This window comes from Musa acuminata, chromosome BXJ1-1 (assembly GCF_036884655.1).
Source record: "Musa acuminata AAA Group cultivar baxijiao chromosome BXJ1-1, Cavendish_Baxijiao_AAA, whole genome shotgun sequence".
Lineage (NCBI taxonomy): Eukaryota > Viridiplantae > Streptophyta > Magnoliopsida > Zingiberales > Musaceae > Musa > Musa acuminata.
The window spans coordinates 19325231-19396137 of NC_088327.1; the positions used below are offsets into that span (position 1 = coordinate 19325231).

Here is a 70907-nt window from a genome sequence, read left to right on the forward strand (position 1 = left end):
CATCAGGAACATGCACAACCCTTTTCACTACACATCTAGAGTCGAACCAGATAGTAAGGTAAGAATGGTATTTGGCCTCAGAAAACAATCTGTGTCAACATAATCCCTTTTCACGACACATCATGCTCTACAAAGGTGAATGAGATACATATAGACTCCCGATATGGAAGAATTACCAGGGTTTTCTAAAAAATAACCTATAGTTGCTCAATCAATTTGTGAAGCAAGATATATAACAATATCTTCTTGTGTTTGTCATGTAGTTTAGGTAAGAAGACTAATACAAGAATCTCATGTGTCACAGAAGAAATCAACCAAAATTTATGTTAATAATATGTCAACTATTTTTTTGGCTAAAAATCTAATCTATCATGAGAGATCCAAGCATATTGACATAATCTTTTATTTTATAAGAAAGCAGCATAAAGATGTGAAGCTACTTCATGCAAAAACAAATGAACAAGTACCGAATATCTTTACAAAACCCCTAAAAGTTGAAATTTTCAAATATCTCACATAAAAGACAAGTTAAATTAAAATTCAGTACCCAGGAAGAGTCCAATTTAAATTTTACCTCATAAGAGATTAAATATGATATATTGTCTTCAGAGTCTATCCTTAGACTGTATATAGTTATGTTTTGTATTCTTTTTTCTCAGTAACATGATAAAAGATTCATATAGTCGACTTTAAATAATTAAAACTTATGATATTATTATTATTATTATTAAAATAAGTAAATTGTGTCAAGTTTTTAGTGAATATATTTGAGATATCTTTTCTTTTGTCTAAATTATTTTATTTTACTCTCGCTCTGATGGGTCAAGGCCATTGTTTCTTTCAATCTGTTCTGATCATCTTTTGAACAGGGTGAGATGAAGAACTGCAATGCATGTATGTACTGTGGGTCACAAGAGTGCAGACCACACTAAAAGCATGGCTTAGGTATTCACTTGCCTTGGACAGCAGACTTGGATTGTTTTCAGCCACGAAGCTTCAATCAGAAAAGGTGCTCTCAGCTTATCGCCCACAGAAATAGCAGAATGGAGCCCATGGCTTAGTTGTTCACTTACTTGCCCAGGGCAGCAGACTTTGATTGTTTTCTATCGTGAAGCTTCAATCAGAAAAGAAGGTGATCTCAGTGTATCGCCCACATAAATATCAGAATGGAACCATTTTGCTGCAGGTGATGAAGTACAACTGACAGTCCTTGGCACAGTCCTCACTTGAGCTGCAGATTAACCTAACAAGAGCATGTAAGATCAAGTCAGTACCATGGCACTCGTCTCAAGGATGGATTGTTGTGGCACACAGGATTGAATCTTTGCGTCGGAGTGGATCCATACCCAGGATGGATAAATCAGTATCCATCCATGTTTAGGCTCATCTCGTCTGAATACAAACATGATTTATGCTTTTATTACCGATGATAATGTCATCAGTGGGACCCATCAAGGATAAGAAAGAAACGTGGCTTCCCCCCCCCCCCCCCCCCACTTGCATTCACTGATCTCACTGCTATTGATGTGGTAGATCCAATCCACACAAGAATCCATGAAGCTGGGGCAGGGAAGATTTAGGTTGGTAGCATGAAATGAAGCCCCAAGTTCACGTGCATGCAGTACACCGAATAAAAACCCTAACATGCATTGTATGTGTGGCAGCAGGGTCACCACGAAGCAACATATTTTTCTTTGTTTTAGCTTTGTTATGACGGCAGCCTGTGATTGCAAGCAAATGAAGGCCATCAGTTCCATGACACCGCCGAGAAGAGAACAATGTAAATGATGCAGTGGGAGCCCCAGATCAAGGGTCACATGCTCCAGAGAAGACAAGGACTCACCATTTCTTATTCTTTTCCTGGTTAGAACTGTTGTGGTTGCTATTTCTTGAAGCTGTTCCAGAATGATCTGTGTGACTCCTGGCTCTTCTTCAATGTTTAGGGTTTCTTTTGGGGAAAGTGAACTATTGTTGGATGCCTTCTGATCCAAGTAGCATGTGCATTAGAACTCTGGGAGCCATGAATCTTTCTACAGGGCACACTGGGAAATGGTGTATGACATTAAGAAATTAAGGTTGACTCTCTAATGGAGATTTAAACTCAACTAAAGTAGTTCAAGGCAATAAATTAAGTTCACATAAGACAACAAGCCGCACCTGTTCTGATGTTTGAGTATGTATTCTGTCATCCTCCATGATTGCACAGATTGCTAGCGTAGGTACAGATTGCTACTAATGGATCAACCTGACTATAGTTTCACATCAGCACAACTTTCATTAGCATATAAATCTTTCCTTATCACCAACAGCAACTTCTGAGTATTATTTTCCAAGGTTTAATCTATCTGGTATTCGAGTTCGGATTATAACTAATATAATATACAAATAATTGCTTAAATAAAATGACAAGATAGTTACCTCCCAGAGTGGACAAAGCAGTATCCTCCCGCCCGTGATCAGCTGCATGTGATCAGGAGCAGCTGCTGTTGTCATTGCCCCACTCATGTGCCCTACTTCGGCCTTTGCATGCATCAGGAAGAAACACACTTACAGAAACCCTCTCCTCTGTGATGGAGTTTTCGTGGAATTGTAATCTTTCATGTCACTGTTACGAGTTGATGTGCATGTAGCAGAGGCTGCAGAACTCCTGGACTAGCTTGCAGCAAGCTGTTAGGGTAGTGTTGTCCCTGCTGATTGTCACAAGATATATGAGCGTGTGATTCCCCCAGAAACAAAATATTATGTTTGCAAAAGGTTTGAGTGACAAGAATGTGACTGTTTGCGTAGGACATTTTGAATTCCTTGCCTTTCAGACTTCTCTATTGTTACGTAGCAGTAGGTGGAGAGGAAAGAGTCACGAGAGAGGAAAAGGGCTTGTGGCTATTTAAACCCAGCCTTCCCTCCTCTCTCACACAAAACGTAAAGATGAGGGACTTTAGACTGAAATGCTTTGGGCTGATTCTCCTTGTCATTCTTGTGATGTGCTCAAATTTTGATGCTTGTGAGGGGAGGAAAGGAAGGCGTTGGAGGAAACAAAAGCCTCCCTCTTCCTCCTTGGCTAGAAAGAAGGTAAAAAATGGTGGTAGCGACAACCATGGCAGCGGAGGAAGAGGAGATTACCTGAGTGCAACTCTGAGCCCAAACCCGATAACAGAGTATCCGATGAAGACAGCCATGTTCAATGTGCTCGATTTCGGAGCAAAGGGAGATGGCATCGCAGATGACACCGAGGTAGCCATTGTTACCTTCTCCTCGTATCCTTGTTGGTATTAGCTGAAACCAATCCACATTGCTGACCATTACAAACCAGCATGGCTCTCCTTGATTGGCATTTTATCACATTTAACACCTACAAACACAATACAACACATCTACATGTTAAGTTAATAAGGATATGTTTCTCTTTGCAAGGTATTGACAATATGCCAACTAGTTTTCCCTCGGTGGGGAAAAGCAATAAAGCCATAACTAAACCAGCAAAAGTTCCAAAGCAAGAGTTAGAAACATCCTCTTTTTTTGTCTCATTCACCTAAAAGAAAATTTCAAGTGCATATATCGTACTTCTAAATTGCAGAAGCTGGTGAATATATACAGCATGTAAACAGAAGAAATGGTGGAAAAAGTTGATGCTCATATACCTGACTTCATGAACAAATGCAGGCCTTCCAGGCTGCATGGGCTGCTGCTTGCAAGGTGGAAGGGTCAACTGTGGTTGTTCCAGCAGAATTTGAATTCCTTGTAGGCCCTATCTCCTTCTCTGGACCTTATTGTCAGACCAACATTGCTCTCCAGGTATATCACGCAGCTCAATCCTGAAAACAAAATCCTCAAAACAAATAACTGACAAGAAAAAACAACTAAATAGGATACTTGTGTACTACAGTTTGCTAGAAACAATTGGTCACTATATTGGCAAGTAGGTTTCATCATGATCCATTGTGTAGGTCCAGGTTGTGCCTGACCACAACTTAAAAGATTTAATACATGGGTTCAAGGAACCAAGACAGGTATCCAGAATCAGATAGTTATCACATTAGATCCTAGTGTTAACCAGTTTAGATACATTTGTATAATTTGACAAGAATTTGTTATTGATAGATTGGATGGGTATGAGCCATGAAACCCCCACAGCAACAGCAGCTACCTCTTACATAAGCAAACCTGTGATAAGAACCATCGGAACTATTGGTAATGAATAAACAGGTTTAATTTAAGTTATTCCTTCCTCCACAGAAAAGGTTTAACTAAGTTTAGCAGCAGGGTCCAAACAAAAGGAGAAAACTGATATGCTCTGTAGAAAATGAAACACACATGAAGAACTGAACTCTCTTGCAGCTGGATGGAATGATCATTGCTCCAACTGATGCCAAAAGGTGGGGTTCTGGGCTACTGTGGTGGATTGAGTTCTCAAAGCTGCAAGGAATATCAATTCAAGGCAGTGGAACAATAGAAGGGCAAGGCAGTGTATGGTGGACAACTATGGAGTCTGATGTTGATCCAGTAAGCCACATAAACATCTATCTCCATCATAAATATATGAATAGATCTGCCCACTGTTCCCAATTTCTAGAATTCTTATCTGCTTACCAGAGAAGAAAAACCAATCCAGGTTCATTTTCTGTCAAAGTAATTCCTGTCACCTTGAGGAATAAGTACCATCTCACAATATATATTCAACAAAAACTCCTGACTTTCATCCTTCAGACTCATATCCCATTCTAATAATAATCATAATATTCATCAGATATTCCTAATGGTGAAACCTTTGACAGATAAATGCTGAGCTCAGTATGAAACTGCCGCAGATCAAGCCAACTGTAAGATTTCTTGCCTTGCAGCAACACTAACAATAAAGCAATATCAAGACATGATTAACAATACTTTGCATATTTTTTCTTCTCTAATTCTGTTCTGCAGGCTCTGAGATTCTATGGGAGTTACAATGTCACAGTAAGTGGCATCACAATCCAGAACAGTCCACAGTGCCACCTCAAGTTTGACAATTGTGAAGCCGTCCAGGTCTTCAACATGACAATCAATTCACCAGGAAGCAGCCTTAACACAGATGGCATACATCTTCAAAATTCTAGAGATGTTATGATTCATCATACCAACATGAGCTGCGGTATAGCCTATACGCCATTCAGGAATTTCCTGTTTGATGACATACAAAATGATTATTCTGGTGATTGTTGACCCTCATACGAAGAGTCAAAATGATCATGGGGACCAACTTGACTTCATTTTTTTAATACATTTTTAGGCCTTCCCTGTTCTTAAAACAGCTTAGAATGCAAGTTCCAGTGTTCTTAGTCTTAGGCATCATCTCACTAGATGTTTATCCAATATACAATAGTGACCAAAAAAATTAAGTTTTATCCGCTGGTGGGAGACCAGATTCTTCCCAATATTTTTTATCTTCACCTGAAAGAATAGAAATCAAATAATGAGAAAGAAAGTGCTTAGAATTCGAGTAAAGCAAAATTAACTTGCACTTATATCATACTTCACTTATAAGTTAATTCCAATCATTTCATCGATGTAACAGCTATTGACTTTCTTAATATACAGGTGATGACTGCGTCTCCATCCAAACCGGATGCTCAAACATCAATATACACAGTGTAGAATGTGGCCCAGGCCACGGGATCAGCATTGGAGGCCTCGGAAGAGACAACACCAAAGCATGTGTTTCTAACATAACAATAAGGGCTGTCAATATGCACAACACCATGACCGGTGTCAGAATCAAGACCTGGCAGGTACATGCTTGAGCAGCGCCATAAAAATTATGATAAATTTGACCCTTCTGATTTTTCTCAGTTAGGCATTCATAAAAATCAAGGTTGATGTCTTCTGCAAAGAATTAACAGTTGACTAGCAACATCAAATCACAATTTTCTTATCCTACCAATACAATTCCTTGTTAGCTACATTCTTCGAGTCCTTGTGCTACCTGGATGTGCTAATGGTTATCTGCATACCTATTAAATTATCACAGGGTGGATCGGGCTCCGTCCAGAGTATAAAATTCTCAAACATAAGAGTATCAGAGGTCCAAACTCCAGTTGTCATAGACCAATTTTACTGTGACAGAAGCTCCTGCAAGAACCAGACATCAGCAGTGGCACTGTCCAGCATCGCATATGAGAACATAAAAGGGACCTATACAGTAAAACCAGTGCACTTTGCTTGCAGCGACAGCTCTCCATGTTCAGACATTAGCCTAACCGAGGTTGAGCTTGAACCACTACAGGAACATTATCATATTTATGAACCCTTCTGCTGGCAGGCTTTCGGGGAACTGTACACCCCAACCGTTCCTCCAATTGTCTGCCTGCAGAATGGAAAACCAACAAGCAAACCTATCTTGTCCGATGATGACTTGTGCTGATACTACCATGGTCAATAATCATTGATGCAAATACATGTGTGGTCATTTAATTATCACGACCCCTTTGCACCATTAGGAGTAAAAATCTAGATTCTCCAGTTAACATCATTACAATTACTACAAGAGTTTATATAATTTTCATATATAAGCAAATATATGTACATTGTTGTTCCCCGTAGTGGCACTCCACATATATTGATATATGGAAATAGGTTATGCTAAGTTCAGTTCATTGTTAATGGTATATATACAGATCATTAGTTATATATGTTGATTCAAATTTTGAGAAACATGCAGCAGCTGTGCTAGCTATTCAATTTTATCGAAATAAGCTGAATGACAAACATTAGAAATATTTACTTAATGCACTAAGCCTTTGTTTCTAAGCATTTCTGGAGCTGCTTAAATTAAAGTTTCTGATGCTAAAGACTGATGAAAACCTCCCAAGGCAAGCAGAATCTTATCCAAGCAACTAACGGAACAAAAATCTATGCACAGGTGAATTAGTTCATCAGAAGAAACATAACAGTTTTTGATGCATCAGTTCTGCCAGAAGTAGTATAGATATTTCTCAAACAAGAATTCACTAGAAGCACTCATGACAAGCAATGCAATGAGAACACTTGAAAGTCCATACTTGTTTATAAGTTCCAAAATAAGATAGCCTTGTCTGGGAAATATGATAGTACCAAAGAGCAGAGGCTGCTTGATCAAATTATCTGACATTTTGTATAAACTCCACAGATCGTTCTATAAAACAGATGTACAGTTACATGCATATGTTCATACAGCTACCCTAGCAAGTAAATGGAAATTAAAAGTTAAAAAAGAAAGGAAATAATATTTTAGTCTTCCACTACATACAAGTGATAGGACAATCAACACTAATTGGACAAGTAACAATACACCTATGAAATGCCAGCTAGGTTCAATAATTCATTACAAAAACAAAAATGTGTATGTTTTTGGCTGTTTGTAGTTTCAACCTACTCAGAAGTAACTTCAATTTACCACCATAGAAATAAGTTTTCATTGTTCTTTACCCACTATCCATCTGCTCAACTTGACTTGAAAATAAATATGCATCTTTAAGGGAATTTCATTTATCAAGTATACATGGTTAAGACCCGAAGTTTGATGACCAGAATGTATATATCTTTTAAGTGCAAACTCTGAAAGATTGCTCACATGTTAACACATCTCCCTCCCCCTTTCATACCAGTAAATGTTAAGTTATCATGCAATGTCCAGATATCCTTAAGAATTTGGCATCTAATAGTACCATAGATAAATATTTGAAGATTTTGAGCATGTTAGTAGTATTGTTCATTTTTTACAACACTTATAAGTGGAAAAAAAATTATATCAGAACCACTAGGCATTGCAACTGGCAAGAAGAGTATACACGGTCACGATGCACCTAAGTTATTTGTACTCATAAATAAGTGGTATCAGATGTTACTATTCTCCACATGGTCAGCATTGAATTTGATCATATGGAGACTAATCAAAATTTGGTACTACACATTGCCCATCAGCTGTGCAACTTCTCCAATTTGTAGTCATGTTTATTAACAAACGCCATGTCCATTCTTTGTTACACACCACTCAGAGCTTTACACATCCCATCCATCATCAGGGCAACAACATGAATCTCATATCATAATAATTCTTATTTCAATCAGTTCTAAACCACCTTATCCAACATTAAACGAGTAGGCACCAGTGATTTACAAAAGCTAAAAAATTATCATTCTTCCACATGTTCTCCAAAAATTACAACCAAATATACAAAATAGTCCATCATCAAGATAACCTAAAACCACAAAGAAATCAACTTTACTGGATTATGTTGATCATAGGTGATGCAAATTAACTAGGTTTTTTCAAACATGACAAAATCATGAGAAGAATGACGTACTGGTGGATATTTCAAACATCTTCTCAACCAATGTCTTCAAATTATCATCTAAGATACGCTTGTTCTTCGCCCTCAATTCAAGCCTGGGTCAGGAAACTCCACGATCTTTAACGGCGGAGCAGAAATCACCAGCTAAGAAACCGACCCTATTTCTCGTCAATTAATAGGTAGGTTGGAATGACCTACGGCGAGCGAAGTCGTCCAATGGACAGGGCGAAATCACGCTGGGCTTGGGTGGAGAACCCCGTGGCAGAGGGCCGCGAGCTAAGATTGGGGTTTCGATGGAGAAGCAAAGAAGGGATCTCCCAGGGTAGGGGAAGAGGAAGCGAGGGGGCGGCGTGGTGCGGGCAGGGTTGAGGATGGCATCCGGGAGGGCGGGTGAGGCGGTGAGCCTGGCGGCCGTTGCCTTCCTTTGCGGTTGGTTTGTATTGTAATCTTCGTGCGGCCGAACCCGAGTCCAACCGTTCCCGTCTCTGGCACGACGGTTCGTCGAATCGATTTTTATTTTTTGTTTTTTCCTAATTCTTCTTTTGTGTTTTGTCCTATATATATATATGTATATATATATATATATATGTATATATATATATATATGTATATATATATATATATATATATAACAAGGAGTTTGAGCATTATAGTATTAGATTTGAAGGCATAAATACTGCTGGTAGGAGAGCCATAAATAGTGTTCATTTGAAGGCATCCTGTGAATCCTACTTACTGTAAAAGCTTCGATGTAGTTGATCACAGGCATCCACGCAACACACTGCCTTTTGCAGAGCAAGACATCGGATTAATTGGTGTTAGGCGTTCTTCACTGTCATGCAAAGAACCATATGTCCCTGTGGCTCAACTAAATTGGCTACAAAAGAAGACATCAAGTACGATCCAAAGAAAGAGGTCCATATTCCCTCAATGGAGTAATAGCTTCACATGTGTGCATGTGCAAACATTTTTTTGATGGTTACCTCTTAATCTGTGAAGCTTTTTGTGTAGTCTATGATTTATGTCCACAGATTGTCTATCACAAACATAGGTTATCGACTAACAGATTTCTCATTTCCGAGTTATTGTTCTATATTTCTACAAGCTTTACTAACCCTTCTTAAGTACATATACATGTGGATTTCTAATTATTGACAGAGCTTCAATCAATGTTAGGGTTAATTATAGATTATCCCTTGTATTTGGATCCTATTAGTATTATAAACTCTATACATAAAAAATTTATATTGAGATCCTTATAATTTTAAAAATAAAATAAATAATATCATTTGTCCTAACGTGTATTGACGAAAAATATAATACGTGGCACCACATGTTAGATCGATGTTAAAGTGATAGACAAAAAAATAATTTTGATATTTTTTCTATATTTTAATGACTATATCGATAAAAAAAAGTAAATTTTAACATCTCACATATTAAAAATAAAAGGGATATTGAAATTATATTTTTGTGACGTGTTGTATTTTTCATCAATACAACTGATGACTTTACGGCAAATTAGATTATTTATTTAACTTTTAAAATTATAGAGATCTCAATATAGATTTTTAAGCATAGAGACCGTGATATTAATAGGATCTAAATATAGAGGGTAATATGTAATTAGCCCTTAATATTAGGATGATAAGTAGGTTAGGCTATGAGTAGTTTTCTACCCAACCTAATTGCTGAGCCAAATGAGGAATTTCTTGAAGGGTTTTGTAACTCATTGAATCAGAAAAGATAAGGAGTTGAATCAGAAACTAAAGTATTGTTTGCAATTTCTCAAAAATTTTCAGTTTACTTGTCGATATGGAGTTAATCTCTTGGCTATTTATTAGGTACTGCATCAATTCTTCCAAACCTACAAATGAAACTGATGAGTCTAGTCATGATGATTTTATAGTTGAGATTTGAGTTTGATCAAGCCAAATAAGTAAGGTAGAAGGTGTAGGTGACAGCCTCCCTCCTACATATATATATGCTGATCCAACTTGGAATTCACCTACTCACATTCCAATCCTTGCAAGTTGCTGAAGAAAAGTCCTGTTGATGATGAACATTAATGCATTTTTATCACCAAATTAAACCTTCATGACTCACTAAAAATTCTTTACGAATCCAAGTCCTGTTATCACTTCGGAAAATTCTAATTGATAGAATTTTCTTCGACATTTTCTTGTGCTGTTTAATTAGTTTGTGAGTGAATATGCATAAAATATAAGACATGAATTGATGTTTTAGTACAAATGTACAGTCCTTCAGATAGGAAAATCCACTCGACAGTGCTCCAGATCTTAAGTCTGCATGCTGTTCTAGAGAGTAGCATGCATCATGTATGCAAATATTTCTGTCCTTGTTTGATGACATGGAGCAGTAAGAAGAAAAGAAAGCCATTGCATCAATCCAATCATGCATGCAGCGGCTGTTCTTTTGTCATCCACCTGATGAAGCTTATGAGCACCAAAAGGTGTTTGCAGGCTCACTCAGCGACCCTCACACGTGAACAGCAATACTTGGTCTACGTAGAGAACTGATCCTACGGCCTCTGCGACGTCTCACAGTCGACACAAAGTAATCGACTCCAAGGAATCTGCTCAGCAATTGCGACAGCCTCCAAACTGAGAGATATTTCTCAGAAACTGGACGACCGAATTCAATGTACTATTAATTCCACTTTTATTACGTGAGAAATCTTCTTCCTATATGGAGATAGAGAGAGAGGTGTTTGCGTTGTTGACTTCTAGTGGATTACAGGGAACGATAAGCAGCTTTGGAGCTTAATTCTTGGTTATGAGTTAGGCATCACAGACGATAATAAACCTCTCAGGGAGTAGAAGCTGTTCATAGCCTCTATAAAACCCACAACAACTTCCTCCCTCCTCATTGCCGTGTCTCGTCCCCTCTCTGTCTCTCTTTCTCTTTGTTCCCACCTTCCTGGTGGAGGAAGGGAACATGGACAAGAGGATAAGCAGCAGCCAGGGGGCTGAAGTGAGGAAAGGCCCATGGACGATGGAGGAAGACCTCATCCTCATCAACTACATCACCAACCATGGCGAGGGTGTGTGGAACAACATCGCTCGTTCTGCAGGTATATCTATACGTATATCTATAATATATATACATATCATGCGTCCATCTTCTCCTCCCTGCATGGCTTCTTGCTCCGCTAATGGCTTCCTGTCAAGGTCTGAACCGCACCGGGAAGAGCTGCCGGCTGCGCTGGCTGAACTACCTCCGCCCCGACGTACGGCGGGGCAACATCACCCCCGAGGAGCAGCACCTGATCATGGAGCTCCATGCGAGGTGGGGAAACAGGTGAGGTCAACCTTTTGACATGGAGAACGAAGGTTAAACCATGAATGGCTCTGACCTAAATAAACACTAAGCTAGAGAAGACTGTGGAAACATACGAGTGGTCATCGTGCTCTCTCCTTCCCACTGGATCTCCAGTCCCTTGCAGGAGAGCCACAAGTAGGGTTTCCATGAGCACGAGGCCATTGATGTGTGGTCCTAATCCCAAGTCATCATCGACTCCGATCTCTGAAATGAAACACGTGCATGGAATACCTCTCTCTCTCTCTCTCTCTCTCTCTCTCTCTCTACGTTTCACTTGATCTGATAGATGATGTGGAAGCTGATAGGTCTCCTTTTTTATAGTAAATCATTCATGCGATGAAGTAATATGCAACCTTAAGGTTTTGAACAGAAGTAAAAGAGAGATCCAATTATCCGAGATCTGCAACTTGTTATATTTTGATGGTTTTGGACATGAGGTGGTCGAAAATTGCGAGGCAGCTACCGGGGAGGACGGACAACGAGATAAAGAACTTTTGGAGGACCAGAATACAGAAGAAGCTGAAGCACGGCGAGCCATTCGGCGTCCAGAACGTGATGCTCACTGATGAAGCCAGCACCAGCACAACACAGGTCAACACCACCACCGATGAAGGTGCTCAACCCGGTGCTTACACCCACATGCATGACGAGCAGCAGACTGCAAACCCTGACGGCATGATCTCTGAGTTCTCCACCGAGTCCAGTGATAACTTCTGGACCGTGGACGACTTCTGGTCCATGCCATCTCTCAATGGCGATTAGTCCATCCAAATCCTCCATCTGTACCGATAAGAAACGGATGAGCTTAAACTCATTCTCTCTCGCATATCGTACTAGTTGATGAACAAAGTATATATGATGATTGCAGCACAATAAACATGTTGAAGCTTAGTTAATCCTCTTGTTGAGCTACTGTGGTTTGATCTTAACAGTCACCATGGATCCATGCACGTGAACAAGTCGACGACTGCTCTCTATGCACAACCTTTTACCACCACTGACCCTAGACAACTCGAGCATATCTGAAGACACCTTCAAGGGCCTGCCATTTCTGGGCATGGCCAAGTGAATGAACAAGATGGACATGAGCCTAACAGTTAGGTAATCCATGGAAGATGCGCCGACCGACCGGCCTAATGGATCACGTGCGAGGAGGAGATGGATGGATGGATGAAGATGTATAACGGGAGCCAGAAATGAGGGATTTGATTCGTTGGGTGAGGTCGAGATGGAGGTGTCATGGCCACAAGAAGTGGTGGGGGATGGGGGTGGCACATGCCCTATTTGTGCAATTAGGGTAGGGTTTGGCATCCCTTTCCTTTGAGATGGAGAGGAAGGTGGCCATGAAGTGTCATTGTCCTGTGTTATTGAGAAGTGTCGCGTGAGCATGCAGTGGTAGTACCACATCGGCCTCATGTTGTATTCTCACGTTTTCTTAACCTAAAGGGATAAAGTATCTCCGCCATTTCGGTGGATGAAAGGGATGGTTTTGGGAAGAGAGAGAGAGAGAGAGAGAGAGAGAGAGAGAGAGAGGATAAGAACAGGACACGAGAAGAAAAGGGACTGGTTTGGTATTGGAGCGAGTTTGTCTTTGAGTTCATGCATCTTTTTAACAGCTGAACACTGTTGAACGGATATAGGTTCCAGACCAATAAACATCTTATTCAAATATCAGATATATCATACACCGATGTAATTAAAATTGCTTAATTCATAAGACACCCAAAAAATATCAGCTCGTAAGAGTCAACTTAATTGTACTCTTGAAACCGAGACTAGTAAAATTGATTTAATCACTTCGTCTTTACTACACACTTAAAGTTGATTAGGACATACTTAAATCAATGAGTACTAAAAACTTTTTGCCCTCAACTCAATATGATAAAGTCGACCTCACATCCATTTCTAAATTTTGTGGTATTTGAAATTAGAAAAAAAGACTTGGTTTTGATGTAAAGTTAGATACGGAAGACTAAGCATGCAGCCCAACTATGGATGATGCTTGAGTAAGGTAGACGTCTGCCACCGAGATCACTTTGTTGAAGGTAATCTCTCTAGCGAGAAGAATTCAATCATTTAATCTTTATCCAAGTATGTTCTGAAATATTAATATCGTAGGTGTACTCGATAATACCTTTTTGAAACTCAAATAAATATATTTGCTTTTATGTCAGACGAAAAAGATTTGAGGAAGTCTTATGAGTTCCGAGTACTAAGAGTTAAAAGATAACATAGTTGATAAGTTTTCTTTTATAACATTTATCTTATAATGGTATTGTAGAAGATTAAGTGCCTTAATGAAGGAATAGTGACTACAGATGTCATCATAATGTGCATCTTAGGATAATGTTTGTCTATGTTGGAATATAATATTCACCTTACAAACTTAACGATTTTTGCTCATATAAAAAAAGATAGAGAATGCTGTGGATGCGTAGTATAAGATATGTTCTTTTCCCTTTGTAATCATTGGGAACTTTAATGCGATGAGCAAATGATGTTTCATCAGTTATAGCACATCGAAAACTTCGATGCTTATGTCTCGAGAGGAAGTATTTTATATAGGAAGATGTTTTGCTTGGTTACGGTGTATAATATGCTTTTTGATGTTTTATCTTTTGGGTAGATATATTTTTAAAAGCGAAATATTTTTTTTCCTTTTTTTAATCAAAATAAGTTTCTCGTTAAAATATCAAGATATCCAAATGAAAATATCAATCAGTACAGCATAAATAATAGAGAAAAAATCAATCATATAGTGAGACCAAATCTTTTAACGTAAAAAACTCAACGTGCGGGACCGTAGTCCATCTCAAACTTCCACTATCAATAGTAATGATAACAGGTTTATAATAAGTCTTCTCTAGAATAATCAGAGGATCACAATAACATCAAGATCATAAATCTTAGCTCAAGAACAGCATATCTTCATAGGATAGGATGGATCTCCTCGTACGAGAATTTTAGGTCTCACAAAGTGGATATAGTAGGAAAGTACCTTAGAGAGGGTAAACTGTAGATCAACACCATTAGGATCATAGAATTTGCTACAAGGATTCTCCATATAAAATTTGGGCCAAAACCGACGACGTTTGGCCACCGATCGTCAAGTAGAAAACTCATAAACCTTACTTTCTCTCTCTCTTCTTTTCTCTCTATGCGTCGTAGCTCGCTGCACCTCTCTAATTTTACCCTTTCTTTCTTAATTATTGATTTGGGCTTATGACTCAAATTGTCCAAGCCTACCTATGGACTCAACCCAATAATTCTCCCCCTCCAGCTCATATGGTGGGCTGTACTAAGCCCGCTCTTTGCCTACATGTTTCAAGCTTGGCAATGACTTTGTCAACATATATGAACTATTCTCATTGGTATGCACTTTTTCCAACTATAATTCTTTCAACTCAAGCACATCGCGAATCTAGTGATATCTCACATTAATATGCTTGGATCTAGAATGGTATGTTAAATTCTTGAAGAGGTGAATGACACTCTGACTGTCACAGTAAATAGTATATCCTTCCTGTTTCAAGCCCAATTCCTGTAGAAACTATTTCATCCATAAAGTTTCCTTGCAGGCTTCAGTAATTGCTATGTATTCTGCTTCTGTGGTTGACAGAGCAACACACTTCTATAACTTACACTGCCAAGAGATTGCTCCCCCTATAAATGTCATCAAGAATCTCGAAGTGGACTTCCTGGAATCAATAGCTTTTCTTCCTATCACGAAGAATCTTTATGTCAAGTATTTGTTTCACCGATCCCAAGTCTTTCATGGCAAAAGACTTACTTAGCTCTTTTTTAAGCTTTCCAATTTTTCCAACATCATGACCAACAATCAGCATATCATCAACATATAGCAGTAAAATAATAAAATCATTATCTGAAAATTTCTTCATAAACACACAATGATCAAATGTGGTTCTATCATACCCTTGGCTCATCAAAAAGGAATCAAACTTCTTATACCACTGTTTAGGTGCCTGTTTGAGTCCATGTAAGCTTTTCCTAAGCTTACACACCATATTTTCTTTTCCCTTGACTTTGAAACCTTCTGGTTGTTCCATGTAAATTTCTTCTTCTAAGTCACCATGAAGAAATGCTGTTTTTACATCAAGTTGCTCAACTTCTAAATTTAAACGGGTAGCCAAACCAAGAATAACTCGGATAGAGGACATTTTCACAAGTCAATATATTTCTTTTGACTGAATCATTTCACAACTAGTCGTGCCTTATATCTTTGTTGTGAGCTATTGTTTTTAGTCTTCAATTTGTAAACCTACTAATTCTTGAGAGCTTTCTTCTCTTTAGGCAATTTTACCAAGTCATAGGTGTGGTTCTCAAGCAAGAATCTCATCTCTTCTTACATGACTTTAACCCACTCACTCTTATTCTCATGTAGAATAGCTTCTTGGGAAGTTTCTGGCTCTCCCCCGTCAGTAAGCATAACATACTCATGTGAAGGATATCTGGTAGATGGTTGTCGCTCTCTAGTGGATCTTCTCAATGGAATCTCAACTGGTGGTGGAGGTGCTTGTTCAGTTGGTTCAGCATCATCAACTGTAGGTGGATCATCACTGGTATTCTCACCACAATCTTCTTGTCCATCTTCCCCATGATCATCATGAACTACAAGTGAAGGAACTGGACCCAAACTCCAAGGAATATAAACAAAGGTTTTTGGCTTCTCAATATTATCATCATCATCATCAAACAATTGGTCTTCAAGAAACACAACATCTTTACTTCTAATAATCTTCTTATTCACTGGATCCCATAATCTGTACCCAAACTCTTCATGACCATATCCCAAGAAGATTCATGCTTTTGCTTTGCTATCAAGCTTGAACCTCTCATCTTTGGGAATATGAACAAATGCTTTACACCCAAAGACTCTTAAATGATTATAAGATATATCTTTTCCTCTCCATACTCTCTCTGGAACATCACCTTTCAGAGGAACTGATAGAGAAAGATTTATCATATCAATTGTAGTTCTCATAACCTCCCCCCAAAATGACTTTTGTAACTTGGCGTAGGAAAGCATGCACATAATCCTTTCTTCAATGGTTTTGTTCATCCTTTCTGCCACACCATTCTGTTAAGGAGTTTTAGGAACTGTTTTCTCAAGCCTGATACCATGAAACCTGCAATAATTCTCAAAATGACCCCTGTACTCACCACCATTATCTGATCGAATGCACTTTAGTTTTCTGCTAGTCTCTCTTTCAATACTGAAATGAAACTCCTTGAAAATATCGAGTACTTGGTCTTTAGATTTCAAAGCAAAAGCTCACACTTTTCTAGAATAGTCAATAAAAGTAACAAAATAAAGAGCACCTCCAAGAGTTCTAGTTTGCATAGTACAAACATCAATATGAACTAAATCAATAACATCTGATCTTCTAGATAATGGATATGTATGAAATACAACTCTATGTGTTTTTCCAACTAAGCAATGATCACAAGATTTAAGAGATGTACCTTGCAACTCTGGTAAGAACTACTTTCTAGCAAGAGTTTGAAGTCCCTTCTCGCTAATATGTCCAAGCCTCTTATGCCAAAGATCTATACAAGAAAAACTAGCACCAAATAACCAGTTGCTCTGATACCACTTGTTGGGAAAAAACCTGTTAAAGCGGAATATTCTTTTCCCTCTTTGTGTATCAAAATGGGTTCCTCATCAAAATACCAACTTGATATCGAAATGAAAATATCAATCAGCACAGCATAAACAATAAAGAAAAAAATCAATCACACAATGAGACCAAATCTTTTAACGTGAAAAACCCAATATGGAAAAAACCACGGGATCGTAGTCCACCTCAAACTTACACTATCAATAGTAATGATAACAGGTTTACAATAAGTCTTCTATAGAATAATCAAAGGATCACAACAATATCAAGATCATAAATTTTGACTCAAGAATAGTATATTTTTATAGGATAGGATGAATCTCCTCATAATTTTAGGTTTTACAAAATGAATATAGCAAGAAAGTACCTTAGAGAGGGTAAATTATAGATCAATATCATTAGGATTGTAGAGTTTACCGAAGGATTCTTCACATAAAATTTAAGCTAAAACTGACGACGTTTGATCACCGATCATTAAGAAGAAAACTTAAAAATCTTATTTTCTCTCCTTTTCATTCTGTCCGTCCCCTCTAATTTTACCTTTTCTTTTTTAATTATTGATTTAGACTTGACCCAAATTGTCTAAATCCACGGACTCCACCCAACAGCATTATATGTGAAGAGTCATTTTGCTTTGGTTAAGACATATTAAATGCTCTAAGTGTTTCTTTTTTTTACCAAGATGAACATGTCAAGTGTAAGAAAATAAATGCCTTACTCTGTTATAATGCATAAGATGTTTTAAATACATATATGCTTTTGACAAATGAATTATACAAGGGAAGGGAAGAACATCATGCCCTATATTTATTTATGTGCTCTTTAATGAGCATTTGCATATTTTCATTTTTGAAGTATGAACATAAACAAGGATGAACATCTATCTAAGTGCTAAGTATTGACTGATGATAGTATATCAAATTCATTTATTAAAAGGTCAACGGTCTAACATATAAAATGTTGTTCTGATGATGATATACTAGATTGATTCACTTACCAAAGATTATTAATTCGAAGCCTTATTCGATAAATTTATAAGCACTAGACTGCCTTATCAAGAATAAAAAATTAAAATTCTATTTGAGGACGTCATGGGATTTGATTATTACTAGTATTATTGAGATTCAACCTTGTCTTTACCACCTATAATTTGAAATTGAAATTTAATGTTATCCACCGCAGTATGGGGTAGTTTCGGAAATATCCAAAAAAATTGAAATTTCCGTTTGCCTCCCAAACTAACCGCCATCGTAGCCACAAAAACCCCCTCTCCCGCTCGCTTTAAATCTAATGCCCCCCAACTCACTCTTTCTCTTCTCTGTCCGAGCCCGATCTCGAGCCACAGATCAGACCGAAGAGGAGGTGCCCTTCTTATTCCTAGTTTCCTCTTCTCCCACCTCTTAGGGTTTCCTAATCTCGGTTCCGTCGTGCCCATTTCGCTCTTTCTCGTGTTCTTCTGCTTCCGATTCAGGTTTTTCTTCGAGAATTCTCGCCTCGTTCAGTTGGTCTCTTTTGAAGGATTTAGGGTTCTTCAGCTCCTTCTTGCTCTGATCTATGGCTGACTCTTGTTTCTTTTTGTTGATGAGCAGGGATATGGCAGGGAAAGGAGGGAAGGGGCTTTTGGCGGCGAAGACAACGGCGGCGAACAAGGATAAGGACAAGAAGAAGCCGGTTTCTCGGTCTTCGAGAGCTGGTTTGCAGGTACGCCCTCTTCATTCTGACGTTATATCAGGAAGAAGCCGGCTTGTCCCTTCGATTGTAATACTGGAAGATAACAGTATCTCAATGATTTTGGCGTTCTTTTTGAGTTCTTAGGCACCGTCGTATGGCTATTCTAATACCAGTGCTCTAGGGTAGTGTGAATTCAACAGCGGGAACCCAGATCTTGTCTGTCGACGTTGGCAGCAGCATTTTGATAAGTAACACACCATAGTATCTTATCCAGAGTGTCTTTTACCGTATGAACTACTGCTGCTGGTTCATTTTTGTGGGAATATGTCGTATACTGAGGGTACTAATTAGGGGTTGTACAACATTGGCATATGTTCTTTTACTCGACGATTAGGGCCTGTGGATGGAGACAAGTAGGAGTGAAAATATGAGTATTCGTGATAAGCGAACGTAATTCTTTCACTTTGGAAACAATTACTTGAGAATGGAAGTGGAGATGGTAATATTTTCTCATTTTATCACAATTTTCTGAGGAATCCTCATTTTGTTTCTCTGGTAAAGGGTTTCTGACAGAGAAATTTAAGTGATTCATTCTCTTCTATTGATCCAAACAAGGAAAGAGAAAGTGGTCTTCTCTCTTGTTTATTCTTTCATTCTCTCACTAACTAACTGGCAAAGTAGATTCTTAGCTGATTTGCTACTGATGCTGTTAAAACAAGACCAGTGTTGGTTTGATATGTGATATGTTGCTTGAACAATCAATTAGCTGGTGGACTTTTAATTGGTTTATATTTGATTGTTCTGTCACATCATTTATAGTTCTTTGTTGTTACAATGTTTTTTAATTTAATTTTCCAAACCAGGAAAATAATAATTCTTATTTTTTATTTTTATTGCATAATGTTGTGTATGGCCTATGTAGATTTTGGTTGGTTGGATACATTGTCATCAAGATCGCGACACTTGGATACTTGAGCAGTCCTCCATTAGTGTGAGTTTTGGCTTTTACTTGTGGACGAGGCTCCCCTTGAAGTGGACACGACGAGTCCTAATTCATTGTGATATTAAGATTGTTGGGGCACACATGATCTATCTTTCTTATTGACTTTTGAGTATGCTAGAAATAGACATCATGGATGATGGCAGTGATGTAGTGATCGTTATGCCTTCATACCTTGTGGTATTTGCAGGAATCCTAAAGATCATACTAAAATGGAGGTTATAATATCCATGCCGTGAGTGAGAGATTGTGTTATCTTGATTGGCCTCATGGGGTTATGATGCATCAATCAGTCTATTATTGTTAATAGGGCTCTAATTTTATTATTATTATTATTATTATGAGTATCTTTCTTGGTAACCAGGATCTGTCCTATATTATATTTGAGCTTGAATCAGAACAAAAGATCATGTAGAATCATAACCAGGAACTTGTTCCATGTGGCACTTAGGCTTGAATCGTGACGTCGTTCATGCATGTCTTCATTTCTCATGTCAATTCGTTTGTGGATATTGTAGTTTCCTGTTGGGCGAATCCATCGGCACCTGAAATCCAGAATCTCTGCGAATGGACGAGTTGGGGCCACAGCAGCAGTGTATTCTGCTGCCATACTAGAGTACTTAACAGCGGAGGTGTTGGAGCTTGCTGGAAACGCAAGCAAGGATTTAAAGGTGAAGCGTATCACCCCGCGTCACCTTCAGCTAGCTATCCGTGGGGATGAGGAGCTTGACACCCTTATCAAGGGTACCATTGCTGGTGGTGGTGTCATCCCCCACATCCACAAATCCCTCATTAACAAATCCACCAAGGAATGAAAGTAGGGTTTTGTTGTGGTCTGTGATACTAGCTTATGTGTGCCTTTATTAATCAATGAACCTGTTGATTATTAGCATCGAACGATCGAATGTTTGCGCTAGCTTTTCTGGCCCTAGTATAATAGGACTGGGATTTGACTGTTGTTATATAGCCTAACATCAATTCTTATGCCTCTTTAAATCAGAAACTAAACCATGTTATTGTTGTTATAACCTAACATCTCAGTATCTTTTTCAGTACAAATGTTATGAGCTGTTTGATTGTGTGGTTTCTTACTTATTTGGGTGAAATAAATATCAGGTTGTCTCTAGCGGTATAATTTGGTTAGCATTTATAGAGCCTATTTTATTCATGTTACGCACTACCGAAGATTGGATGTGTCTGTAGCTACTGCAGCAAAAGGATAGCTTTCGAGTTTAGTTGTGTATGTGGGGGGGACTGCATGTGGGGAGGGGACATGATGCAACTTATTTTAAGTCCTTGGGGTCTTTTGGTCCACAAATATTTTGGTTTATATATCTTGCCTTGAGGTAGATCAAATATATAACAAGGAAAGTTTGTGTTATTGGTAATAAAAATCCTAGCTATGGCATTGTCACATCACACTAATTGAGACGGTGAGGCCAGTGGATCTTGTTGATGCCGTCTTGTTTTCAAGTAGAAACTAATTAATTTTTGCGGTGAGCCTGATGAAAATTATGGGCACCATTTTGTAGACTAGTTGGACTCAAGTTTATGCAATGGATCAATTAAGAACTAACCGGTTGTTTCTTCCTGCTGTCGGACAGCTCTAAATTAGAGAAGCTCTTGTTAGACAATTGCCATCTCTCTCTCTCTCTCTCTCTCTCTTTCACGTACATTCAAACACACCCACCTTGGCCTTTGCCAAGCCATCAGTGAAGAGCGCTTTATCATTGGAACACGTTGTCGGGGCCCGCTTGTCCACCAACGGGGAAGTCGTGCCTCAGCCGCCGACACTTTGACCGAGGGGGTCGAAAGTTGACCTGCCACGTGCATGGCGCAGTCGCCCACACCACCTCACCGGTTGGTGATGCTCTGACTCACCGCACGATCGGGTCGTTAAGAGAGAGAGGGAGAGAGAGAGAATAAGGCTTCCCTACTGACCTTCGATCGGCGAAGCATCGTTGGACGAAGAGGAGGTGATGGCGCCGAGCGGCGGCGGGGGACTCATTGACCAGAAGCAATTCGAGCGGCAGATGGGTTGCATGGCCGGATTCCTCCACCTCTTGGACCGCCACCAGATCCTCCCGCGGAAGCGCTTCCCTCCATCCCGGGTTCGACCCTCCCCAAAAGACTTGATTTTTGTGTGCCTTTTGGCGTTCTTCGTGGATGTTGTAATGGTGAGTTTGTGAATTTAGGCCGCCGGATCCACCTTGCCGTTGGAGAGATCGGATGCTTCCAAGGAGAAGGAGAGGCAGCGCCGGTCCCCGAGCGTCGTCGCACGGCTAATGGGGCTCGACGCACTTCCGGACGTCGCTGCCGCCGGCCGCGCGGAGCTACTCCGGTCCGTCTCTGAGTCTCGTGTTGTTAGTGATCCAGCGGACTGCCCGTTCCTCGATGGGCGCTCGTTCCCGAAATCCAAATCGCAGGCGAGGAGGCCCCTCCTTCCTGCGCTCCAGAGGAAGAGCTTCTTCGACACGGCGGGCGTCTTCACGGAGCCGAAGAGGTGGGAATTGCTCCCTGTTGAATCCGGGAAGCGGCGCCTGATGCGAGGGATGGACGAGGCGGCGAGGAATTTGAAGACGCTGAAGCAGATCCTGGAGGCGTTCCAGCTGCAGGGGCTCCTGCACTCCAAACCGTCGGATCAGCAGATCAACGACCGCAGCGACCACCTACACGACGACCGCTACAGGTGCTCCCACAACTCGAGGAACGTCGTCATCGAACCCGCTTCCACTCTGCCCCAGAGGCCGCCGAGCGGACCCCGCCCGCCGCTGCCACCCGGGTCCGGTGTCACTCGCCGGAACCTCAAAGTGGAGTCAGCAACTCGTCCCGTCCGGTGCTATCGGAGGGCCGATCGGACTCCTACAGGAAGCCATGAACCGCAGAACTGGGCTACTAGCTCGACGGCGAAGCAGAGGTCCTCAATTGCGGTGGAGTCCGGTAAGAGTTCGTCACCTCGAAGGCGGATCTCGGCCGTGAATCCACCGAAAATCCCTCCGAACCAAATTGGGCAAAGTCCAGTTACCGGGCGACTGTTACCAAATCAGCGGCCAAAGCAAGAGGTCATCTTCAAGCGGAAAACACGCTCACTGGCGGAGGATGATACCTCCAGCACCACCCACTCTCCGTTGCCCGTCGATGTATTACTTCACTGACATTTCTATCTTTATCATGCTTCGATGTCGTCAAATTTCGTGCTTCTCACGTGGAATGGACGATTATGATGATGCAGAGATCTCCGGAGGACTGCAGGGCGGGGCGGCAGCTGTTGGAGCTGTGCGACCGGTTGCTGCAAAGCATCACAGCTTTCACTGTGACGGAGCAGGTTGCGGCCACGGCAGAGCAGCAGCCGTGTCCTGTCTCGGTCATCAATTCTCCCCTCCTTGGCGAGGAGAGCTCCCCGTGCTCTCCGGTCTCCAAGCGCTCCGACGACTCCAAAGGAGATCAATTGACCGAGCGCGAAGACGACGCCATTGCATCGTACAACGGACGCGGTCGGGTGGCGCCGGAGGAGGTCGACGTTGCCGACTACGTGTACGTGGCGGAGATTCTTCGCGCCACGGGAAGCCACGCCGACACGACCGATGCGTACGACTTGCTCGAGAAGCGCAGCAGCGGATCGTCCGAATGCTCGAAGGACACGCGGCTCCGCCGCCTCCTCGTGTTCGACGCCGTGGCAGAAATCCTCGACCGGAAACGCCGCCTGTCGCCCCCTCCCTGGGAGTCATTCGTGCTTCCAGGATCCCTCTCCGCGGTCGCTCCCGGCGGCGCCGCCCATCTACTGCCGGAGGTGTGGGCTGAGCTACAACGGGCGGGGCGGCAGGCAATGGCCGGCGACCTCAGCAGCGTCACGTGCTGGGCCGTGCGCAGGGACCTATTCGTGGAAACCCTAGACGTCTGGGCCCGGCCCGCCGCCGAGGTGGCCGACGCCGTCATCCAAATCGAACGCCAGATCTTTAAGGACCTCGTCTCCGCCACAATTAGCGACCTCGCCGACGCCATGCCCCGCGCCATTCGTTCCCGCAGCAAGCGGCTCTTCTAAATCAGCGTGCTTGCATCGCAATCGAACGGATCATACCCCGATCATGATCCTCGTCCCATTTTGACGGCCGTGATTTCTCCGTAAACGGTTCAGAAACTGCAGCTGTCCGAGCTTTGTCTTTTGTTTCCCTGACAAAGTATTAACATACATACACCGAACCGTTTTGACCCAAAGCAAAGCCCATGGGCCTCAGACATTGAGGAATTGGCGGGGCCCACACGATCGTGCCACGCCGGCGCCGACATGAAGGCGCTTAGCTTTCTACGTCGAGGCCATGCATACTAACGTAACAAGAACACCTCCATCTGCTAACGCTGATCGGTTCGGACCCAAAATGATACCCCCTTGATGAAGTTTCTGGGCCCATGCCGTTGTGCCGCTCTGGCACCGACGTGGATTTACTTCTGTCTACGTCTCCTCTGTATTAACGAATCTGGATGATGAAGAAGGAAAGCTTTGGAAAAGCCGAGATTTCCCAGGTTGTTTCGCGTCTCTCGCGCCCTCTCGATTCTTGATCGCGGAAGGATCAGAGTACCCTCGGGTCATGTCTCTCGATTCCTCCTCCGATTCGCCATCGCCAGGTTGGATCCTGTTGCCCTCTTCGTTCGGACAAGCCTGGTATTTTCTTTCCTTTGTTTGATCTGTTAGTTCATCCCCTGATCTCGATCCCATGGATTAGGGTTACAAATTTTTTTTTTATTGGACTTAACTATTTGATTTGGGTGTGTAAATTTAGGTAGGGTTTGCTCCTGGATAGGCAGGGGGTAGGATGTGGGCGGTGCCATCGAGGTTCTGGTTTTTGCTGTTCCCCGCCAACGAGTACAAGATCGTGGTGGCCGGGTTGGAGAATGCCAGCCAAGCGACGACGCTCTACAAGCTGCACCTGGGAGAGGTCGTCAACACGAGCCCTTCCATTGGGAGTAACGTGGAGGAGGTCGTCTACAAGAACATTCGGTTTGAGGTCAGTGACAAGTTTGTGATTGCTAGCCTACTATTATTGCTATTTAAAGGTTAATTAACTTGTAATTGCTCTAAACTTGAGTGCAATGCGTTTATGAGCACATCTCAGGGGTAGAAATTTGATATTTTATTATTAATATTGTTAAGAATAACGATGAAACGAAGAAAGATATGGTACTCTCTATTTATTGTTGGGTTCGGTCCATATGGGTTGGGACAATTGGACTTTTGAAGCCCAAATCAATAATTAAGAGAGATAGGTTTTGGTGCAACGTGCGTGTGTACAGTGCAGTATGCAAGAGAGTGCACAGTGAACGTGTGCGGTGGGAGAAATAGAGAGAGAAAGTAAGGTTTCTGAGTTTTCTGTTTGACGATCGGTGGCCAAATGTTGTCAGTTTTGGCTCAAATTTTATGTGGAGAATCCTTGCAGCAAACTCTACAATCCTAACGGTGTTGATCTACAGTTTACCCTCTCTAAGGTATTTTTCTACTATATCCACTTTGTGAGATCTAGAATTCTCTTACGAGGAGATCCACCCTATGTGATGAAGATAGGCTATTTTTGAGCCAAGATCTATGATCTTGATGTTATTGTGATCTCTAGTTATCTAGAGAAGACCTATTGTAAACTTGTTATCATTATTATTGATAGTGGAAGTTTGAGGTGGCCTACGGTCCCGTAGTTTTTCCCACATTGGGTTTTCCACGTTAAAAAAATTTGGTCTCACTGTGTGATTGAAATTTTGCTCTATTGTTTATGCTGTGCTGGTTGATATTTACATTGGATATCAAGTTGGTATTTTGATGAGGAACCCATTTTGATACACAAAGAGGGAAAAGAATATTCCGCTTTAACATGTTTTTCCCAACATTTATACACATAAGGAGAGAGGATTTTCCTCAACAGAGCAACAAGATTTCCTCATGTAGTTAGGAAAATCTCGGCAAATATCATGGGAAACTTAGCTGCTATCATACCCCCACAAGATGGTGTTGTTGTCAAGGATGTCGATCTTGGATTGATGTGATGAAGTTTACAGGGAAGAGGCTTCGTGAGTGAGTCTGTGAGTTGAACAGCATATGTATGTGAGAAATACGTAGTTGATGTTTGACAACTTGTTCTAGCATGAAGTGAAAGTCGATGGTTATGTGTTTCATGCGTGAGTGGAATACTGGATTGATGCATAGATAAGTGGCTCCAACATTATCACAATATATTGTAGTAGTAGAGGTGGAGGTGATGTCAAGTTCTTTGAGTAGATTCATGATCCAATTGAGTTCTGCAGCAGTGGTTGCAATAGCATGGTATTCAGCTTCAGTTGTAGATCGTACAACTGTCTTTTGCTTCTTAGAACTCCAACTGATTGGATTAGCTCCAAGAAAGATAATATACCTTGATGTGGATGTTCTGTCATCAAAGTTCCCTGCCCAATCAACATCAACAAAGGCATAGAGATGAAGGGGAGAGTGTTTGCAGAAAAAGAGGCCATGATTGAAGGTCCCGTGAAGATATTGCAAGATTCTTTTAACTACAGATCAATGCATAGTAGATGATCGATGCATGAATTGTGATAATTTATTAATCGCAAATGAGATATCAAGGCGGGTGAGAGATAATTATTGTAAGGATTCAAGTACTTGTCGATATTGAGTTGGATCCATAGTAGGACTTTCATTACATAATTTGAGTGACTCGCCAATAGATAGAGGAGTTGTAACTACTTTTACATCTTCATGTTCGTTTTTGATAATAGATCTTGAATATACTTTCTTTGTGATAGGAAGAGTCCTGAAGACGTGTATATTGCTTCCACTTCAAAAAATAACTCAAGGGTCTTAAATCTTTAAGGGAGAATCAATATGCTAAATGCTTGAGGAATGCCTTGATTTTCATATGATTATTGCCTGTGACAATAATATCATCAATATACACTAGAAGTTATATTATATTACCACTTTGGAGACGGAAAAATAACGAGGTATCAGATTTGCAGTTGATGTAAAAAATGAGCCAAGTTCGGTGTACCAAGCTCTTGGAGCTTGACAAAGTCCATAAATAGCTTTTTGTAGTTTACAAGCATGCCTTAGATACTGAGGGTAGATGAAGCTAGTAGGTTGCTACATAAAGACATCATTAGTTAGGGTTCCTTATAAAAAGGTATTGTTAACATCGAGTTGTCTTAAATACCAGCTATTTGAGATGGCCAAACTCAGTATAAGTCAGATTATTGTGGGTTTAATAACGAGACTAAATGACTCTATAAAGTCAATACCAGGCCATTGGTAAAACCCTTTGGCCACTATACATGCTTTATATATGACAATGGATCTATCTGGGTTCCACTTAATTCGAAAGACCCACTTACACCCGATGATATTTTGTATGGGATGAGAGGGTACAAGAGTTCATATAGAATTATAGATGAGGGCATTATATTCTTCACACATGGCTTTACGTCAGTATGAAGATTTTTGGGCTTGAGTAATTGTGGTAGGTTCAGTGGTCTTTGACGAGAATTTTGTGATAGCATGTAGGTCAAGGACTTATCGTGGTTTAAAAATATCACTTTTGGAGCGTGTTGTCATTGGATGTCCAGAGGCCATAGGGTGTGTTGTAGGTATAGGCGGTGGAGAGGCACTGACATTGGTTGGGGCATGCTGAGGGACATCAGTGTCATTGGTCCCAAGAGAGGATAAAGGTAATGGTTGAGTTTTCGAGGGCAGTATGTCAATAGAAGGGGAATCTTGTGAAGAAGGGAGAGGAGTAATGGAGGGGGTGAGGAGCTGTTGAACCAAGAGAAGAAGAGTGTGTGGATCCGAAGGAGAAGAACTGGATGGTGTTGTGAGAGACTCGATTGACGAGATCGACAGTGTACTATCACGGCCTTAGCTGGAATTGCCTAAGGCGTGAGGCACCTTTGCGGCCAAAGACGCGAACTTAGCTTGCATTGCCTAAGTCGCGAGTCACCCTTGTGGCAAAGACACAAACTTAGCTTGCATTGCCTAAGTCGCGCTTCGCCCTTACGATATTGCTCCGCAAGGATCAGCCCACTTATAACCTCTCGCAGGTCCCGAAGGACCTGTAAAAAGAGAAAGTTGATTAGTTCGAAAGAACGAGCGACGGACAAGTCCCGACGTCTCGTGAAAAGGGGAAGCTTTACAAGCAATTCAGCGAGCACCTTGCGTGCACAAGAGAAAAGAGGGAGAGGGGGAAAATAAGGGCTTTAGAAGGTTAAACGAACAGCTGCAAGCCCACAAACAACCGCTCACTTGGTCCCGGGCGCGACAACAAGTTCCCGTAAAGGCCACGTGCGAACTTGCGAAAAAGAGTTCAATGCCCGGTATATATCCGAAGCCCCATCCAGCCCTGTGCTACCTGGGGGGTTTAAAGGGGCTGAGATGGCTGACGTTTTGGTGAGCGGAGGCAGATTGCAGAAATCAGCCCGCGGCACGTGAAAACGGAGCTATTTTGGGGCTGTTTTGCTCAGTTTGGTGAGTGGTCGCTTTGTAACGCTGCAGCTTGTTCGAACTTATATTTTTACAAGCAAAATAACCCAAAACCAAGAGAAAACATGCTGTCAAACAGTTGTACATATAGGTGTAAGTGATGAACGGTTCGTTGAACGGAGTTGTTACGAGAGCACGACGATCGTTCGTGACATTCTCCCCCAATTAAACTGTCGACGCCCTCGTCGACGCTTGTTGGTAGTTGTTGATGATTTCTTCTTCATGTCGTAGGGCGTCTTCAGGCTCCCAACTGGCTTCAATTCAGGAAAGCTTTCGCCACTTCACCAAGTACTCTGTCTGCTCAGCTCCGTTGGGTAGCTTTATCTTGCGGTCCGCCAGAATGGTTTCAACTCGCTTCTCGTAGGAGGCTATGATGAGAGGTAGTCGTGTTGGAACACTTCGGGAAGCATCTTGCGGATCCGAGTGGTAGGCTTTTAGGTTGCTGGCATGAAGAACGTTGTGAATTTTGAACCACGACGGCAGCTGCAACTTGTAAGAGACATTGCCTACTCTGCTGATAATTAGGAAGGGCCCTTCATACTTGCGCACCAATCCTTTGTGGACTTTTTTCCTAAAGAATTGGAGTGATGCCGGTTGGAGCTTTACCAACACCAAATCGCAAACTTTGAACTCTTGTGGTTGCCTTTCCAAGTCTGCCCACTTCTTCATCCTTTTTGCCGCCTTCTCCAAGTAAGCCCGTGCAATATCTGCATTTCGATGTCACTCCTTTGCGAAATGATAGGCTGATGGACTACTCCTAGTATACCCAATTGCCATGGTGTGTGGAGTCGACGGTTGTTGTCTTGTGATGATCTCGAAGGGGCTCTTGTTGGATGCAGAGCTCCGCTGCAAGTTGTAGGAGAATTGGGCAATGTCCAACAGCTTCACCCAATCTCGTTGGTTGGCACTCACGTAGTGCCGGAGATATTGCTCCAGGAGCGAGTTTATCCTTTCAGTCTGGCCATCCGTCTAGGGGTGGAGGCTTGTAGAGAAGTATAACTTCGACCCCAACAATTTGAATAGCTCGGTCCAGAATCGTCCCAGGAACCGAGCATCTCGATCACTAATGATATTGTGTGAGACTCCCCAATACTTCACCACATCCTTCATCATCAGCTTGGCCGCCTCCTCTGCTGAACAGTGTAGGGGAGTAGCAATGAAAGTTGCATACTTTGAAAACCGATCGACCACCACGAGTATCGATCCGAGTCTCCCTACAAGTGGCAAGCTTGATATGAAATCCAAGGAAATGCTCTCCCACGGCCTTTCTAGTACGGGCAACAGCTCCAAAAGTCCCATCGGCTTCCGCTGCTCCATCTTGTCTTGTTGGCAAGTAAGGCATGTTCGAACATATTCCTCCATATCAGTCCCCATCTTCGGCCAGTAGAAGGCCCTCTCCATGAGAGCCAACGTCTTGTGAATGCCTGGGTGTCCAGCCCAAAGGGAATCGTGACACTCTTTTAAGAGTTCACACCTCAAATTGTCCACTCGGGGAACATAAACCCTATTCCCTTTTATGTAAACGAGTCCCTCCTGGACCCAAAATCATCGTGCCTTGCCTTCTTTGATGAGCTGCATCAGGATAACTGCCTGGGGGTCACTATACAGTCCATCCCTGATTCTGGAAAGGAAGTTGGAGTGCAATTGACTTGCTTGGTTTTCGCCCCCCAATTGTGCAGCATTCACACGCTCCACCTTCCGACTCAATGCATCGGCCACGACATTTGCCTTCCCAGGCTTATACTCCATTGCCATATCAAATTCAGCCAGGAAGTCCTGCCAACGCGCCTGCTTTGGGGAGAGCTTATTTTGAGTTTGGAAATAACTCAGAGTGATGTTGTCCGTCCTCAGCACAAATCGCGATCCGTGGAGATAGTGTCGCCAAACTCGTTGACAGTGGATCACTACTGTCATCTCCTTCTCATGCACTGGATACCGCCGCTCGGTCTCGTTGAGTTTTCGGCTCTCGTAGGCCACCGGATGACCCTCCTGCAAGAGTACTCCCCCAATAGCGAAGTTCGAAGCATCTGTATGGACTTTAAAAGGCTCCCCATAGTCTGGCAATTTGAGCACTGGTTCTTCTATAACAGTAGCCTTCAAATCTTGGAATGCTATTTCACATTTGTCAGACCACTTTCAAGGTTGCTCCTTCTTCAGCAACTCCGTCAGTGGGGTTGCACGCTTCGAATATCCCGCTATAAAGCGTCGATAATAATTGACGAAATCAAGGAAGGATCTCAACTCTAGCACCTTCTTTGGAGTTCGCCATTCCATAATCGCTTGCACCTTCGACTTATCCATCTGAATGGAGCCATCACCGATTCGATGTCCCAAGAATAATATCTCAGTTTGAGCAAAGTAGCATTTCTTCCTTTTCACGAACAAAGTGTTCTCCCTGAGAACCTTGAAAATCGTCCGAAGGTGCTTGACGTGCTCCTCGAGTATTTGGCTGTAGACAACGATATCGTCCAAGTAGACGACCACGAACTTATCCAAATACTCCTTGAATAGCTGGTTCATGAGAGTGCAGAATGTGGCCGGAGCATTGGTTAAGCCGAAAGGCATCACCAAGAACTCAAACGCTCTATACCTGGTCACATAGGTAGTCTTCGCTTCGTTGCCTTCAGTAATGCGCACCTGCCAATACCCCGACCGAAGGTCGAGTTTTGAGAAATACTTAGCTTTGCCCAATTGGTCGAACAAGTCCGCAATGTGCAGGATGGGATACTTGTTCTTCACTGTCACTTTGTTGAGGGCTTGGTAGTCGACACATAATCGGAGGCTCCCATCTTGTTTCTTCTGGAAGAGAACTGGAGCTCCGAAAGGTGCTTTAGAGCTGTGGATGAGACCACCGCTTAGCAGTTCACCTAATTGCTTCCTGAGTTCGGCCAACTCTGGCGGGGGCATGTGGTAGGGTGGTCTCGCTGGAGGCTTCACTCCTGGCTCCAGCTCGATGCTGTGATCCACGCCTCTACGTGGTGGAAGAGTCTTCGGTAACTCGGGTGGCATAACATCCTTGAACTCTTTCAGGACGTTCGCCACCGCAGTAGGTTCTTGAATGGCCTTATCGTTGAGTGGCTCTAGCTTCATAGCAGCCACGAATGCCAATTCATCTTTTCGCACCCCTTTCTTCAGTTGTAATGCCGATATGTGTTGGGGCTCCTTGGTTCCTCTCCGAGAGACGAGAACCACGTAGGGGTCATCGCCTCCCATCATGCATAGGGAGTTCAAGAACGGCATTGGCACCAACTTCATCGCGTGCATAAACTCCATTCCAAGAATCACTTGGAAGTCATCCAATGGCACGGCCATCATGTTGGTGTTCTTACTCCATGTCCCGATTTTGATGGGAACTCCCTTCGCCAACCCGGAGATTCGCTTGGCCTCCGAGTTCACCGCCTTCATTCGGCTTGGGCTCTTCTCCAAGATCAACCCAAGTCGCTGTGCTTCTCGATTGGCTATGAAGTTGTGGGTAGCGCTCGTGTCCACCATTGCACGGGTCGTTTGGCCATTTAGCTTGATGTCCACATACATCGGCTCACTACTTCTTGCTTTTTGTAACTTTGTCTTCATGTTCTCCCCCACTTGACCCCGCATAGCGTTCAACAAACACATTGCTCCCATTTGGGGTCCTTGCGACTCCTCGTTGTCGCTGCTAGATTCAGAACTGCTCGAACTAAGAGCAACATATGTGGTCCCTCACCATATGTTTGTTTTTGTGGGCACTCCCTCACCATATGTGGTCCTCCGCACAAGAAACATCCTCTAGGTTTTGAAGTCTTGCCTTTCGGGTTTGGCCCTTTGTGGGAACTCTTCTTCTTTTGTTCGCCCCCGAGCTCCTTCCCTCGAGAATGTTTTGGAGGGCGATTGCCTGAAGATTGTTTCCTTCTACTTGGGTCTTCGGAGGAAACAAAGTTGGTGAGCCTTTCTGCAATAGCAATTGCCCCGGCCACATCGGTAACATTCCTTCGATTTAGCTCCTATTGAGCCCATGGCTTCAAACCATCAAAGAAGCTGAACAACTTATCCTTCTCGGACATGTCTTGTATGTCCAGCATTAGTGCAAAAAATTGCTTCACATAGTCTCGGATGGTGGTACTTTGGTGGAGTTGTCTCAACTTCCTTCTTGCGACGAACTCTGTGTTCTCTGGTAGGAACTGAGTTCTTAACTCCCGCTTCAAGTCCTCCCATGTGTCGACTCGACATCGACCTTGTTGGATCTCCTCCCAACGGGTTCGCCACCAAAGTTTCGCATCTCCGTTCAGATACATTGTTGCTATAGAAACTTTGGTATCTTCAAAATCGGGCCTCGTAGCTCGGAAGTATTGTTCCATGTCGAACAGAAAGTTCTCGAGCTCTTTGGCATCTCTGGCCCCTCCATATCCATGAGGCTCAGGTGCCCTCAAATTTTGAGGCGGTGCAGCGCGGGTGTTGCTTCCTCCCGCATTTAGTGTTCTTGTGAGCATGGCCACCTTTGTAGTGAGTTCCGCCATAACATCCTGTAAGTGTTGCACAGAGTCTTTGGTGTCATCAGACAGTCGGTCGACTAGGGCCTCAACCTTGTCGATCCTGGACTCCGCTTCCTCTTGCGAGCTCTCTACCCCAACAAGCCTTTGTTGGCCATGGTAGAGTTCCTCCATGCTTGCTTCAAGAACATCCAGGTGGGTTTCCGCCGTTGTGAGTCTCTCCTTGTGGCTCTTTTTCCCAGTTAGCGCTCCAGATTGCGCTTCCTCCGCTCGCGGAGAGTAGCCAACTTCTCACTCATCATGTTCGCTGCCGCGCTCCTCTTGAGAGGCTCCAACAGCATGAGAGCGAGTGTGCACATGCAGCCCACCTGCAGCTGCTTGGGGCAAAGGTCCGGCTTGCCCCGTCTTGCTTGATTTGCCACGATGCTTTGCCATGGCGAAGTTACGAAGTTCCTTCGCTGCTCGCTCGAAGTGCTTGCCCGCTCTGATACCACATTGTCATGGCCTTAGCTAGAATTGCCTAAGGCATGAGGCACCCTTGCGGCCAAATACACGAACTTAGCTTACGTTGCCTAAGTCGCGAGTCACCCTTGCGGCAAAGACGCGAACTTAGCTTGCGTTGCCTAAGTCACGCTTCGCCCTTGCGATATTGCTCCGCAAGGATCAGCCCACTTGTAACCTCTTGCAGGTCCCGAAGGACCTGTAAAAAGAGAAAGTTGATTAATTCGAAAGAACGAGCGACGGACAAGTCCCGACGTCTCGCGAAAAGGGGAAGCTTTACAAGCAATTCAGCGAGCACCTTACGTGCACAAGAGAAAAGAGGGAGAGGGGGAAAACAAGGGCTTTAGAAGGTTGAACGAACAGCTGTAATCCCACAAACAGTCGCTCACCTGGTCCCGGACGTGACAACAAGTTCCCGTAAAGGCCACGTGCGAACTTGCGAAAGAGAGTTCAACGCCCGATATATATCCGAAGCCCCATCCAGCCCTGTGCCACCCGGTGGGTTCAAAGGGGCTGAGATGGCTGACGTTTTGGTGAGCGGAGGCAGATTGCAGAAATCAGCCCACGACACGCGAAAACGGAGCTGTTTTGGGCTGTTTTGGGGTTGTTTTGCTCGATTCGGTGAGCGGTCGCTTTGTAACGCTGCAGCTTGTTCGAACTTACATTTTTACAAGCAAAATGACCCAAAGCCAAGAGAAAACATACTGTCAAGCAGCTGTACATATAGGTGTGAGCGACGAACGGTTCGTTGAACGGAGTTGTTACGAGAGCGCGACGACCATTCATGACAGTACTCCAGTGATGTATATTCGTTGTAGGTCACACAACATGAGTCTCAGGAATTTGAAACGGAAAGATAGTCTCTATAAAAATAACATGTCGAGATGTAAAGACTTTTTGAGATTGGGGTTCATAGTATCAAAAGACATTATGTTCAATTGAGTATCAAATGAAAATGCAAGACTTAGATTTTGGTATTATCTTATGTGAGGTATAGGGACGGAGCCATGAATAATATAAACAACCGAATACTTTGAGTTTATGAAAGGTTTGGGGATTTGTGATATAGTTTTTCAGTTTATGAAAGGATTGGTGACGAGGATTGGAGTGTGCATATGATTAATGATGTAAACAACATCTTGAAATACTGTAGTCCAAAAAGTTAATAGCATGGAAGCTTGATGTAGGAGTATGAGACCGGTTTCAACTATATGATGATGTTTGTGTTCAATAGAGTCAACAAGTTGAGGAGTATATAGGGGTGACTTAAGGTATTGTATACTATAAGCAAAGAGGCAGGATGTGAGGGCTTGATATTCATCGTCACCATCGGAGTAAACTGTTTTAATTGTAGACTGAAAGAAGTTCTCGACCAATCTTCTAAAGTTGGTAAAGATTGTTGAAATGTTTGATTTATGGTGGAGAGGGTATAACCATATGTACTTGGTGAAATAGTATATGAAAATAACATAAAATCTGAACTTGTCAAAAGAAGTGATTGGCGTAAGGCCCCAAACATCAGTATAAATTACTTCAAAAGGTTTAAAGCAGGATGTAAAGGATATTCCAAAGGGAGTTTATAACTTTTATTACTTAAACAAGTATCACAATAAGTTATAATGCTATTGGTTTTAAGCGTAGGAAGAGAATAACAAGAAAGTAGTTTTTGCTGAATAGAGGATGAGAGATGACCAAGACGATGATGCCACAAATTAGTTGGAGCTATGACAGACGAGAAAGCAGTGGGCTAGGTGATACGTGGAACTGATGGTAACTCATAAATATTGTTCTTATTCTAGTCGTGGACCAAGGATGTCCCCGTGCTCAAATCTTTGACAAGAAAGGAGTTAGGAAAGAATTCAATTGAGGTATTATTTTGTTTGCAGAATTGAGAAACAGAAATGAGATTCCGTTTGATGTGGGGTGCACATAAAACATTATCGAGCGCAAAAGTTACGTCATGTGAATTAAGCATTGTGGAACTAGTATGAGTAATGAGAAGTTCATTATCGTCACCGATGATGATGTCTTTATTTCCGCCATAGTTGTTGTGGATGGACAAGTTTTGGAGATAAGAGATGATATGATGAGATACGCCAATGTGATGGAGGAGGAGGGGGGGAGGTTTGTTTAGAGCCCACAAATTCAGGAGGCATGCTGGCCAAACCTTTGTTGATGGGTTTGTTGTACCGATTGCTCTTCTTCTTTAATTTTTGACTGACTTGAGCTGTGATGAATGGTCATGACAATTTATCCTCACGCTTGAGATATATCTTATAGTCAATCAACTTGTCATAGAGTTCTTCAAAGGACATCGGTGAGTCACGTGCCCGTATTGCTGCTGCCGGTTCTTTATACTCATCCCTGAGGCCATTAAGTGTGTGGATAATGACTTCTTTATCACTAAGATTATGATATATCAGGGTTAAGTTATTGATGATAAATTTTACATATTATAGATAGTCAGCAATAGTACTTTTCTCTTATTTTGCTTGCATGAGACTTGATAGGAGACTAAGCAGGCGAGTACGCGATCGATTTGCCAATGTGGTTTGCAGTTTGTACCAGATTTTGGCAGTAGTGTCACATGAAGATATGAGTGGGGCAAGGGATCCAGTGACTGAAACTTGAATTGCTTGAAGGATGAGATGATCTTAGCGTAACCATAGTTTGTGGTCTAGATTTAGTACTGAACTGGGTGCTCTTGGGATGTTGAGCATCGTTGATGGATAATGGAAAGAGCCTCGACGTAGCCTAATAGATCATAGCCAAATAGGAGATTAAAAAATTGAGCATACCAAGATGCGTAGTTACCATATTTGAATAACTTGAAGGGAATGAGAGTTGCAGCATTGATTGAAATAAGGTATGTAGAGAAAAAAGTATTGTCATTTTTTACGAAAACAGTAATTAGAGCGTTAGATATAGATGAAGAGGATATATTGGGGATATGATCAATTTGAGGTAGTAAGATGAGAGTCTAAAATGATTAGATGGCTGCGACTAGGTGCGGAAAGCTATACTTCCTTGAAACTATCGGTGTAACGACGACAGTGATCAAGAAGAAATGTCCATTTAAGGGAGCTCAGTACCGCATGCTGGTCCCATTCACATCAATTCACGTCTCTCTCAGTGGAGGCCCCTCCTCATCTTTGCTGCTGTTGCTCCACTGTTTGGTGTTGGGAAGAGTTCGCTACCCCAAGCAGTAGATGAGCAGGATGCGGTAGTGAAGACTGAAAGCAGATCTATGGGAGATCTACAGTTCTGTGAGAAGTTGTGGATTGCAGTTCTGTGAAGGTTGGGCTTCAAGCAACGGTGACAAGGTAGGCGGCGATCACCTCCTGCAGCGCTCCACCGTCGATCTTTGGAGCAGCGATTGGTGGGACACGGAAATCTGCAGTGTGGTAGAGGCCAGAGATATCTGCAGCAATTCGCTACCGAATGGGAGATGGCTGGGCTGTGTCCGCTTGATGGCCGCCTCCTCTTACAGGGGTGATGAATTGAGAAGAGGCACTACGGAACTAAAGGAGAAGGAGCTAATGTTTCTACAATGATAGCAGTGGATCAGTGATGTCCCAGTGGTCGCTTATGAAAGGGACAGCTGCCGACGGAGAGAGGCAGCCGGATGATGCTATGCAATCAGGCGAGTTGGCCAACACTACGCTTAGTGCAGAGTTCTGGATACAGAATGTTAGAATATGTGACCCTTTTATTGAATAAGATATATAATAGAATAACTGATTGGGTTCCGGGAGATAATCTTGATAGGAGAAAATCTCGTGAGATCTCATCGTAGACCCTCTGCTCTCGCCTATAAAAGGACATGATCTCTAGGGGTTGAGAGAGTGTTAGAGCGTTGGCATTACGTATAGACGCATCTCTCCGTCGAGGGATTTCAATTTCCCCAAAACCCCTTTCTCCCAAAATCCATCACTCTCAGTGTGGGTCCTGTGAAAGGATAGGAAGAGAGGAGAAATGATCTACTCCTCCTTGCATTCCTTGCAGACGGCGACGGTGGCTGCAACTTCGGATCGGTGGCTGGCTGCAGCAATCTTGGATTAAAGACGGTGCTTAGAAGATCAACCAGATCTCTGAAGAGATGGCATCAAAAGGTACGCATCGTAATTAGATCTATACATTTTTGATTTCAATCCTGGGATATAAGTTATTTTTGCATTATAGATATAGCATAATTATAGACTTTATGCTTACAATTGGTATTAGAGCCCGGTTTTTTGAAATCAAATGTATTAGATCTGTAAATTTATTTACGATGCATAAAATTACCTTCATTTTCCAAGAATTGCTAAGCAGCAATGGTCACCGTCGACCTCGCTGCGAATCTGCGACTACGCTGGGTAGCGTACGCATCACAGAACTCGTCCTATATATGGACATCATAGAACCCGTCCCATATGTGGACATCACAGAACTCGTCCCATATGATGCAGACATTACAGAACCCGTCCCAAATGTGGACATTACAGAACCCGTCCCAAATGTGGACATTACAGAACCCGTCCCAAATGTGGACATTACAGAACTCGTCCCATATACGGACATTACAGAACATGTCGTGCACAGGCGGCGGCCGCGTGCTGGCAGCAGCCCCGCGGCGGCAGCGCCGTGGCGGCAGCGGCCGCGCGCAGGCTAGAACTGCCGCTGGCAACTGCGCATAGGCGGTCGCTGGCAACCGCGCATAGGCGACAGCCCGCAGCCGCGTACAGGCGGCAGTCGCGCACAGGCGGCCAGGTCGAAGGCAGCAGCGGCACGCCGCTCGCGCAGGCGACGGCGGCGAAAGCAGATTAGGGTTTTTGGCATAATTACGGTTTTGCCCTCGAGGCTAGGGTTTTATTAAAATTACAGTTTTACCCTTGTAAATTTCGTAATTTCAAGTTATGTTCTGTCAACATATTTACAGTTTTACCCTCGGGTTTAATTTATGCCAAAATTACAGTTCTGCCATTTGCATATTTCTGATTTATTCCATTTCAAATATTTATGGTTTTATCAAAATTGAGAAATTTAATTCATATTCTCAATTATAAATTGATAAATATGATTTATTATAATTATGATTAATTTTAATCATAATTATATTTTTGATTATTTGATTGGATTTAATTTTTTTTAATAAAAAAATATAAATTATGGTTTATTTTATAGTTTTCTCATATGAATTATTGATTTTACATGTGATAAATAAAATTAAAAAAAATCTAATTATTAATTTTTTTGGACTTTTATTTATTTATTCACATGTATATATATGAAATTATGAAATAATGTATATCTTTCACATGCATGATTTATATAAATTATTGGTTTTACATGTGGTAAATAAAATTAAAAAAATCTAATTATTGTTTTTTGGACTTTTATTTATTTATTCACATGTATATATATGAAATTATGAAATAATATTTACCTTTCACATGAAGGCATGATTTATATGTTATCATGATTATCATATGAGTTTTCATATTTCTTAATATTCAATAATAATTATTATTATTTATTATTGAATTGCTAAGCATTAATATTCAATAATTATTATTTTTATTTATTATTGAATTGCTTAGCATTAATATTTAATAATTATTATTGTTATTTTATTATTGAATTATTTAGCATTAATGTTCAATAATTATTGTTGTTATTTATTATTGAACTATTTTGCATTAATATTCAATAATTATTATGATCATTTTTTATTATTGAATTGCTTTGCATTAATATTCAATAATTATTCTGGTCATTTTTTATTATTGAATTGCTTAGCAAAAATTACAGAAATTGATGAATATTATTTGTAATTCATTTCCCTAAGTTTTATCTGACTAGTAGCTGCCAAAGTGGCCTAGGATGATAGACTTTTGTGATATGAATTACAATAAAAAGGTTTTATCATTTATAGGACATTTTTATTTTATATCATTGCATTAGTCTTGTAGTCACCAAAGTGACCTGGACTAATGATTTATAAAATAATATTAAAGAATTAGTCCTAAATGACATTAAGGAAATAATATTCATAATGACACATATAATTAGGAGATTTAGATAATCCCAAAGGAGAATCTAATTCAAATAATTATATGATAGGGTAGGATGATACTATTTTTGGATATATTTGTAGTTTAAGGTTGTATACCCAAAGGTAACAACACTATTCCACAAGGATGGTATCAGTCCTTCATAAATATTCTTGAGTGAACACTAGATATGTCAATATTTCACCCAAAGGTGTAATATAGATGATATCAATAGTTCATCAATTTTTGACAAACTCAAAGCATTAATGTTATTCTATATTTTTACAGTGGTACTTCCGCATATACATTCATATGCTTCAAGTGTCCCTGTACTCTCTGGATCAAATTATTCAGAATGGTTAGAGCATGTGCAATTCACATTGGGGGTATTAGATCTTGATTTGGCATTACTTGTTGAAAAGCGATGAAAGTTCTGTAGAACAAGTAAATGAAATGAAGGCTTGGGAAAGATCTGATAGAATTAGTTTAATGTTCATAAGAATGACAATTGCAAATAATATAAAGACTTCATTACCGACTACAACTAGTGCAAATGAATATTTAAAGGTTATTGAAGACAGATTTAAATCTGCTGATAAGTCATTGGCTGGCACATTAATGAAAGAACTGACTACGGCTCAGTATGATGGCACTCGAGGAATTTAGGATCATATCCTCAATATGGCTGACAAAGCTGCAAAACTTAAAACATTAGGTATGAATGTTGATGAATCTTTCCTTGTGCAATTTATTCTTAATTCTCTTCCTTCTCAGTTTGGCCCATTCAAGATTCACTACAACACCAGGAAGAATTGAGATTAAGGCAGGAAAGTTCACATAATGTCATGACCACTACTCAAGGAGCTGGTAATAAGAAAAGAAAGTTGAAGCATTATCAATCAAAGAAATTTGTCGGGTCTGGAAATGTTAAACGGACTAATGAAAAGAAAGCATTTATTGTAAAGTGCTTCTTTTGTGGCAAGAAAGGACATGTGAAGAAGGATTGCATTAAACGCAAGACTTGGTTCGAAAAGAAAAGTATTAACTCGACCTTTGTATGTTTCGAATCAAATATTACAGAAGTTCCTTCTAACACTTGGTGGATTGATTCTGGTGCTTCAACTCATGTTACAAATAACATGCAGGGATTTCTTTCAATTCGGAAACCAAAAGAACATAAAAGATTCATCATTATGGGAAATCGTCTTAAAGCGAAAGTGATATCAATGAGAACTTATCGTCTACGTTTAGAGACGGGTCACTTGATGGATCTTGTTGACACCTTTTATGTCTCTACAATTTCTAGAAATTTGATTTCTCTTTCTAGAATTGATGAGTTAGGATATTGTCTTTCTTTTGGTAGTGGCAACCTCAGTATATTTTATGATTTAATAAAAGTTGGTTCTGGAATTCTCTGTGATGGTTTGTACAGAATTAATTTGGATCTTGAGTTTGCAAAGACATTAATGACCCTGCAATTAAATGTTGGATTGAAACGTAGTTTCAATAATAAAAGATCTTCTATATTGTGGCATAGACGATTGGGGCATATCTCCAAGGAAAGAATTGAAAGATTAGTGAAGGATAATATTTTGAAAAATTTAGACTTCACTGATTTTGATGTTTGTATAGATTGCATAAAGGGAAAGCAAACTAAACATATAAAGAAAAATGCCACAAGAAGTAAAGAACTTCTTCAGATTATTCATACTGATATCTGCGGACCACTCTATATTCCTTGTTTTAATAGAGAAAAATATTTCATCACATTTATAGATGATCTGTCCAGATATGACTATGTTTATCTAATACATGAAAAGTCTCAAGCCATTGATACTCTTGAAGTATACATAAATGAGGTTGAGAGACAATTAGATAGAAAAGTTAAAATTGTCAGATCTGATAGAGGTGGTGAATTTTATGGCAGATATGATGGATCTGGTTAGAATATTGGCCCTTTTGCTAGATTCCTAGAACAACGGGGTATTTGTGCTCAATATGCATTACCAGGTGTGCCACAGTAGAACGGTGTTGCTGAAAGGCGAAATCGTACTCTGATGGATATGGTTAGGAGCATGATGAGTTATTCCTCTGTACCTGAGTCGATGTGGGGTGAAGCTCTTAGGACAGCTATGTACATCTTGAACAGGGTTCCTAGCAAGTCAGTTTCATCAACTCCATTTGAGTTATGGATTGGTAGGAAGCCCAGTCAAAGACATCTACATATTTGGGGGTGTCCTGCAGAGATAAGAGTATTCAATCCACATGAAAAGAAATTGGATCCAAGAACTATTTCAGGATATTTTATTGGTTATCCAGAAAAATCCAAGGGATACAGATTTTATTGCCCTAATCATAGTATGAGAATAGTAGAATCTAGTAATGCAAAATTCCTTGAAAATGATAAAAAAATCTCATTATAGTCGATGCCTTCCTTCTGAGAAAAGCCTTTGGCCACAAGTCTGGCTTTATATCGTTCGATATTGCCCTTTGAGTCACGTTTTGTCTTAAAGACCCATTTACAACCGACTCTTTTACAATCATTGGGCAATTCAACGAGATCCCAGACATTATTCTGGACCATTGCATCATACCATTTTTCAGAATCGTTACTTTCTATGGCTTGTGAAAACGATAAGGGGTCTCTTTTTATTCCTATATCATAATCTGATTCTTGTAGATATACCACATAATCATCAGAAATGGCATGTTTTCTTTTCATTTGAGATATTCTTAAATCTGCCAATTGTGATTGTTCTACAAGATCATCAGCGGCGACATCAACATCATGTGAGAGTTCTTCGATGTTATTTTATTGTTCACCTTCATCAATATTCTCATTGATTTGAGGAACAACAATTTCTCGAATAGGAGATGATATGGGAGAATTTTCTACAAGATCTGTTAGGATCAAGAGCATTAAGAGGGGGGGGGGTGAATTAGTGCAGCGGAAAACCTTCTGCGATTAAAATCGAAAACTGCATTCGTTCGATAGAAGTGATTTTTGTAAGAAAGCCGATTCGTAAATCACTTCAACTTTTGACTAGGAGAGATGCAGCAAAGATATGCACGCAGTTTGCAGTTATGATGAAAATCAGAATATAAGCGCAAACAGAAATACGACGTTCGTACGATAAAAGCGATTTCGGTATAAAAGCTGATTCTTAAACCACTTTAACTTGAGATAAGGCGAGATGCAGTTAAAGCAAAGATATAAAGGCAGTTTGCAGTTATAATGGAAATCAGAACGTAAGCGCAAACTGAAATACGACGTTCGTACGATAAAACTGATTTGCGTCTTAAACCCCGATTCGGAAAGCACTGAACTTTGAAACACGTTCGTAAAAACACAGAAGGCAGTAAGCTATTGAGGAGGTTTGCAGTAAAGATAAGATGCTCAAAGTAAATGCAAACCGAGATTTAGAGTGGTTCGGTCAATCTTGACCTACTCCACTTTTGGCTTCCTCCACCGATGAGGTCACCGACGTCAACTAGAGGCCTTCCTTCAATAGGCGAAGGCCAACCACCCTTTTACAGTTTCACTCCTTTTGATGGGCTTAGGAGACAACCCTTACAGAATTTTCTCTCATCTCTTTACAACTCAGAACTTGGAAGAAAAGAGGGAGAAGAACTTTTGGCCTTTACAACAATTTTGAGCTCTAAGAATCACAGAAAAAGATCAAGATTTCGGTGTAAGTTCATGCCCTTTCAGTGCTGAATGGGTGGGGTATTTATAGGCCCCAACCCAGTTCAAATTTGGAGCTCAAAACTGTCAATTCCCGGAATTCCGGGATCAGGCGGTTGCACCTCCTGACTAGAGCGGTTGCACCGCCTGGTAGAGCTCGAAGACTGAGCCTCTGGGCGGTGCCACCTCCTGTCAGGGGCGGTTGCACCTCCTGCCAGAGCTCGAAGACCGAGCTCAGGCGGTTGCACCTCCTGACTGAGGCGGTTGCACCGCCTGGCAGAGCTCGAAGACCGAGCTCAGGCGGTGCCACCTCCTGTCAGGGGAGGTTGCACCGCCTAGTCTCGCTCGGAGAGTGAGCCCAGGCGGTGCCACCTCCTGGCCGGGGCGGTTGCACCGCCCAGTCTCGCTCGGAGACTTAGCCCAGGCGGTGCCACCGCCTGGCTGGAGCGGTTGCACCTCCCAGTCTCGCTCGGAGACTGAGCCCAGGCAGTGCAACCTCCTGCCTTGGGCGGTTCAACCGCCTGACAGAAATCAGGGTCCGAATGGGTTGATCCATTCGGCCCAATTTGGGTTTTTCAGGGGCCCAATTGCCCCAAGATTAAGTTAATGGGATCACCTCTCATTTCTAACTTAATCATTGTGCTAACTACGATATTCCTTAAGACATTTACTGCAACTTGCTCCGATGCGTCAATCGCTTCTTCTGGCGAGCTTTCGGCGAACTTCCGTCGATCATCCGATGAACCCTCGGTGATACTCCTGCGGACTTCCGGCAAACTCCTGGACTTGCGACGATTCACTTGGCGAGTTCCGACGAGCTTCTTTGGCAAGCTTATGGACTTCTCGGATTTGTTCCCGCAGAACCTCCGACGACTGTTCGAACTTCCGTCGAACTCTCGAACTCCCAACGTGATCATTGTCTTGACTCCGGCGCAACTCCTGCTGCATGTCTTACTTTCATCGTAGTTAATCCTGCACACTTATCTCAGCATATAGATTAGATAACAAATGACAATTGACTTCATCATCAAAATCCGAGATTCAACAATCTCCCCCTTTTTGATGATGACAATCAATTGATAATGGAGTTAACCTTAACTCCCCCTATCTATATGCCATACTTGAGATAAGTCATTCTTGAATTCAAAACCTAAGAATTCAAGAGACATATTGATAAGTTAGAATCATTTGAACTAATCAATACTCCCATCATGATTCCCATCATGATGTATCTCTCTGAAGATGATGTCAAGGCTTGACATTCATTTTCAAATTTTACATAACAAGTTTGAATGATGGTAATAGTAGCAATTCATCATATTGTAAGATATCAACATGTAAAGCTGCGAAGTAAGATTTTGATATCATTACATGATGTACATATTTCAAATATTTTAGCAAGTATTGCATTTCATCACATGGTAAGATATCAACTTGTAGAATTACGATGCAAGTTTTTTGTTTGATATCTTGACACGATACAAACAAGGCATAATGCAAATTAATCATAGCATCTGTTCATATATCTCTTGGTGATGCAAGCATGGCATAATCATAGCATCAGTGTTTATAGCATCAATTCATATATTTCTCCCCCTTTGTCATCAACAAAAAGTATGGTAGTTGTGATACCAGGAGAACAATATAAGCAAATTTTGAGTATAAGTGCGATAATTGTTCATGCCTTTACTAGGTTCATGTTATTTTCCAATAGTAAGTGATAGGAAATCAAGCATATAAAGGAAGGCATGATATGTAGATTGCTTTGAATACTTCTTCCTTTTTATTTGTTATAATCTTTTTGCATGAAGGAGGAAAGCCATTTGTGATACCAGCTATTTGTGAGTTTACTTTGAGTCAAGATATGTGTGTGAAACAGCTTTTTGCAAGTAAAAATACTATCATCCATATTTCAAGATGGAATTCATAAGTAGGAATCATTTCATCAAATCATTTCAGAAAAAATATTTTTCATAAGAGTGTATGAGAAAATCTGATTTTTAGCATTTCAATTGTTAAGCGAATCCGAAAATGAAATGAACACTTTCATGCATTCGGACAAGACTATGCTACATATTTTCAAATACAATCATGAAGACAAAATATTTTTGTATTCAACACATAATTTACAACATGTTATTTAGGCATGTAATGACAATCAAGTGATTTGATCATTCAATAAAGTCCGAAAAATAATTTTAACTAGTTTATGTATTCGGACACATAAACATTCCTAATTCTCTTCTTATGAAATCAAATTGCTCTTCACTTAGAGGTTTTGTAAAAATATCAGCTAGTTGATGTTTAGTATCAATGAACTCTATGATTACGTCATGATTAGTAACATGATCTCGTATAAAGTGATGTCTAATATCAATATGTTTTGTTCTTGAGTGTTGTATAGGATTCTTTGTTAAGCATATTGCACTTGTGTTATCACATTTAATGGGAATATTTTTAAGATAAACTTTATAATCTTCTAAGGTGTTTTTCATCCATACAACTTATGCACAGCATGCACTTGCTGCAATATATTCAGCTTCGGTTGTTGATAGTGCAACCGAGTTTTGTTTCTTAGATGACCAGGAAACAAGGGCATGTCCTAAAAATTGACATGTTCCTGATGTGCTTTTTCTATCTAGTCTACAGCCAGCAAAGTCCGCATCAGCATAAGCAATTAACTCAAGATTCTTTGATTTTGGGTACCATAATCCTAGATTTGTGGTACCATTAAGATATCTAAATATTCTTTTAACTGCTTTGAGATGAGATATCTTAGGGTTTGATTGAAATCTAGCACAAAGTCCTACACTGAACATGATGTCTGGTCTAGTTGCAGTGAGGTAAAGTAAACTTCCTATCATACCCCTATAAGTTTTTTGATCGAAGCTTTCTCTACTTTCATCAATTTCTAACTTAGTGGAGGTGCTCATAGGAGTGTTAATAGCCTTTGAGTTATTCATATTAAACTTTTTTAGTAAATTCATAGCATATTTAGTTTGACTAATAAAGATGCCATTGCTTAGTTGTTTGATTTGTAAGCCTAAGAAGAATGTTTATTCTCCCATTAAACTCATTTCGAATTCAAGACTCATAGTTTTAGCAAACGATTCACAAAGAGATTCATTCATGGAACCAAAGATAATATTGTCAACATAAATCTGAACAATGAGAAAATTATTTTCAAAATTCTTGATGAATAATGTAGTATCAACCTTGCCTTTTGTGAAATCATTTTCAATAAGAAAAGAACTAAGTCTCTCATACCAAGCCCTCGGGGCTTGTTTTAAACCATAGAGAGCTTTAGTTAATCTAAACACATGATTAGGGAGGCTATTATTTTCAAATCCAGGAGGTTGTTCAACATAGACTTCTTCGGAAATAAAGCCATTAAGAAAAGCGCTTTTAACATCCATTTGAAACAACTTAAAATTATTACTACTAGCGTAGGCAAGGAGCATTCTTATGGCTTCTAAAAGAGCCACAAGAGCGAAGGTTTCTTCGTAATCGATTCCTTCTTCTTGGTTGAAACCTTTGGCCACTAATCTAGCCTTGTTTCTAACCACGATACCATTTTCATCTTGCTTGTTTCTAAAGACCCATTTAGTACCAATAACTAAATGGTCATTTGGCCTAGGAACAAGCTTCCACACCTCATTTCTCTCAAATTGATTCAATTCATCTTGCATTGCGATAATCCATGAATCATCTTTCATGGCTTCGTCAACACATTTGGGTTCAATTTGGGAGAGAAAAGCGGCGTTCACACAAAATTTTTTAAGAGAAGATCATGTTTGAACCCCCTTTGATGTGTCTCCTAAGATTAGCTCCTTAGGATGAGCATCTACATACTTCCAATCCTTGGGTAAGGATGTTTCGGAAGTGGATGCATCCAAGTTGCTAGTTGGAGACGAGGTTTCATTTAAATTCAAGGAATCAAAATTAACATCATCATCAAAATCGTTTTTCTTGATTTCGGAAATCTCATTGAAAACAACATGAATGGATTCTTCAATGATTAAGGTTCTTTTATTGAAGATACGAAAAGCTTTAGAAACCGAAGAATAACCAAGAAAGATTCCTTCATCGGATTTAGCATCAAATTTTCCTAAGTTATCCTTTTCATTCAAGATAAAACACTTACACCCAAAGACTTTAAAATATGAAACGTTGGGTTTTTGTTGTTCTATAACTCATAAGGAGTTTTGGTGAGTAAGGGTCTTACCAGAACTCTATTCAAAATATAGCATGCGGTGTTTATGGCTTCGGCCCAAAAATATTTGGGTAGGCTATGTTCATTCAACATGGTTCTTGCCATTTCTTGTAAATTTTGATTTTTTCTTTCTACTACTCCATTTTGTTGAGGATTTCTTGGAGTAGAGAAATTATGGTTGTATCCATTGAGTTCACAAAATTCTTGAAAATCATGGTTTTGAAATTCTCCACCGTGATCACTTCTAATTGACGAAATCATAGACCCCTTCTCATTTTGAACAAGTTTACAAAACTTGGTAAAATATCTAAAGCATTCATTTTTCTGTTTTAAGAAGTAAGTCCATGTATATCTGCTATAGTCATCTACAATGACGAAGGCGTATTTGCTACCTCCTAGACTTGATGTAGAGATTAGTTCGAACAAGTCTATATGGATCAATTGTAAGGGCCTAGAGGTGCTTATTTGATTCTTAGATTTGAAACTACCCTTAATTTGTTTACCTAATTGGCAAGCATCACATACATTATCTTTGATGAACTTTGTTAGGATCGAGAGCACTAAGAGGGGGGGGGGGGGGGGGTGAATTAGTGCAGCGGAAATTTTACAGCGATTAAAATCGAAAGCTGCGTTCGTTCGATAGAAACTATTATGATGCAAAAGCTGATTCACAGTTTGTATCTAAGTGCAGTTTGCGCCTAAGCGCAGATTGCGTCTAAGCGCAGTTTGCGTCTAAACACAGTTTGCGTCTAAACACAGTTTGCGTCTAAACACAGTTTGCGTCTAAGCGCAGTTTACGTCTAAACGCAGTTTACGTCTAAACGCAGTTTACGTCTAAACGTAGTTTGCGTCTAAACGCAGTTTGCGTCTAAACGCAGATGACAGTTTGCAGTTCTAAATGAAATCAAGACGTAAACGTAAACTGCACAGAATTCGTTCGTAAAAGCGCAGAGAGCAGTTTGCAGTTTGTAAATGGAATTAAGACGTGAACGTAAACTGCACAGAACTCGTTCGTAAAAGCGCAGAGAGCAGTAGCTATGTAGGAGGTTTGCAGTAATGATAAAGTGCTCAAAATAAGCGCAAACTAGAGATTTAGAGTGGTTCGGTCAGTCTTGACCTACTCCACTTTTGGCTTCCTCCACCGATGAGGTTACCGACGTCAACTAGAGGCCTTCCTTCAATAGGCGAAGGCCAACTGCCCTTTTACAGTATCTCTCCTTTTGACATGCTCAGGAGACAACCTTTACAGACCTTTCTCTCCTCACTTTACAACTCAAGAATTTGAAGAACAGAAGGAGGAGACTTAAAGGCTTTACAACACTTTTGAGCTCTTAGAATCACAGAAAAGATCAAGATTTCGGTGTAGGTCTGTATCTTTTCAGTGCTGAATGGGTGGGGTATTTATAGGCCCCAACCCAATTAAAATTTCGAGCTCAAAACGATCAAATCCCGGAATTCCGGGATCAGGCGGTTGCACCTCTTGACTGGAGAGGTTGCACCGCCTGGCAGAGCTCGAAGACTGAGCCCAGGCGGTGCCACCTCTTGACTGAGGCGGTTGCACCTCTCTGCCAGAGCTCGAAGACCGAGCTCAGGCGGTGCCACCTCTCTGTCAGGGAGGTCGCCCAGTCTTGCTCGAAGACTGAGCTCAAGCGGTGCCACCTCCTGGCTGGGGAGGTTGCACCGCCCAGTCTCGCTGGGAGGCTTAGCCCAGGCGGTGCCACCTCTTTCACTATTTCAGCTCACTTGGTTTGGCTCCAAACTTGGCCCAAACCAGTCCGAACTTGGGCCTAATTGGCCCCTACTTGGGTTATAGGATTAACACCTAATCCTAACCCTAATTAATGTGCTAACTATGATTTTAAAGACATTTTCTAAGCTATTACAAAGTCCGCAAGTCAAGACTTCTTCTGGCGAGCTTCCGGCAAACTTCCGGCAGTCTTCCGATGAACTCTCGGAAACCATTCTGCGGACTCCCGGCAAGCTCCTAGACTTCACGATTTGTTCTTAGCGAGTTCCAACAAGCTTCTTCGGCAAGCTCCGATCTTTCTCGGCGAGCTCCGCGAACTCCCAACGAACCTTCCGGCGAGCTTCCGAAAAACCCTTCGGACTTCCGTCGAACTCTCGAACTCGCAACAAATCCTTCGCGCTTGACTCCGACACTTTGTTTCGCTTTATGTCTTCATCGTTATCATAGTTAATCCTGCACAATTAAAACAAAACTTCGATCGAGACAATTAATCCTAAGCAATTAACCAAGTTGTCCGGCATGTCATTGGTCCCTCGACGCTTCGTCTGATTTTTCGTCGCATCGTCCTCTCCTGCGGCCTATTACCCAATCGGCCAGTTGACTCCGCAACTCCGATATCCTTGGCACAATAACCGCTCTTCTTGGACCGATGCCCGAGTCCATTGCCCGAAGCCTTCTGTCGATACGTCGACCAATCTACCGGCCCGACGTCCAATCTTCTGACATGTTCCTCCGGCACAACATGATTTTCCTGCTTTAATTGTCTCATCCTGATCAAAGCATCCTGCGTCACTCAAAACGCATATTAAATCATAAACATATATCAAGTAGTTTCATTATCAAAATACGAGATTCAACAATCTCCCCCTTTTTGATGATGACAACTACTTGATGACGGAGTTAAACTTAACTCCCGGAGTTTAAACAAACTCCCCCTATCAATATGCCATATTGATAGAACCTTGAATTCAAACTGAATTCAAGTCATTGCAATATTCATCATGAATACTTGCAACACGTCAACATGAACATATGCATAAACTTATGCATCACATGTTATGTCATGTCATCAACATACTTTCATCAACATACTTCTCCCCCTTTGTCATCAACAAAAAGGAGAAGTATCACAATCAAGTGTTTGTGATATTGGTTCAACTCATTGCATGAAAAACATATTACCAAGTTTCATCATCATGCAGTTTTGAAGCCAAAAAATTTAGCAAATGTTACATCATGCTTAGAATATTCAGGCTATCAAGTTTTAGATATGCAAGTTTTACAGCATACAAGATAGCACTTTTAGAACATGCAAGCTAGCAGTTTTGAGATGTTCAAGAAAGCAACTCTTGCTTCTTGAGATATGCAAATTTGTCAAGTTTTGCTAGATGTACAAGTTAGCATTTTTGCCTCTTGAGATAGGCAAGATAGCACATATGCTTCTTTTGAGATAGCAACTTTTCGCTTCTCTTTAGACTACAAGCTAGCAATTTTTACGATATACAAGTTTCGCAATATACAAGCTAGCAAAAACTTCGAAAGCAAATGCAAGATAACTTTCTTGTGTAGGCTCATGATTATTGCTTCCTATTGTAATGTGCAGGTTGCAAGTCTTGCTTCTTGAGATATTCAAGATAGTGATTTTCAAGAAGACAATTTTTGCTTCTTGAAATAAGCAAGTTAGCAATCAAGTTTTTGCATCTTCTTGACTTGTGCAAGCTAGCTATCTCCCCCTTTGTCATTGTCAAAAAGAAAGGAAGAATACAGTTTTGTAGTTCTTTTTCCTTTTACAGCGATTTCAAAATCATGACAAAGGATGAATAATCAAGTTATGAATGTCAAGACAATTTTTCATCATAAATATTTTATCATTGCATGCATCGTTATCATAGGTTGAAGTATTACATGCATAATTTCATATCACCATTCATAATTACATTAATGTTTCAATATAGCAATTTCTTCTCAAAGTGTGTAACTTAGCACTCATAGCATTTTAAATCATGATTTACATCATATACAACACATCACATCATAATTAGAAAGCACAAGTATTGCATGCATAATTGCACATCATAAATGTTTCATATCATGATGGTATCAATTTTGTCAAATTATATCCTACCATGCATGATCAAAACTTCTCCCCATTTTATCATTGAAAACAAGAAGAAAGTAGGGGGTAGAGCATAAAAGTGTTAAATATTTCAATCATTTCAAGGCATCATAGATCAAGTTATGATTCGTGATTCATCATAAAGCAAGTTAGTTTTCAATCATCACATAAGGCATTTAAGGAATTTTTGAAACATAGGAGAATGATTAATTTAAGCATACAATGTTTCAATCCAATTCAAGTCATGAATATCAATGCTTTCATTTTGTGAGTATCAATTCATGAATACCACAGGATATTATTTGTGACTTCAATTTTGCAAGATCAAGATTATGATTTAGATAAAACTTATTCAAATCAAATCATTAACTTGAAATTCATAATCAAGTCATTAAAATTAATTTCGAGATTCACAAAATATAATGAAATCATTAATCTCGATCAGATGGGAAAAGCATTTTTTAAGAGATTCTTTTTCATCTAATCATGCCTTAGTCTTTATATGCCAAATTAAGATAAGCATGAAAGTTCAAGACAAAAGGCAAAGAAATCTTGTTATTTCTATATTATGAAATATATGATATCAAGGCTCATGATTCATTTGAAAAGATATAGTACAAAGAGCAACTTGAAACATTATTATCAAGATCACATTTTAAAATATTCCAAGTTTTAAGATATTAATATGACACTTCATTGAATTCTAAGAAATCAAAAGACAAGTTGCATTTCATTTGAAGAACTCCTTTTTGATAAGCATAATGAACGATCTTAATTTATAACGAGCTTCATGTTATAATTATCAAGATCATGATTTTAATAATTATTCTCTTTAGCAATGAATCACAAAAGCACTTTATTTTTCATAAGAAATCTCATTGTATTATGATTTATAAATTCTTTTTCTGCACATGAATCATAGGAGATATGTATGTGAAACAAATCTTTGCAAGCAAAAATACTATCATTCATATTTCAAGATTGAATTTATAAGCAGGAATCATTTCATCAAATCTATTTTAGAAAATTATTTTTCATAAGTGTATGAGTAAATCCGATTGTTAGGATACCACTTGTTAAGTGAATCCGAAAATGAAATTAACACTTTCATATATTCAGACATGATTTTTGCTATAGATTTTGAATTTAAATCATGAAGATCAAACAAGCTCATGATCATGAATAACTTAAAATCTCATGCATAAAATTGTTAATCATTGTATCATAACCATTTAATATTATTATGCATTACTTTAAATCAAACGTGATTTCATTCAACAATGTTAATCAAACATGATACACATTATTACTTCTTAACCATGATTTCATATTTTCAATCAAAATAATTTTGTTTGTTTATCATAAAATATGCAATATTATCATTTTCGAAATTACTAGCATGATCATAATTTTGTAATTTTTTTTTTAACATGTAATTTTCAAGAAAATTAATTCTAAACTAAAAAAGAAAACTACATCATGAAAGCATCAAGTAATTTCAAAATAAACCAAAGGCATTACCTCAACGTTGTAGGCTGTTAAGGCGTAGTTTGCCGCCTCGCTTTTGTTGATTTTTTCTTCGTCTTCGGAGGAGCTCGATTCATCCCAATTTTTGTTCTTCTTCTTGCGTTTAAAGCAAGTAGTTCCATTCTTTTTGCTTTTTAATTTTCGTTTCATTTGTAGTTTAAGTTCACTATCACTTGAGCTTATGCTCGAGTGGTCTTCAAATGTTCTATGTCCCAAATCCTTCCTGTTCTTTGGAAGGTTGTTTTGTTCATCATTGTCCTCATCACTTGAGTCATCGCTCAAGTGGCATTCATTTGTCCAGAGTTCCAAATCCTTCCTGCTCTTTGGAAGGTGATTGTATTCAACATGTTCATCATGTGCATTGTGCACCATTTCATATGTCATTAACGAACCAATTAGTTCTTCAAGTGGTAAGTTGTTTAGGTTTTTAGCTTCTTGTATTGCAGTTACTTTTGAATCCCACTTCTTAGAAAGAGAACGCAAAATCTTGTTCACAAGTTCAGAATTAAAAAAACATTTGCCAAGAGCTCTTAAACCATTGACGACATCCGTAAAACGGGTGTACATGTCACCAATGGTTTCGCTTGGCTTCATTTGAAAAAGCTCGAAATCATGCAGTAAAATATTAACTTTCGAGTCTTTGACTCTACTAGTTCCTTCGTGCGTGATTTCAAGAGTGCGCCAAATATCGAAAGCCGTTTCGCACAAAGAAACCCGATTGAACTCATTTTTGTCCAAAGCGCAAAATAAGGCATTCATAGCCTTTGCGTTTAAAGAAAAATACTTCTTCTCCAAATCCGACCATTCGTTGATCGGTTTGGAGGGAAGTTGAAAACCGTTTTCAACAATATTCCATAAATCCAGATTCAGAGAAATCAAGAAAACTCTCATTCGAGTTTTCCAATAAGTGTAGTCCAATCCGTTAAAGAACGGTGGACGAACAACCGATAAGCCCTCTTGAAGAGCCATTTCTCTCGGGTGTAAATCCGAAATGAGAAATACCCCGCTCTGATACCAATTGTTAGGATCGAGAGCACTAAGAGGGGGGGGTGAATTAGTGCAGCGGAAATTTTACAGCGATTAAAACCGAAAGCTGCGTTCGTTCGATAGAAACTATTATGATGCAAAAGCTGATTCACAATTTGTATCTAAGTGCAGTTTGCGTCTAAGCGCAGATTGCGTCTAAGCGCAGTTTGCGTCTAAACACAGTTTGCGTCTAAACACAGTTTGCGTCTAAGCGTAGTTTGCGTCTAAACACAGTTTGCGTCTAAGCGCAGTTTACGTCTAAACGCAGTTTGCGTCTAAACGCAGTTTGCGTCTAAACGCAGTTTGCGTCTAAACGCAGATGACAGTTTGCAGTTCTAAATGAAATCAAGACGTAAACGTAAACTGCACAGAATTCGTTCGTAAAAGCGCAGAGAGCAGTTTGCAGTTTGTAAATGGAATTAAGACGTGAACGTAAACTACACAGAACTCGTTCGTAAAAGCGCAGAGAGCAGTAGCTATGTAGGAGGTTTGCAGTAATGATAAAGTGCTCAAAATAAGCGCAAACCAGAGATTTAGAGTGGTTCGGTCAGTCTTGACCTACTCCACTTTTGGCTTCCTCCACCGATGAGGTTACCGACGTCAACTAGAGGCCTTCCTTCAATAGGCGAAGGCCAACTGCCCTTTTACAGTATCTCTCCTTTTGACAGGCTCAGGAGACAACCTTTACAGACCTTTCTCTCCTCACTTTACAACTCAAGAACTTGAAGAACAGAAGGAGGAGACTTAAAGGCTTTACAACACTTTTGAGCTCTTAGAATCACAGAAAAGATCAAGATTTCGGTGTAGGTCTGTATCTTTTCAGTGCTGAATGGGTGGGGTATTTATAGGCCCCAACCCAATTCAAATTTCGAGCTCAAAATGATCAAATCCCGGAATTCCGGGATCAGGCGGTTGCACCTCTTGACTGGAGAGGTTGCACCGCCTGGCAGAGCTCGAAGACTGAGCCTAGGCGGTGCCACCTCTTGACTGAGGCGGTTGCACCTCTCTGCCAGAGCTCGAAGACCGAGCTCAGGCGGTGCCACCTCTCTGTCAGGGAGGTTGCACCGCCCAGTCTTGCTCGAAGACTGAGCTCAGGCGGTGCCACCTGGCTGGGGAGGTTGCACCGCCCAGTCTCGCTGGGAGGCTTAGCCCAGGCGGTGCCACCTCTTGGCTGGGGCGGTGCCACCTCTTTCACTATTTCAGCTCACTTGGTTTGGCTCCAAACTTGGCCCAAACCAGTCCGAACTTGGGCCTAATTGGCCCCTACTTGGGTTATAGGATTAACACCTAATCCTAACCCTAATTAATGTGCTAACTATGATTTTAAAGACATTTTCTAAGCTATTACAAAGTCCGCAAGTCAAGACTTCTTCTGGCGAGCTTCCGGCAAACTTCCGGCAGTCTTCCGATGAACTCTCGGAAACCATTCTGCGGACTCCCGGCAAGCTCCTAGACTTCACGATTTGTTCTTAGCGAGTTCCAACAAGCTTCTTCGGCAAGCTCCGATCTTTCTCGGCGAGCTCCGCGAACTCCCAACGAACCTTCCGGCGAGCTTCCGAAAAACCCTTCGGACTTCCGTCGAACTCTCGAACTCGCAACAAATCCTTCGCGCTTGACTCCGACACTTTGTTTCGCTTTATGTCTTCATCGTTATCATAGTTAATCCTGCACAATTAAAACAAAACTTCGATCGAGACAATTAATCCTAAGCAATTAACCAAGTTGTCCGGCATGTCATTGGTCCCTCGACGCTTCGTCTGATTTTTCGGCGCATCGTCCTCTCCTGCATCCTCATTCAAAACTGAAAAACACATTTCATTATACAAATCATTGATGTCAATAGTGTATATGTTATTTTGTTTTAATGCAATCATAGACATGTTTTTGTGTGGTTTTTCAATGATACAAGCATTAGATTCGAATCTGACAATATATCCTTTATCACATAATTGACTAATGCTCAAGAGGTTATATTTTAAACCATTAACTAACAAAACATCTTCAATAAAGAAGTTGGATTTGTTACCTATAGTTCAACTTCAACTTTTGACTAGGAGAGATGCAGCAAAGATATGAACGCAGTTTGCACTTATGATGGAAATCAGAATATAAGCGCAAACTGAAATACGACGTTCGTTCGATAAAAGCGATTTCGGTATAAAAGCTGATTCTTAAACCACTTTAACTTGAGATAAGGCGAGATGCAGTTAAAGCAAAGATATAAAGGCAGTTTGCAGTTATAATGGAAATCAGAACGTAAGCGCAAACTGAAATACGACGTTCGTACGATAAAACTAATTTGCATCTTAAACCCCGATTCGGAAAGCACTGAACTTTGAAACACGTTCGTAAAAACACAGAAGGCAGTAAGCTATTGAGGAGGTTTGCAGTAAAGATAAGATGCTCAAAGTAAATGCAAACCGAGATTTAGAGTGGTTCGGTCAATCTTGACCTACTCCACTTTTGGCTTCCTCCACCGACGAGGTCACCGACGTCAACTAGAGGCCTTCCTTCAATAGGCGAAGGCCAACCACCCTTTTACAGTTTCACTCCTTTTGACGGGCTTAGGAGACAACCCTTATAGAATTTTCTCTCCTCTCTTTACAACTCAAAACTTAGGAAGAAAAGAGGGAAGAACTTTTGGCCTTTACAATAATTTTGAGCTCTAAGAATCACAGAAAAAGATCAAGATTTCGGTGTAAGTTCATGCCCTTTCAGTGCTGAATGGGTGGGGTATTTATAGGCCCCAACCCAGTTCAAATTTGGAGCTCAAAACTGTCAATTCTCGGAATTCCGGGATCAGGCGGTTGCACCTCCTGACTGGAGCGGTTGCACCGCCTGGCAAAGCTCGAAGATTGAGCCTCTGGGCGGTGCCACCTCCTGTCAGGGGCAGTTGCACCTCCTGCCAGAGCTCGAAGACCGAGCTCAGGTAGTTGCACCTCCTGACTGAGGCGGTTGCACCGCCTAGCAGAGCTCGAAGACCAAGCTCAGGCGGTGCCACCTCCTGTCAAGGGAGGTTGCACCGCCCAGTCTCGCTCGGAGACTGAGCCCAGGCGGTGCCATCTCCTGGCTGGGGCGGTTGCACCATCCAGTCTCGCTCGGAGACTTAGCCCTAGTGGTGCCACCGCCTGGCTGGAGCGGTTGCACCTCCTAGTCTCGCTCGGAGACTGAGCCCAAGCGGTGCAACCTCCTGCCTTGGACAGTTCAACTGCCTGACAGAAATCAGGGTCCGAATGGGTTGATCCATTCGGCCCAATTTGGGTTTTTCAGGGGCCCAATTGCCCCAAGATTAAGTTAATGGGATCACCTCCCATTTCCAACTTAATTATTGTGCTAACTACGATATTCCCTAAGACATTTACTGCAACTTGCTCCGATGCGTCAATCGCTTCTTCTGGCGAGCTTCCGGCGAACTTCCGTTGATCATTCGATGAACCCTCGGTGATGCTCCTGTGGACTTTCGGCAAACTCCTGGACTTGCGATGATTCACTTGGCGAGTTCCGACGAGCTTCTTTGGCAAGCTTATGGACTTCTCGGATTTGTTCCTGCAGAACCTCCGACGACTGTCCGAACTTCCGTCGAACTCTCGAACTTCAAACGTGATCATTGTCTTGACTCCGGCGCAACTCCTGCTGCATGTCTTACTTTCATCGTAGTTAATCCTGCACACTTATCTCAGCATATAGATTAGATAACAAATGACAATTGACTTCATCATCAAAATCCGAGATTCAACAAGGTCATCAGCGGCGACATCAACATCATGTGAGAGTTCTTCGATGTTATTTTGTTGTTCACCTTCATCAATATTCTCATTGATTTGAGGAACAACAATTTCTCGAATAGGAGATGTTATGTCTTGAACAAGGTTCCTAGCAAGTCAGTTTCATCGACTCCATTTGAGTTATAGACTGGTAGGAAGCCCAGTATAAGACATCTACATATTTGGGGGTGTCCTGCAGAGATAAGAGTATTCAATCCATATGAAAAGAAATTGGATCCAAGAACTATTTCAGGATATTTTATTGGTTATCCAGAAAAATCCAAGGGATACAGATTTTATTGCCCTAATCATAGTATGAGAATAGTAGAATCTGGTAATGCAAAATTTCTTGAAAATGACGAAATCAGTGGGAGTGAAAAATCTCGAAGGATTAATTTTGATATCGAGGAGATTTAGGTTAATTCTCCCATATCATCTCCTATTCGAGAAATTGTTGTTCCTCAAATCAATGAGAATATTGATGAAGGTGAACAACAAAATAACATCGAAGAACTCTCACATGATGTTGATGTCGCCGCTGATGATCTTATAGAACAATCACAATTGGAAGATTTGAGAAGATCTTAAAGGAAAAGAAAACATGCCATTTCTGATGATTATGTGGTATATCTATAAGAATCAGATTATGATATAGGAATAAAAAGAGACCCCTTATCGTTTTCACAAGCCATAGAAAATAACGATTCTGAAAAATGGTATGATGCAATGAAAGAAGAGTTAAAATCAATGGTCCAGAATAATGTCTGGGATCTCGTTGAATTGCCCAATGATTGTAAAAGAGTCGGTTGTAAATGGGTCTTTAAGACAAAACGTGACTCAAAGGGCAATATCGAACGATATAAAGCCAGACTTGTGGCCAAAGGTTTTTCTCAGAAGGAAGGCATTGACTATAATGAGACTTTTTCTCCAGTTTCAAGAAAGGACTCATTAAGAATCGTCATGGCATTGGTAGCTCATTATGATCTTGAGTTGCATCAGATAGACGTGAAAACAGCATTTCTGAATGGGGATCTGGATGAGGAAATCTATATGGAATAACCTGAAGTATTCATTGAAAAGGGAAAAGAAAATTGGGCTTGTAAACTTAAGAAATCCATTTATGGCCTTAAACAAGCTTCCAGACAATGGTATATAAAATTTCATAATACCATTACTTCCTTCGGATTTAAGGAAAACACTGTTGATCAGTGTATATATCTGAAGGTAAGTGGGAGTAAGTTTATTATATTGGTCTTATATATGGATGATATTTTACTTGCCTGCTATTAGTTTATTGCACGAAACCAAGATATTTCTTAACAAGAACTTTAAGATAGTTGATATGAATGAGGTAGCCTATGTTATTGGCATTGAGATATTCAGGGATAGATCTCAAGGATTATTAGGATTGTCTCAGAGAGGATATATTGATCGTATCTTGGAAAGATTTAATATACAGTTTTGCTCAGCCAATGATGTACCAATTACTAGAGGTGAAAAATTCAGTCAAAACCAGTGTCCAAGAAATGACTTAGAAAAGAATCAAATGAAAAATATTCCTTATGGTTGCGCAGTTGGAAGTCTATTATATGCTCAAACCTGTACAAGACCAGATATTAGTTTTGCAGTTGCAATGCTAGGAAGATACCAAAGCAACCCAGGAATGGAACATTGGAAAGCTGCAAAGAAAGTAATGAGATATCTGCAAGGGACGAAATATTATATGCTCACATACAGGAGATCAGATCAGCTTGATGTGATAGGATATTCAGATGCTGATTTTGCAAATTGCCTCGACAGTAGGAAGTCCACTTTAGGATTTGTATTTATGTTAGCTGGTGGGGTAATTTCTTGGAAAAGTGCAAAGCAATCGCTTATTGCATCATCAACAATGGAAGCTGAATTTGTGGCATGCTTTGAGGCCACAAATCAAGCTTTATGGCTGCAAAATTTCATCTCAGGACTTGGTGTGGTCGACTCAATTGCCAGGCCGCTGAAGATATTTTGTGATAACACTGCAGCAGTTTTCTTCTCTAAGAATGACAAGTACTCTAGTGGTTCCAAGCACATTGAGATAAAGTACTTGGTGGTTAGAGAAAGAGTCCAGAAACAGCAAGTGTCAATTGAGAACTTGAGCACCACTATGATGATTGCTGATCGATTGACAAAAGCCTTACAGTGTAAAATATTCAAAGAACATGTTCTTAGAATGGGGCTTGTGAGCAAGTCATAAAGGATATGGTGATGCATGTTTATGTGGATGCTATTATTGACATTCTTCTTGCTTAATTGAAGTTATCTATTTCTGCTATCCTGTTTACATTTATGTTTATGCATATTATGGTTGAATGTAATAACAGGATTGTCTTGACAAGACAAATTACAGGGGTCATTATGGACTATATTAGGAAAGACTAATAATGTTGTGGTATATAGAAGGGAGTATGACATTGATGAAATACAACCGCTATGACTCGCATTGATAGTTGGACTTAATATAGTATTATTGTGTTTATTGGACTTATTGACTTATTTTAAAATATGGCCATGTATAAAATGCTTTTCAAAATTCCTTGGAATCCAATTAGGTAAAATTAATTTTTTAAACAAATTTTGTTTTGTTTATTTTGATTTTGAATATCTCTTTTATATCTTATCAATTAATGGGCCAAGTGGGAGAATGTTAGAATATGTGGCCCTTTTATTGAATAAGATATATAATAGAATAACTGATTGGATTCCGTTCAGATATTTTAGCCAATAGACTAAGTCCACTACGGAACGATTCCTCGGGAGATAACATTGATGGGAGGAAATCTCCTGAGATCTCATTGTAGACCCTCTGCTCTCGCCTATAAATGGACAGGATCTCTAGGGGTTGAGAGAGTGTTAGAGCGTTGGCATTACGTACAGACGCATCTCTCCGTCGAGGGATTTCAGTTTCCCCAAAACCCCTTTCTCCCAAAATCCATCACTCTCAGTGTGGGTCCTGTGAAAGGATAGGAAGAGAGGAGAAAGGATATACTCCTCCTTGCATTCCTTGCAGACGGTGATGGTGCCTGCAACTTCGGATCGGTGGCTGGCTGCAGCAATCTTGGATTAAAGACGGTGTTTAGAAGATCAACCAGATCTCTAAAGAGATGGCATCAAAAGGTACGCATCGTAATTAGATCTATACATTTTTGATTTCAATCCTGGCATATAAGTTATTTCCGCATTATAGATATAGCATAATTATAGACTTTATGCTTACAGAGCAGAGCGCCGAAGTTATAGAGGGGTTCTACGTAGGTGATGGGAAGTCGACTCCGGTAAGGGAAGTGGACTGTAATGGTGATCCTTGATGAGTGTAGGGACGGGATGGTCGAGCGGCTATGGCTGCGACCCAAGGAGAGGTGGTGGAAAGTGCCGAACGGCAACGGAAGAAGTCGCCGAGGAAGTGCCGCAGTTGTCGAAGGGAAGAAAGCGACCGCAGCAACGAGATTGATGTTGCCGGAGTTCGTTGCTTCAGATTGATGTTGTCGGAGGGGCGTCGAAGGGATCGTTTGGCTTGCCCAATTGCGAGCGGAGGCTTTTTGATGAGATCGTGCTTCGTCAATGATGCTGAGGTTGCAACAGTAGACGAGGAAGAGGAAGGACATGTTGGGAAAAATCGATTAAAGCGGAATAATTTTTTTTCTTTTGTATATCAAAATGGGTTTCTCATCAAAGTATCAACTTGATATCAAAATATAAATATCAACCAGAGCAACATAAGCAGTAGAGCAATAAATCAATCATATAGTGAGACCAAATTTTTAACGTGAAAAACCCAATATGGAAAAAACCACGAGATCGTAGTCCACCTCAAACTTCCACTATTAATAATAATAATAACATATTTATAATAAATCTTCTTTAGAATAACCAGAGGATCACAATAACATCAAGAACATAGATCTTGGCTCAAGAATAGCATATTATCATCACAGATGGATCTCATCAAAAGAAGAATTCTAGGTCTCACAAAGTGGGTATAGCAGAAAAGTACCTTAGAGAGGATAAACTGTAGATCAACACTGTTAGGATTATAGAGCTTACTGCAAGGATTCTCTGCATAAAATTTGGGCTAAAACTAACAATATTTAGCTACTAATCATCAAGTAGAAAACTCAAAGTCCTATTCTTTCTCTCTCCTTACGCCTCCACCACTCGCTGTGCGCACACGCTGCACCCTTTCGTTCGCTGCCCTTTTCTTTTGCCTTTTAATTAATGATTTGGGCTCAAAAGGCCCAATTGTCCAAGCCCAAATATGGGCTGGATCCAATAATTCTCCCCCTCCAGCTCATATGGTGGGCTGTACTAAGCCCGTTCTTCGCCTACATACTTCAAGCTTTTCCTTAGGCAAAGACTTTATCAACATATCTGATCCATTCTCATTGGAATGCACCTTTTTTAAGTGTAATTCTTTCATCTCAAGCACATCACGAATCCAGTATCTCACATCAATATGCTTGGATCTGGAATGGTATGTTGAATTCTTAGAGAGATGAATGACACTTTGACTGTCACAGTAAACAATATATCCTTCCTGTTTCAAGTCCAATTCTTGTAGAAACCTTTTCATTCATAAAGTTTCCTTGGAGACTTCAGTAATTGTTATGTATTCTACTTCTGTGGTTGATAGAGCAACATAGTTTTGTAACTTAGACTGCCAAAAGACTGCTTCCCCTGCAAATGTCATCAAGAATCCCAAAGTGAGCTTCCTGGAATCAGTATCACTTGCCATGTTTGCATATGTATACCCTTCTAACATAGGTTCATCACTATCAAAACATAAACACAACTTGGAAGTACTTCTTAGATATCTTAATATCTATTTCACTGCTGCCCAATGTTTCTTTCCAGGATTAGAGAGAAATCGGTTGACAACTCTAATTGCATAAGCTATATCTGGCCTAATTCAAACCATAGCATACATCAAACTACCTATTGCAGGTAAGTAAGACACTTTGAATATTTCTTCTTTTTCTTTCTCACTTGTAGGATATTGTTTCAAACTAAGCTTGAATTGATCTACAAGTGGAGAACCAACTACTTTAGCTTTACCCATGTTGAATCTTTCAAGAACATTTTTAATATAATCTCCTGAGATAGCCAAATCTTCCTTTTCTTCCTATCACGAAGAATCTTTATGCCAAGTATTTGTTTCACCGATCCTGTCTTTCATGGCAAAAGACTTGCTTAGCTCTCTTTTAAGCTTTTCAATTTTACCAGCATCATGGTCAACAATTAACATATCATCAACATATAACAGGAGAATAATGAAATCATCATCTGAAAATTTCTTCATAAACACACAATGATCAGATATGGTTCTATTATACCCTTGGCTCATCATAAAGGAATCAAACTTTTTGTACCACTGTTTAGGTGCCTGTTTGAGTCCATATAAACTTTTCCTAAGCTTACACACTAGATTTTATTTTCCCTTAACTTTGAAACCTTTTGGTTGCTCCATGTAAATTTCTTCTTCTAAGTCACCATAAAGAAATGCTGTTTTCACATCAAGTTGCTCAACTTATAAATTCAAATGGGTAGCCAAACTAAGAATAACTCGAATAGAGAATATTTTCATCACAGGAGAAAATATTTCTTCAAAGTCAATACCTTTCTTCTGACTAAATCTTTTTACAACTAGTCGTGCCTTGTATCTTTGTTGTGAGCTATTATTTTTAGTCTTCAATTTGTAAACCTATTTATTTTTGAGAGTTTTTTTCTCTTTAGGTAACTTTACTAAGTCATATGTGTGGTTCTCAAGCAAGGATCTCATCTCTTCTTGCATGGCTTTAACCCACTCATTCTTATGCTCATGTACAATAGCTCTTTGGTGAGTTTTTAGCTCTCCCCCGTCAGTAAGCATAACATACTCATGTGGAGGATATCTGGTAGATGATTATCGCTCTCTAGTGGATCTTCTCAATGGAATCTCAACTGGTGGTGGAGGTGCTTATTCGGTTGGTTCAACATCATCAACTGTAGGAGTCTCATCATTGACATTCTCACCACAATTTTCTTGTTCATCTCCTCCATAATCATTATGAACTATAGATGAAGGAACTGGACCCAAACTCTAAGGAATATAAACAAAGGTTTTTGGCTTATCAACATTATCACCATCATCAAATAATTGGTCTTCAAAAAATACAACATCTCTGCTTCTAATAATCTTCTTGTTTACTGGATCCCATAATCTGTACCTAAACTCTTCATGACCATATCCCAAGAAGATATATGCTTTTGCTTTATTATCAAGCTTGGACATTTCGTCTTTGGAAATATGAACAAATGCTTTACACCCAAAGACTCTCAAGTGATTATAAGATATATCTTTTCCTTTCCATACTCTCTCTGGAACATCACCTTTCAGAGCAACTGATGGAGAAAGATTTATCAAGTCAACTGTAGTTCTCATAGCCTCCCCTTAAAATGACTTCGATAACTTGGCATGGGAAAGTATACACCTAATCCTTTCTTCAATGATTCTGTTCATCCTTTCTGCCACACCGTTCTGCTGAGGAGTTTTAGGAACTATTTTCTCAAGCTTGATACTATGGAACCTGCAATAATTTTCAAAAGGACCTATGTACTCGCTACCATTATCTGATTGAACACACTTTAGCTTTCTGCCAGTTTCTCTTTCAACATTGACATGAAACTCTTTGAAAACATCAAGTACCTGGTCTTTGGATTTCAAAGCAAAAGCCCAAGCTTTTTTAGAATGATCATCAATAAAAGTAACAAAATAAAGAGCACCTCCAAGAGTTCTAGTTTACATAGTATAAATATCAGTATGAATTAAATCAATAACATCTGATCTTCTAGATGATGGATATGTATGAAATGTAACTCTATGTGTTTTTCCAGCTAAGTAATGATCACAAGATTTAAGAGATGTACCTTACAATTCTGGTAAGAACTGCTTTCTAGCAAAAGTTTGAAATCCCTTCTTGCTGATATGACAAAGTCTCTTGTACCAAAGATCTATACTTTTATCCTTCTGAATTGCATTAATCTCTCCTTTGTGTAGCTTAGCTTCCATGACATAGAAAGAGTTAAGCTTCTTTCCTCTTGCCACAATTCGAGAACCTTTAGTGAGTTTCCATTTGCTTTCATCAAAATAATGTGCAAAGCCCTCATCATCAAGTCTGTCACATCCTGGATATTTTTTTTTTTGTATATCTGCCCACATATTTAGGCCAAATAGATAAACATCACTTTATTCATCATTCATAAACGTTTATTACAATTCATTTATTACAATCCATTTATTCATCGAATCATAAATAGAAAAATAAGCATAGTGATGTTAACTTAAAAAATCATCCAAGTGGCTCTACCTAGCGGTAGAGGAAGGTCCGCTCTCCATTGGAATCCGATTTAGTATTAGAGAGAGACTGCTCTGAAAATCAAAAACAAAGAAAATTCAGCAACGCTTAGTAGGAACCCCAAAAGTCAACTCAAAATGTATACATGATCAAATTTCAATCAATCATCCCATTGGCGTATATCAAATACCCGAAGGAGCACTCCCCCAATAGCGGATAGAGAGGCTTTATCCTACGGGATGAGTTTGTGTTCTCCCAATAGCGGATGGAGGCAAACTCATATCGCACTCCCAACAGCGGATGGAGTGGTGTCCCACACCCGCCAAAGTGGGGACACGTTCTTCCCAACAGCGGATGGAGGAACCGTCCAGCCGCCACGTCTGACGGCCCGCTAATCCCCAAAGGGAATCGCCCTACCTGCTCTCGGCAGGGAAATAACATAATCTAACACCGGTCATGTACATATTGGGATGAAATAACACATTTAAAATATTTTTTTTCAAATATCATCAATATCAAATAATACAATTTAGCCCTCAATTGACTTGAACTCTAGTTAAATCGATCCAATTGAACTCAATTTACCTGAACCTAACTGAACCGATCTCTAATCCTTATTTAACTGGTCTGGAACCACCCTAGACTAGTATAATTTGGACTAGATTAGGTTCGATTTAGGTTAAACTAACTTGAATAAGTCAATCAATTCGGAATCATCCTGAATTGATCTAAACTAATCAAGTCTAGTTTAGTTCAATCAATATTTGGGCTCAAGTTCAACAATAATATTGGGCTAGATTGAGTCAGTCCATCTACTGGTCATGTGCATTATACATGATTGAGCATACATTACACAAAACTGGCCCAGCCCTGGCCCATGGACTAGTCATGTGCGTCACATGTGACCACCCATAATGGTTGGGCTGGGGTAGCCTACGGGCCAAGGCCTGACCCGTGGGTTGGGCCTGGCCTGTGAGCATTTTCATTCTAATTAATATTCAATTTCATATCATAGCATATATCCATTAACAACATAAATAAAAACATAATAATGCATTAAAAGATAGATGAGAAGAAAAGCTTTAATACAAGGAAATAACATTCTAAATTTGACTAGAAATCATAAGACATTAAAAGAGAGACTATGAGATAAGTTTTAATACAAGGAAATAGCCTTCTAAATTCAAATAAAAATCATGTTTTCAATACATATAAAATTTTAACATATTCTAGTCATATTTTAAATTATTTAGAATAATATATTTTAAATTTCAGATCAAAGAATATCAAAAAGGATTTTAGATAACATATTCTAGTCTAACAAGATTTTAATCCAGACAAGATTAAAGATAAACTGTAATACATAAAATATATTATATAAAACATATACCTTTTTAACATATTTAATTCTATAATAAAAACCTTAATTATGGGTCAAAGAATATTATGAAAACTTTAACCGATTACAAAAATTTTGACATTTAAAGAATTGATACACATTTTTCAAACTATAAAACTTTCAACATTTAAAGAATCGAAATAGAAGCTAAAACTTTTAAATTTAAGAAAGGTAGGGAAACCTACCTCTTGTCAACAGGGTGTAACTCCTCGTTCCTCCTGCTGCCAGGCTCGACTAGGTAAAGAACGAAGGAGAGAAATCCCTCTTTTTAAATAGGAGGAGGTGAGCCTCTATTAAGGGAAATAAATTTTAATTTTCGTATTTATTTAATATAAATTATTTTCATTTAATATACTAACAAATATGATATCATCATATTTGGAATACTTACTAGTTATTTCCTTAATTCATATCAACAAACAAGGAAGTAGATTAAGATTTCCTTAAATTATAATAACAAGTAAGGAAAGAAAATCAATCCCTATCTTAAATATTTGATGTGATTACATTTCTCTCCTCCTATAGGAAATTTGGTCCCCAAATTTAGCTTTCCTTAATAGAATAGATGTGGATACTGCTCTCGCATATCTTCTTCTCTTTCCCACTTTGCCTCTTGGTCTGAATGGTGTTGCCAACAAATCTTTACTAAAGGTATAATTTTGTTCCTTAGAACATGTTCTTTCCTTTCCAAGATCTTGGTTGGTTGTTCTCTAAAAGTGGCATCATCTCGTAGTTGTAGAGGTTGGTAAGATATGACATGTGATGGATCCCTGATATATCTTCGAAGCATTGACATGTGGAATACATCATGGATCCTAGCCAAAGCCGGGGGCAACGCCAGTCTGTATGCCACAGGCCAAACCTTTTGTAAGATCTCAAATGAGCCAATAAATCTTGGGGCTAACTTCCCCCTTTGACCAAATCTCATAACTCCCTTAGTTGGCGACACTTTTAAGAAAACGTGCTCACCAATTTTGAACTCTAGATCTCTTCGCCTTCGATCTGCATAGCTTTTCTGACGACTTTGAGCTATTAATAATCTTTGGCATATAATTCGAATATTATCAGCATCTTTTTGAATTAATTGAGGCCCCAAAAGCTTCCGTTCTCCCACCTCATCCCAATATACAGGTGATCTGCACTTTCTTCCATAAAGAGCTTCAAATGGAGCCATCTGTATGCTAGAGTGGTAACTATTATTATAAGAAAACTTAATTAGATGCAAGTGCATATCCCAACTCCCACCAAAGTCTAAAGCACATGCTCTTAAGAGATCTTCAAGAGTTTGTATTGTCCTTTCAGATTGGCCATCAGTTTGGGGGTGAAAAGTTGTACTAAATTTTAACTGCATGCCCAAAGATTTTTGTAGACTTCCCCAAAATTTAGAGGTGAATCTTGGATCTCTATCTGAGATAATGCTAACTGGCACCCCATGATATCGAATAATTTCCTTAATATATAAGCTTGCTAGTTTATCCAATGAATACTTCTTGTTAATAGGAAGGAAGTGAGCAAATTTAGTAAGTCTGTCTACTATTACCCAAATTCCGTCATATCTTTTCATAGTCTTGGGTAATCCTGTCACAAAATCCATAGTGACTTGCTCCTACTTCCATTCAGGAATCGAAATCCTTTGCAACTTTCCTGCAGGTACTCGATGTTCTATCTTCACTTGTTGACATATCAGACATTTAGAAACAAACTCTGCTATATCTCTCTTCATACCACGCCACCAATAGTTTTGGCGTAAATCTCGATACATCTTAGTAGTCCCGGGATGAATATTAAATTTTGATCTATGTGCCTCCTCTAATAATTGCATCTTTACTGGATGACTTTCGAGAACACAAAGTTGATTATGGAATGTAATAGAACCATCTTCGGCTTGGAGGAATTCAGGTTTAGATCCTTGAGTTATTTCCTTAACTATCATTTGAAGATATGTATCTTCCTTTTGACATTCTTTAACCTTTTCCACCAAAAATGATTGTGCCATCAAACACACAAGAAAACCTTTATTTTGTTAGGATCGGAGCGGCACTAAGAGGGGGGGGGGGGTGAATTAGTGCAGCGGATTAAAACTTCGGTTTTAGAAAAATCTTTCGTACGATATGAACGAAACTTGAAAAGTTTAACTTGAAAGCGTATTCTTAAAGTTGCGCAGCAAGGGTAATAAGAAACTAAAGCAGTAAGAAGGTATGCAGTAATGTAAATGATAATAATAAAATGCAAACCAGAGATTACGCCGATTTTAGAGTGGTTCGGTCAAATGACCTACATCCACTTGCGAGGCCCCTCTTCGATGAGGCTCCCACCTTCCACTAGCAAGTCTCTTGAAATGGAAGGGTAAACACCCCTCTTACAACCTTTTACAAGCAGCTCAACCTCTTACAAATTTTCAATAAGAAAGAAGGAGGAGAACTCTCTAGCAAATTGAAAACAAGACTTGCTAAGACTTTCTAAGACTTTTCTCTCAATCAAAATGCTTCTCAAAAGTTGTAATCTCAGCTGAGATTTGAGGGGTATTTATAGGCCTCAAGAGGATTCAAATTTGGGCTCCAAAATTTGAATTCTCTTAGGGTTTCCGATGCTGGAGGTGCCACCGCCCAGCCAAGCGGTGCCACCGCCCAGCGCTCGGGTGCTGGACGGTGCAACCGCCCAGCCAAGGAGGTGTCACCGCCCAGCTCTCGGGTGCTGGGCGGTTCCACCACCCAGCCAGGCGGTGCCACCGCCTGGCTCTCCGATTCATTGGTTTGGCTTAATTTTAGCCTAAACCAAATCTGACTTTGGGCCCAGTTGGCCCCTAACCAGGATATAGGATTATCTCTTAATCCTAATCCTAATTACAAGTGAACTACATAACACAAAAACATCCTAAGCAAGTTTTCAACCGCGAACGTCGAGTCTTGTTCCGGCGAGCTTTCCGACGAATTCCTTCCGACGGACTCCCTGCAAGCTCCCAATCTTTGTGATGACTTTAACGAGTAGCCGAGCCTTCTCGGTGATCTCCGCGAGCCTCCGACGATTTCTTCGGCGAACTTCCGACACGTTCCCGATTTCTTCTCGGTTGGTTCCGGCAGCATCTCCGATGATTCTTCGGTCTCTTAAACGTCCATCGAGCTCGACTCCGGTATCCTTGCTTTATGTTTTCTGGTTATCGTAGTTAATCCTGCATACTTAACTCAATAATATGAATTAGATCAATTAACCCACCAATTGATTATATCATCAAAATCTGAGATTCAACAATCTCCCCCTTTTTGATGATGACAATCAATTGATGACGGAGTTAAACATAACTCCTCCTATCTATATGCCATATTATGAGAAGATAAAAAAACACTTGAATTCCATCCCATTGGATTAAGCATAACCCGATAAGTTCTAATCGTAGAGCTTATCGTTATCCTCATTAAACAATAGTAAGTACGAAACTTTGATGAAAATCATAAGTTAAATGATAAGGGACGAATTTTGCTACGACAGAAGATAAAGATTTTCAATATAAATTTCATGATATCAATCTTGTGATATTTTCAAGGATTTGCAAGGCATATAAGACATTCATATCACACAAGTTTTTGTAATTCATATAAGTCATGCTATGGTTATGGTGTAAGTCATCACTTAGTCATCACTTCTCCCCCTTTGTCATCAACAAAAAGAGACAAGCCAGCTAATTGATGATCATAGAAAAATGTTTAGCATTTAACAAAGTTCATCATTCAAATTTGCCAGAAATAGTTTATCCAAAAGACATCATCATTTATGCAGATTAAAACAGTAGTTATCTAAAAGGAAAGATCAGTTATCATTCAATCGATGACAAACTTGAACTTGTTGTTAAAAGCAAACAGAACAGAATAAAAAGATACATCAATTTAATCCTTAGGAGGTAATCCACAGTGCTGATACATGATATCTATTTTTTTCATTCATCTGTCATAGTGTCTTCAAAATTTCAACTTGTTGATTCTGAATTTGTTCTTGCTGTGATTTGATCTGAGATAGCTCTGCCATAATGATATCTTCAGAGGAGAAAACAAGAGCTGAAGGTGCTGCGCCAAAGGGACTAGGAGGAGGAGATTCATTTTCCATAAGAATTGGTGTTTCGGGTTGTTCTATTGGTGGAGGAATTGGATCCGTCCTTCTAGGTTGCCTAACCCATATGCCATTGCTAAAAGTGCACCTAAGTCTTTTCAGTAGGTTTTTATTTATTATGTTATATCGATCATTTTGAATAGATTCTTCATCGGGTGGAATGCAAATGTGATAGGCATGAAGAATTCTAGTGATTAACCTCCCATATGGCAATATAGTATCTTTAGTCATAATATCCTGCATGTGTTGGCGAATTAAGTACCCAAAATAATTATGCTGACCGGTCATAATCCAATACATGGTTCCTATTTCTATTTGACTTATTTCGTCAAGATGAAATTGTTTGGGGAATATGATGCTTGTGATAATGTGATGAAGAATTTTAGAGTTGAAAGGCAGTAAGTGTTCACAACTCTTGGGTAGGAAGTCAAGGTTTGGATTTGCAAAAATTGTTTTCACGGCTTCGGTATAGGTTGCTCCTATTGTTTTGACGTCC

The 70907-nt window shown here is 40.2% G+C and overlaps 5 protein-coding genes and 1 long non-coding RNA gene across 18 annotated transcripts; 5 read left to right on the forward strand and 1 right to left on the reverse strand.

Moving 5' to 3' along the window:
• Window positions 1–389: 389 nt before the first annotated feature.
• Window positions 390–8737, reverse strand: LOC103999746 (uncharacterized). Of its 9 annotated transcripts, none has more exons than XR_010514455.1 (8): window positions 8316–8737; window positions 5985–6102; window positions 3639–5424; window positions 3121–3349; window positions 2419–2687; window positions 2158–2249; window positions 1844–2042; window positions 390–1243 (listed from the first exon to the last, which is right to left on the reverse strand). It is a non-coding gene; the product is annotated as an uncharacterized LOC103999746 (long non-coding RNA). The 9 variants fall into 9 exon arrangements; XR_010514457.1 differs by lacking the exons at window positions 390–1243; window positions 5985–6102 and adding exons at window positions 1250–1721; window positions 7032–7144; XR_010514458.1 differs by lacking the exons at window positions 390–1243; window positions 5985–6102 and adding exons at window positions 1250–1721; window positions 7032–7190.
• LOC135676844 (polygalacturonase At1g48100-like) lies at window positions 2796–6450 on the forward strand. 3 transcript variants are annotated; one of them, XM_065188498.1, is made up of 7 exons: window positions 2797–3231; window positions 3661–3792; window positions 4336–4548; window positions 4773–4817; window positions 4918–5125; window positions 5572–5762; window positions 6002–6450. In XM_065188498.1, the coding sequence occupies exons 1-7, from the start codon at window positions 2926–2928 to the stop codon at window positions 6392–6394; spliced, it is 1488 nt and encodes a 495-aa protein (XP_065044570.1). In that variant the 5' UTR covers window positions 2797–2925; the 3' UTR covers window positions 6395–6450. The 3 variants fall into 3 exon arrangements, with proteins under 3 accessions (XP_065044563.1, XP_065044570.1, XP_065044555.1); XM_065188483.1 differs by having other exon boundaries at window positions 2799–3231; window positions 4336–4500; XM_065188491.1 differs by lacking the exon at window positions 4336–4548 and having other exon boundaries at window positions 2796–3231.
• A 2468-nt stretch (window positions 8738–11205) lies between the features above and the next one.
• LOC103999727 (MYB-like transcription factor EOBII) lies at window positions 11206–12510 on the forward strand. The gene is made up of 3 exons (XM_009421562.3): window positions 11206–11397; window positions 11495–11624; window positions 12083–12510. Exons 1-3 carry the CDS (start codon window positions 11262–11264, stop codon window positions 12405–12407), a joined length of 591 nt encoding a protein of 196 aa, XP_009419837.2. The 5' UTR covers window positions 11206–11261; the 3' UTR covers window positions 12408–12510.
• Window positions 12511–18579: 6069 nt separating this feature from the next.
• Window positions 18580–20852, forward strand: LOC135587389 (histone H2A variant 1-like). 2 transcript variants are annotated; one of them, XM_065078747.1, is made up of 3 exons: window positions 18580–18646; window positions 18874–18985; window positions 20474–20852. In XM_065078747.1, the coding sequence occupies exons 2-3, from the start codon at window positions 18878–18880 to the stop codon at window positions 20768–20770; spliced, it is 405 nt and encodes a 134-aa protein (XP_064934819.1). In that variant the 5' UTR covers window positions 18580–18646; window positions 18874–18877; the 3' UTR covers window positions 20771–20852. The 2 variants fall into 2 exon arrangements, with proteins under 2 accessions (XP_064934819.1, XP_064934812.1); XM_065078740.1 differs by having other exon boundaries at window positions 18595–18755.
• Window positions 20853–21240: 388 nt separating this feature from the next.
• Window positions 21241–25508, forward strand: LOC135676872 (uncharacterized). 2 transcript variants are annotated; one of them, XR_010514460.1, is made up of 4 exons: window positions 21241–22066; window positions 22151–23095; window positions 23188–24615; window positions 24734–25508. XR_010514460.1 is itself a non-coding variant. In XM_065188541.1 (3 exons), the coding sequence occupies exons 1-3, from the start codon at window positions 21935–21937 to the stop codon at window positions 23995–23997; spliced, it is 1887 nt and encodes a 628-aa protein (XP_065044613.1). In that variant the 5' UTR covers window positions 21241–21934; the 3' UTR covers window positions 23998–24724. The 2 variants fall into 2 exon arrangements, 1 of the variants encoding a protein (XP_065044613.1); XM_065188541.1 differs by lacking the exon at window positions 24734–25508 and having other exon boundaries at window positions 23188–24724.
• LOC135679407 (uncharacterized) lies at window positions 24767–36985 on the forward strand. Its single transcript, XM_065193140.1, has 3 exons — window positions 24767–24958; window positions 35231–35299; window positions 36719–36985. The coding sequence occupies exons 1-3, from the start codon at window positions 24767–24769 to the stop codon at window positions 36983–36985; spliced, it is 528 nt and encodes a 175-aa protein (XP_065049212.1).
• The last annotated feature ends 33922 nt before the right edge of the window (window positions 36986–70907 follow it).

Excerpts from the sequence above, each read along its gene's own strand:
- LOC135676844 (XM_065188498.1), top strand. The coding sequence starts at position 2,926 with ATGAGGGACTTTAGACTGAAATGCTTTGGGCTGATTCTCCTTGTCATT. Across the intron at positions 3,232-3,660 it reads GCATCGCAGATGACACCGAG|GCCTTCCAGGCTGCATGGGC; the intron begins GTAGCCATTGTT and ends GAACAAATGCAG. Across the intron at positions 3,793-4,335 it reads AGACCAACATTGCTCTCCAG|CTGGATGGAATGATCATTGC; the intron begins GTATATCACGCA and ends ACTCTCTTGCAG.
- LOC103999727 (XM_009421562.3), top strand. The coding sequence starts at position 11,262 with ATGGACAAGAGGATAAGCAGCAGCCAGGGGGCTGAAGTGAGGAAAGGC. Across the intron at positions 11,398-11,494 it reads CAACATCGCTCGTTCTGCAG|GTCTGAACCGCACCGGGAAG; the intron begins GTATATCTATAC and ends CTTCCTGTCAAG. Across the intron at positions 11,625-12,082 it reads CATGCGAGGTGGGGAAACAG|GTGGTCGAAAATTGCGAGGC; the intron begins GTGAGGTCAACC and ends TTTGGACATGAG.
- LOC135587389 (XM_065078747.1), top strand. The coding sequence starts at position 18,878 with ATGGCAGGGAAAGGAGGGAAGGGGCTTTTGGCGGCGAAGACAACGGCG. Across the intron at positions 18,986-20,473 it reads CTTCGAGAGCTGGTTTGCAG|TTTCCTGTTGGGCGAATCCA; the intron begins GTACGCCCTCTT and ends TGGATATTGTAG.
- LOC135676872 (XM_065188541.1), top strand. The coding sequence starts at position 21,935 with ATGGCGCCGAGCGGCGGCGGGGGACTCATTGACCAGAAGCAATTCGAG. Across the intron at positions 22,067-22,150 it reads AGCGCTTCCCTCCATCCCGG|GCCGCCGGATCCACCTTGCC; the intron begins GTTCGACCCTCC and ends TTGTGAATTTAG. Across the intron at positions 23,096-23,187 it reads ACTCTCCGTTGCCCGTCGAT|AGATCTCCGGAGGACTGCAG; the intron begins GTATTACTTCAC and ends ATGATGATGCAG.
- LOC135679407 (XM_065193140.1), top strand. The coding sequence starts at position 24,767 with ATGTGGGCGGTGCCATCGAGGTTCTGGTTTTTGCTGTTCCCCGCCAAC. Across the intron at positions 24,959-35,230 it reads ACAAGAACATTCGGTTTGAG|TCGTGGACCAAGGATGTCCC; the intron begins GTCAGTGACAAG and ends TTCTTATTCTAG. Across the intron at positions 35,300-36,718 it reads TAGGAAAGAATTCAATTGAG|TTCTGTGAAGGTTGGGCTTC; the intron begins GTATTATTTTGT and ends TGTGGATTGCAG.